The 70,210-nt window shown below is 51.2% G+C and overlaps 2 protein-coding genes and 1 non-coding gene across 3 annotated transcripts; 2 read left to right on the top strand and 1 right to left on the bottom strand.

Annotated features, from left to right (window-relative positions):
* The first annotated feature begins 3,358 nt into the window (after positions 1 to 3,358).
* CDKN1A (cyclin dependent kinase inhibitor 1A) lies at positions 3,359 to 16,260 on the top strand. Its single transcript, XM_029069724.2, has 3 exons — positions 3,359 to 3,512; positions 10,967 to 11,425; positions 14,894 to 16,260. Exons 1-3 carry the CDS (start codon positions 3,488 to 3,490, stop codon positions 14,941 to 14,943), a joined length of 534 nt encoding a protein of 177 aa, XP_028925557.1. The 5' UTR covers positions 3,359 to 3,487; the 3' UTR covers positions 14,944 to 16,260.
* An 11,379-nt stretch (positions 16,261 to 27,639) lies between these two features.
* RAB44 (RAB44, member RAS oncogene family) lies at positions 27,640 to 54,986 on the top strand. The gene is made up of 14 exons (XM_039912744.1): positions 27,640 to 27,871; positions 33,999 to 34,110; positions 35,467 to 35,638; positions 36,867 to 37,013; positions 37,615 to 37,705; positions 39,519 to 39,614; positions 40,646 to 40,837; positions 41,579 to 41,658; positions 43,913 to 46,047; positions 48,664 to 48,745; positions 49,058 to 49,172; positions 51,462 to 51,563; positions 51,847 to 51,923; positions 54,692 to 54,986. The coding sequence occupies exons 1-14, from the start codon at positions 27,668 to 27,670 to the stop codon at positions 54,780 to 54,782; spliced, it is 3,696 nt and encodes a 1,231-aa protein (XP_039768678.1). The 5' UTR covers positions 27,640 to 27,667; the 3' UTR covers positions 54,783 to 54,986.
* Positions 54,987 to 69,759: 14,773 nt separating this feature from the next.
* Positions 69,760 to 69,897, bottom strand: LOC114813495. The gene has a single exon (XR_003761212.1). It is a non-coding gene; the product is annotated as a small nucleolar RNA SNORA7 (small nucleolar RNA).
* Between the last annotated feature and the right edge of the window lie 313 nt (positions 69,898 to 70,210).

Here is a 70,210-nt window from a genome sequence, read left to right as displayed (position 1 = left end):
TCTGCCTGAGGGGGGGCCCTCAGGGGGAGCAAGCAACCCAGCCTTTCTAGACCGTGAGCCCGTCGTTGGTTAGGGATCGTCTCTATCTGTTGCCCAACTGTACTTCCCAAGCACTTAGTACAGTGCTCTTCACAAAGTAAATGCTCAATAAATACGACTGAATGAAAGCAGAGGGTTCCAGCCTAGGCCCCTGAGGAGCTTCGCTTTCACTAGTGCCTAGGTAGGTCCCTAGCCAGGGGCATTTTAAACCAGGAAATCCCCAACCCAGCCTGTGGTGGAGGTGTGAACCCCTCAGATTAAAGCTTCCACTCACCTCCAGCAACCCAGAGGCGGAACGTAGTGGATAGAGCGTGGGCCTGGGAGTCAGAAGGAGGCCCAGGGAGGAGGTGAGCGGCACCAGAGGAGTGGAGTGTGCGGGCTGGGCTGTAGAAGGAGAGAAGGGAGGTGAGGTAGGAGGGGGCAAGGTGATGGAGAGCTCTGAAGCCAAGAGTGAGGAGTTTTTGCTCGTGTCTTTTCTGCTGAGTGACGATGGGCAAGTCACAATTCTAATTCAGGTTCAAATGCAGGCTCTGCCCCTTGTCTGCCGTGTGACCTCGGACCAGTCACTTCACTCCTCTGAGCCTCAGTCCCCTGATCTGGAAAATGGCGATTAAGGGCCGGACGGCCGCCTGACTCGGAGCTAGACCGGTATAAGGAGGAGAAGGCGGGGGCAAGGTCCAGGGAAGAGTAATAATCATCATCACGGTATTCGTTAAGCGTTTACTAGGTGCCAGGCGGCCTAATAAACGCCGGGGTAGACACAAGCTGATCAGGTTGGACACAGTCCACGTTCCACATGTCTCACATGGGGCTCACGGTATTAAGTCCCATTTTACAGGGTGAGATGACCGAGGCACAGAGAAGTTAAGTCATTTGCCCCAAATCACACAGCAGACCACTGGCAGGGCTGGGATTAAAATCCAGGTCCTTTTGACTCCCGGGCCCGTGCTCTAACCACTAGGCCATGCTGCTTCTTCCTTTTCTTCCTCTCTTCCCATCCGAGCAAGGGGATTTTGATCAGGTTATTTTCCAGCTGCTTTAGATAAGGGACACAAAGTCCTGGCCCTCGTGGAGTGTGGTTAGTTGCTGGGGGGGAGGATGTTGTGTCCAGTGTCCCGCCCGGGCAGAGAGGACAGAAGAGGACAAGCCCAGGCAAAGCCCTACAGCAGCCGAGCGGCTTTCGGCCTGGGTTTATCAGTACGGATTTCACAGCTCTAACGCTTGGTTCACGCATTCACTCTTTCATTCAATCATATTTACTGAGCGCTTACTGTGTGCAGAGTGCTGTACCAAGCACTTGGGAGGTACACTTCAGCAATAAATAGAGACAGGCGCTGCCCACAACGGGCTCACAGTTTGGGGGGGGGGGGGGAGACAGAAATCAAAACAAGTAAACAGGCAACAATAGCATCAATCTAAATCAATAGAATTATATATACACATCATTAATAAAATAAATAGAATTATACATAGGTTCATATATACACACATAAGTGCTGTGGGGCAGGGAGCAGGGCCGGAGCAGAGGGAGGGAGTCGGGGCGATGGGGAGGGGAGGGAAGGCTGAGGAAAAGGGGGGCTCAGTCCGGGGAGGCCTCCTGGAGGAGGTGAGCTTTCAGGAGGGCTTTGAAGGGGAGAAGTGTGCTAGTTTGGCGGATGTGAGGAGGGAGGGCGTTCGAGGCCAGAGGGAGGGCGTGGGCCAGGGGTCGACGTCGGGACAGGTGCGAACGAGGCCCAGTGAGGAGGGGAGCGCGGCAGAGGAGCGGAGTGTGCGGGCTGGGCCGGAGGAGGAGAGGAGGAAGGTGAGGTAGGAGGGGACCAGGGGGATGGACGGCTCTGAAGCCAAGCAAGAGTGAGGAGTTTTTGCTCGTGCCTTTCTGCCGGGCGACGATGGGCAAGTCACAGTCTCCCCGGGCCTCGGTTTCCCCCATCGAAGGGAGGGAGAAGCGCTTTTCTGGCACTGTCCGCCACCACTGGATCAAGGGCATGTCCGGGGCATGTCCGGGGCATGTCCGAACTGCTCCCCCCCAGCCTCCGGCCCTCTGCTTTCGGGCGCCTGTCAGGTGTCTCGGTGGAGCGGCTCTTCGGACACCTGCCGGACCGGCCGGGAGCTCTTCCCCTCCGTCCTCCTCGGGGAGGAGGCACGTCCTTTCATTCCCTCTCAGTCCCGGGGCATTTCGCCAGAAGGAAGCCATCTAGATGGGGACCTGTGGACCAGACTTCCTTCCCCGCAGCTGGCAGGGAGGGGAGTTGAGTTTTATAGCCCAATCCAGGGGCCGGAAGGACGCCCAGCCCAGGAGCTCCCAGCCGGGGCGAAAGGGCGAGGGCAGGAGGGGACGGGACGGGGCGAGGGCCTGGGAAAGTGTCGTGTTAAAGTCCGGGTCGGCACGGCCTCCGGGGCCCCCGGGGCCCCCCTCCCCCGTCAGTGCCCCGGCTCTGTCTTAGGGCCGCCCCTCGATCCCTGATCCTGACCTCGACCCCGACCCAGTCCTGCCCTGGGGGGGGGAGGGGGAGGGGACTGACGCGGCCCCGGTCTCCCCTGCCCCGGGCGGGCACTGCCCTTCTCCCCGGGGATCAGTCCGGGACACCGACCCCGACCCCCGACCCCCGACCCGACTCGCTCCCGGAGGCGAGATCTTGGTGGTGGTGGCGGCGGGGGGTGAGGAAGGGATGGATGGAGGGGCTGGATGGATGGATGGATGGATGGATGGATGGATGGATGGATGGATGGATGGGGGAATAGATAGGGGGATGGATGGGGAGGGGATGGATAGGGGGATGGATGGGGAGGGGATAGATGGGGGAATGGATGGGGAGGGGATGGATGGGGAGGGGATGGATGGGGGAGGGGATGGATGGGGGAGGGGATGGATGGGGGAATGGATAGGGGGATGGATGTGGAGGGGATGGATAGGGGGAATGGATGGGGCGGGGATGGATGGGGGGAATAGATAGGGGGGTGAATGGGAGAGGGGACGGATGGGGGGGGCGGGGATAAATCCCGTTTCTGCCTCATCCTTCCTAACTCCCCTCCCCTCGCCTCCCCTCCCCTCCTCCCCGCCCCCGCCCCCGCCCGTCGTCCGTCGTCCGTCGTCCGTCGGGCCCGTCCTGCGCTCTGTGTGTCGGTGGCCGGTGGCCGGGGGCCGGTCCCCGCCCCCCGCGGCCCGGCCCGGCCCCGCCCCCCGCCCCCCCGCCCCCCGGCCCCCGGCCCGCCCCGCGGCCCCTCCCCGCCCCCGGCGGGCCGGTCCCTTTTATTGCCGAGCCGGTGGGGCCCGGGCGGCGGCGGCAACAGCAGCGGGGCCGGAGGGAGACGGAGAGGAGAGATCCGGACCCGGGGAGAGGAGAAGAGAGGAGAGGAGAGGAGAGAAGAGAGGAGAGGAGAGAAGAGGAGAGGAGAGCCGAGCCCCGGAGCCCCGCAGCCTCTGCAACACCCCGCAGCCCCCGGGAACATGGACCGGGATCGGGATCGGGACGGTGAGCGGGGATCCGGGGGGGCCCGGGGGCCAGGGGGGGGGCCCGGGGGGTCGGGAGGAGCGAGGAGGGGGGGCTCCGGGACGGGGGACGCGAACCCAAGGCCCCCTCTGCGGGGCAGGACGCTCCCTCCTCTCCCCTCCCCCCCACGACCCTCCCCCAGATACGCACACACACACACACACACAGAGCCAGAGAGCCCCCCTTCCCCCGCCCCGCCCCGGCCGTGGGCAGACCCCTGTCCCCCTCCTCGCCCCCCCCGGGGCCGCCGGGATGCTCGGCCAGGTGGGGGGAGGGGCGGCCCCGGGCGGGGGGGTCCCGGGGGTCCCGGGGGCCGACGATGGGTGGGCCCTGCCAACCGGGGCAGCTCTTGACGACCCCCAGGGGAGGGGCGGGGGCGTCGTCCATCCAGTCCCTCCGCCCCCTCCCCCCTTGGGGCGCCCCCTCCCCCATGCCCCCCACCCGAGAGGCAGGGGCAAGGGCCGGGGGGCGGAGGGGCGGGGGCAGCCCCACCCACAAGGCTTCCCAGTCCCGGGAGACGACGACGACGACGGCGGCGGGGGTGGGGGGCTTTCCTGGCCGCCGCCGCGGGACACTTCCTATTTTTGCTCCCACACCCCCCCTCCCCTCCCCCTCCCAGCTGGGAGCCGCTCACCTGGGACCCCCAGACCCCACCCCCATCCCGGCGATGGGGGGAGGGGCGCGGAGGCAGGGGCATCCTGGCATTGGACGACGGTGGGATTTTTTTCCCCTCCTCGGGCCAGGCCTGCCCCCCAAGGGGACACACGCATCCCCCCCCCAAACCCCCCCAAACCCCCCAACCCCTCCCCTGGCCGTCCTGGGGCCTCTTGCCCTCTTAGCTTTGCCACTTCCCACCTGTGCGGGGAAGCGGCAGGTGGAGAAGACACTTGCAGGGGGCTTTGTGTGTCTGGGTGGGGGGGGGTCTCTGTGGGGGGGTCCTACAGCCGTGCAGATGGACGGGGAAGGGGCCATAATAATAATAATAATAATCATGTGGGTATTTGTTAAGCGCTTACTATATGTCAAGCACTGCCCTAAGCGCTGGGGCGAGATAGAAGGTCAGCAGATTGTCCCACGCAGGGATCACAGTCTTCGTCCTCATTTAACAGGAGGGAAGGGAGGCACAGAACAGTTAGGGTCCGCACGCTGATGTGCGGGGGCGGGGGAGGGTGTTTGTGTGTGTTTGGGGGGATGTGTGCGGGTGTGAGTGTGCCGGTGGGTTGGCTGTGTATGTGCAGGGGGCCGCGATGTGTACGCGCACTTCAGGGGTTGCGTTGGTAGGCGCAGCCTGATTTGTGTGGAAGTGGGGGTCATGCTTGGACGGGGGCAGGCCGGATTGTGTGTGTGTGACTGTGTGTGTGTGTGTAGGTCATGCTTGGACGTGGGCAGGCTGGATTGTTTATGTGTTTGTGTGTGTGTGTGAAGTACGTGTGTGTAGGTCATGCTTGGACGTGGGCAGGCCGGATTGTTTGTGTGTATTATGCTTGGACGTAGAGTGTGGGTGTGTGTAAGTACGTGTGTGTAGGTCATGCTTGGACATGGGCGGGCCGGATTGTTTGTGTGTGATAGGCTTGGACGTAGGCAGGCTGGAGAGTGTGTGTGTGTGTGAGTACATGTGTGTAAGTCAGGCTTGGACGTGGGCGGGCCGGATTGTTTGTGGGTGTTAGGCTCGGACATGGGCAGCCCGGAGTGTGCGTGTGTGTGTAAGTACATGTGTGTAGGTCATGCTTGGACTTGGGCGGGCCGGATTGTTTGTGTGTGTTAGGCTTGGACGTAGGCAGGCTGGAGAGTGTGTGTGTACTAGTATGCGTGTGTGACAGTACATGTGTGTAAGTCATGCTTGGACTTGGGCGGGCCGGATTGTTTGTGTGTATTAGGCTTGGACGTTGGCAGGCTGGAGAGTGTATGTGTGTGTATGAGTACATGTGTGTAAGTCAGGCTTGGACGTGGGCGGGCCGGAGTGTGTGTGTGTCTGTGTTTAAGTGTAAGTACGTGTGTGTAGGTCATGCTTGGACGTGGGCGGGCCGGATTGCTTGTGTGTGTTAGGTTTGGACGTAGGCAGGCTGGAGAGTGTGTGTGTATGAGTACATGGGTGTAAATCGTGCCTGGACGTGGGCGGGCCCGGATTGTTTGTGTGTGTTAGGCTTGGACGTGGGCAGGAAGGAGTGTGTGTGTGTGTGTGTGTGCATGCGAGCCTGGCCAGTGTGTGTGTGTGTGCGTGCGTGAGTAGAGTGCTGGATTTCCCAACGGCATCACATGCAGTTTCGGAAGGCTGCGTGACGTGCCGAGCTTCTCCCTTCCCCTTCCCCCTCCCCGAGCGGGGCTTGTGACGTGCGACCGCCCTGCCGGGGAGGGGGGGGGTTTGTCGCTTCCCCCGAACTTGAGTCACCGCGTTGGACGGTGCCCGCCTCCTTCCTGCTCAGGCCGGGCGGGAAGTGCCCGGGCGCACAGCGCCACCTCCTGGCCAGAGGCGGGAGGGCGCGCGCATGCGCGTCCCGCCGACCGAGGGCGAGCCCCGCCCCGGGGGGGCGGGGGAGGGGGGAGAGGGTGCGCGCGCAGCCTCGCGGTTAGGCCGCCGGCCCCGAGTCGCCAGGACCCGGGTTCGAATCCCGCCCCCCCCCCCCCCCCCCCCCGGTCCCTCCTCGGCTGCGTCACCCGGCCCAACTCGCCCGGGGCAGAAGTAATAATAATTACGGTATTTGTTAAATGCATTCGATAGTATTTATTGAGCGCTTACTATGTGCAGAGCACTGGACTAAGCGCTCGGAATGGACAAATGGGTAACGGATAGAGACAGTCCCTGCCCTTTGACGGGTTTACGGTCTAATCGGGGGAGACGGACAGACAAGGACGATAGCAATAAATAGAATCGAGGGGATGAACATCTCATTAAAACAATAGCAAATAATAATAATGTTGGTATTTGTTAAGCGCTTACTATGTGCAGAGCACTGTTCTAAGCGCTGGGGGAGATACAGGGTCATCAGGTTGTCCCACGTGAGGCTCACAGTCTTAATCCCCATTTTACAGATGAGGGAACTGAGGCACCGAGAAGTGAAGTGCCTTGCCCACAGTCACACAGCTGCCAAGTGGCAGAGTGGGATTCATTCATTCATTCATTCAATAGGATTTATTGAGCGCTTACTATGTGCAGAGCACTGGACTAAGCGCTTGGGATGAACAAGTCGGCAACAGATAGAGACAGTCCCTGCCGTTTGACGGGCTTACGGTCTAATCGGGGGGATTTGAACCCATGACCTCTGGCTCCCAAGCCCATGCTCTTTCCACTGAGCCACGCTGCTTCTCTGCTGACTGTGTGCCAAGCACTGGGCTCAGCACCGGGGTGGATACAAGCCAGTTGTGGGGGGAGGGGGGGCAGGTCCCTGTCCCACGTGGGGCTCAGGGTCTCCATCACCATTTGACAGGAGAGGGGGCCGAGGCCCAGTGACGTGACTTAAGAATAATGTTGGTATTTGTTAAGCGCTTACTATGTGCAGAGCACTGTTCTAAGAGCTGGGGGAGATACAGGGACATCAGGTTGTCCCATGTGAGGCTCACCGTCTTCATCCCCATTTGACAGGTGAGGGAACTGAGCCACAGAGAAGGGAAGTGACTAGCCCACAGTCACACAGCTGACAGGTGGCAGAGTGGGGATTCGAACCCATGACCTCTGACTCCCAAGCCTGGGCTCTTTCCACTGAGCCACGCTGCTTGCCCAAGGTCATCCAACAGGCAAGGGGGCGGAATCGGGCTTTAATCCTAATTGATAGCAAAAATGATCATTCATATATTATTCAATAGTATTTATTGATAATCTCGGTATACAAATGCCATCGTTATTATTATTCACTTAATAATCATGTGGGTATCCGTTAAGCGCTTACTATGTGCCGAGCACTGTCCTGAGCGCTGGGATGGATACAAGGTGATCAGGTTGTCCCACGTGAGGCTCATGGCTCTGAATCCCCATTTTACAGATGAGGGAACTGGGACACCGAGAAGTGAAGTGACTTGCCCAGAGTCACTTTGACCCATGACCCCTGACTCCTAAGCCCACACTCTTTCCACTGAGCCACGCTGCCTAAGCGCTTCTGCCGTGGCAAGGGGGGGTGGACGGCGGTGCAAGCAGGTGGGACGCAGTGCCTGACCCACTTGACCCTCCCACAGTCTGAAGTAGGGGAGAGAACAGCTGCTTTACCCCCTCCTTCCCCGAGGAGAGGGGAGAGGGTGACAATCAGAACCTGAGGGGTAGTGAAAGTAACAGTCCCTTTGGAGCCTCCACTAGGTACACCGAGAAGCAGCCTGGCTTAGTGGAAAGAGCCCCGGGCTTGGGAGTCAGAGGACGTGGGTTCTAATTCATTTATTCAATAGTATTTATTGAGCGCTTACAATACGCAGAGCACTGCACTAGGAGCTTGGAATATCCAGTTGGGCAACAGATGGAGACAGTCCCTGCCCAGTGACGGGCTCACAGTCTAATCGGGGAGACAGACGGCAAAGCGAAACAGAACAAAAACAAGACGACGTGATCATGATAAATAGAATCAAGGGGATGTACCTCTCATTAACAGAATAAGTAGGGTAATAATATATACAAATGAGGACAGTGCTGAGAGGAGGGGAAGGGGAGGGAGGGGAAGGAGCAGAGGGTGGGGTGCTGTGTGGCCTGGGGCAAGCCACTGAACTTCTCTGTACCTCGGTTATCTCACCTGTAAAATGGGGATGAAGACTGTGAGCCCCAGGAGGGCCAACCTGAATACCTTGTATCTACCCCGGCGCTTAGAACAGTGCTTGGCGTGTAGTAAGCGCTTAACAAATGCCATAATTATTATTATTGTTATTATTACAGTGGACTGTACTGTAGGCTTGGAAGGTGTAACAGGTCCCCAAGACACCTTCCCTGTCCACTGGGGACTTTAACAGTCTTGCGAATGGATTAAGAATGTTAAAGATGGAGAAGCTACAAGGCGTACTGGATGGAGCACGGGCCTGGGAGTCAGAAGCCCCTAGGTTCTAATCCCGGTTCCGCCATTTGTCTGCTGCCAGCGTTTAGTACAGTGCTTGGCACATAGTAAGTGCTTAACAAATACCATCATTATTATTATTATCTTGGGCAAGTCATTACACTGTGGGCCCTCAGACCCCCGGCCCCTCTTTCATCATGATGGCAGGACATAGGGTGGCCGCCTGAAAGGGCTGGGGAGGAGGGGAAGAGCTGGCCTTGTTGCTGAATTGTTCTTTCCGAGCGCTTAGTACAGTGCTCTGAACACAGCAAGCACTCAATAAATGCGAATGAATGAGTGAATCGGGGCAGAACAATAAATTATATTTGTTGAGCCCCTGCCAGGAGGGGAGAAGAGAAGGACCCGCTGCAGTGGAACGGACATAAGCCGTTCACAAATGGTCTATGGCCAAAGTAGAGGATAAATAGATGTCTGAATAAATATGAGTTAATCTAAATGGAGATTATGTGTTAATGTTGGAGGTGGGTAAATGCTGGGATGTGAAAATAGAAGCGTTGGGTTGTTGTGGGCAGCCTGGGGAGGTGAGCTTAGTTAAAGAAGGTCTCTTGGAGGTTGGTGGGTCTGTTGGAAGATGGAGAGAAGGGACTTGGAAGTTGGAAGGGCTAGAAGATTTGAAGGGGAGGGAATTGCAGGTAGGAGGAAGGGTCTGAGCAAGAGGTAGGGAAGTGTGAGCTGCAGCGAGGCTTAAGTGGCAAGAGCCCGGGCTTGGGAGCCAGAGGACGTGGGTCCTAATCCCGGCTCCGCCACCTGTCAGCTGTGTGACTGTGGGCAAGTCACTTCACTTCTCGGTGCCTCAGTTCCCTCATCTGTAAAATGGGGATTAAGACCGTGAACCTCACGTGGGACAACCTGTTAAGCTTGTGTCTACCCCAGCGCTTAGAACAGTGCTCGGCACATATTAAGCGCTTAACAGATACCAACGTTATTCTCCGTGCCTCAGTTACCTCATCTGTGAAATGGGGATTAAGACCGTGAGCCTCAGGTGGGACAACCTGATTACCTTGTATCTACCCCAGTACTTAGAACATCGTAAGCCCTTAACAAATACCGTCATCATTATTATTCCAAGACCTGAGAATTAGCCCCTGGACGAAGGGGTTAATCAACTCTGTTATATTATACCCTTCCAAGCGCTTAGTACAGGGCTCTGCACACAGTAAGAGCTCAACAAATAATGATTGATTGATGGATAAAGGGAATTGTAAAGTAGGTAGGAAGATCCCTGAGGCTAGGGGACTGTTGTCCAACCTGATGAGCTCGCATCTACCCCAGCGCTTGGCATGGTGCCTGGCACATAATAAGCGCTTAAATAACATTAAATAAATAATAAACACTTACCCTCCTATTGTATGCTCCCAAGAGCTTACCACAGGGCTCTGCACGCAGCAGGTGCTCAATCAATCCATCGACACCCCCACCCCCCTTGAGAATGTCTAGAGTGCTCCTTGTCCAAGCGCTCAGAGCTCAGAATTCCTCTGGGTCGTCTTCACGATGTCCCTATGCAGAGCGGAGGGGTGAAAGGCCTCATCACCCCACTTTCCGAGTGGGAAAACTGAGTCCTAGAGGCTGTGTTCAGGTCGGCAACAGCTGAGGGCCAGGCTGGGCCTGAGCCAGGATCGCCCTGTTCCTTGTAGACTCTGTTGATTCCTTTTCCTTTTGAAACCACAGACTTACCGCCAAGCCAGATATTCCCGCCAAGATTCGGGAGGGATCACATTTTGTAGTCCAAGGAAGCGGGGGCGGTTGACGCCAAGAGAGTGGGAGAGGGGCTTGGCGGGAGCAGGGGCAGGACCGCAGGGAGAGAGAGAGAGAGGGAAGGTCATGCTATTTTTAATTTCCCGCCTCCGTCCCTGGGTGACAGCGCAACAGTCCAGCCAGGCACACGGAGTCCAGGAAGCAACTGGCAGGCGGGGTGACGGGGTGGGAGAGCAGGGGGGAGGGATGGGGGACGAAGAGGGAGGGAGGGAGGGGAGGGTGAGGCCCGGAGGGAGGGCGGGGCCACCGCCGGCCTTGTTTTCTTTGGCCTAGAAACTTCTTTCTCAAGAATAAACCTTTGGTTTCAGCCCGAGGGGCGAGATGTCCAGGTCTCCTGTATCACATAATGTCTACTCTCCCTGCTCCGCTAATAATATCGGTTATGGTGTTTGTTGAGCGCTTATTTTGTGCCAAGCACTGTACTAAGCTCTGGGGTAGGCACAAGATAATGAGGTCAGAAGCAACCATCAGGGAGCCGACTGGGGGAAACCAGGGGTGCGGCGGGGGGATAACCGGGGGTGCTGCGGGGACGGGGAAAGCGGGGGCTCTTCTTGGGAGGAACCAGGGTTGCTTTATGGGTCAAACGGGGTAACTGGCCAGCCGTCCCGAGGCGCCCGCCGGGCCTCCCGGTGACCCCGACCCCTCTCGGTCTCGCAGGCCGAGCCTCCGCGTCCGGCGTGGCGGGCCGGAGCCAGCCGATCGCCTGCAGCGGGAAGCTGTGCCGGAACCTGTTCGGGCCGGTGGACGCGGAGCAGCTGCGACAGGAAGCCCAGGCCCTCCTGCAGAGCTGCGCCGATGAAGCCCAGCGCCGCTGGAACTTCGACTTTATCACCGAGACGCCCCTGGAGGGAGACTTCGCGTGGGAGAGGGTGCGGGACCTGGACCTGCCCGCCCTCTACCTGGCCTCGCCGGGCTGGCGCGGCCGGGAGGGCCCGGCGGGGAAGTGGCAGAGGGCCCGGCCGGCCTCCCCGGCTCTGGTGCAGATCTCCTCCCGGGGGGACCACGTGGACCTGTCGCTCTCCTGTGCGGTGGGGCCGCCCCCCCAGAGGCAGGATGTGGGGTCCCCGGCCAACAGCACCCCCCGGGGACACAAGCGGCGCCAGACCAGCATGACAGGTGGGTGCTTGGACCCTCCCGCCTTGTGGGGGTAAGGGGAGGGGAGTCTCCCCCAGTCCCCGTCTGCTCCCCCAGCCTAAGAAGCAGCGTGGCTGAGTGGAAAGAGCCCGGGCTTGGGAGTCAGAGATCGTGGGTTCTAATCCCGGCTCCGCCGCTTGTCAGCTGCGTGACCTTGGGCAAGTCACGTGACTTCTCTGACCCTCAGTGACCGCATCCGGAAAATGGGCATTAAGACTTTGAGCCCCACGTGGGACAACCTGATGACCTTGTATCGACCCCAGCGCTTAGAACAGTGCTCGACACATAGTGAGCGCTTAACGGATACCGTCATCATTATTAATGCTCTGGGTACCATCTCCGTCCCTCCCAACCCCACCGGTCCCTCTCAGTGCCCCCCAGGGCCCGATGCAGACCTGGGCAGTGCCATCTTGGTGCCGGGGCTTCCCCTAGGATCTGCTGTGCACCGCCTGACACTGCTCCAGACTCAGGCGTGGCCTCCTGGAAAGAACCCGAGCCTGGGATCAGAAGATCCGATTTCTAATCCCGGTTCTGCTACTTTCATTCATTCATTCAATCGTATTTATCGAGAGCTTTCTCTGTGCAGAGCACTGTAGTAAGTGCTTGGAACGTACGATTCGGCAACAGATAGAGACAATCCCTGCCCAACAGCGGGCCTGCTGGGTGACGGTGGTCAAGTCACTTCACTTTTCAGTTTCCTCAGCTCTGTAGTGGGGATTCAGTGACTGTCCTCCCTCCTTACTTGGATTGTGAACCCCATGTGGGACGGGGACTGTGCCCCACCTGATTATCTTGTGTCTACCCCTGTGCTTAGTACAGTGCCTGGCACGTAACTTATACCACAGTGGTTATTATTGCTGTCAGATCATTGCCCTGTTGTAGAGGGCAAACCGAGGCTGCCCAGCCAAGAGTAGCTGATGGGAATTTGAACTCCCGGCCCCTCAGCCCCACCCGAATTTTAAGAAAGCCATTGGCCTGGTCTACCCTGCTCTTGGTCTCCCCGAGGGCTGTGGGGTCTGGCTAAAGTCCAGAGGGGATACGGAGAAAGCCCAGATGGTGTTTCACGGGGCTCTGCCCTGCGTTGCCCGGGGCATAGGCAGTTGTCCCCGGCAGGACAACCACCCCACCACAACCATCATCGCCGCTCCACCCAAGCTCCACGCCCTGAGCGGCCCTGAGAGATCCCCGTGTGATGGGAAATCCAGTCTTTTTGGTTTTGCAGCCTGGCTGACCCAGCCACGGACCCAGCTCGAGAGGCCTGCGGGCTCATAATAATCGTAACTGGGATATTTGTTAAGTCCTTTCTATGTGCCAAGCGCAGTACTAAGCACTGGGATAGATCCAAGATAATCAGGTCCCACATGGGGCTCCCAGTCGAGGTAGGAGAGAGAACAGACATTGAGTCCTCTTGATTTTTAAAGGTATTTGTTAAGCTCTTATGTGCCAGGGATTGTACTAAGCACGGAGGTAGACACAAGATAATCAGGTAGGACACAGTCCACGTCCCCCAAGGGACTCACAGTCCAAGTAAGAGAGAGAACGGGTCTCACAGGCTCAATCCCCATTTTGCAGTTGAAGGCCCAGAGAAGTGAAGCGGAGCCGGGTTTCGAACCCATGACCTCTGACTCTCAAGCCCGGCCCCTATCCACTAGATCCTGCTGCCCCTACCAACCACCACCCCCTCGGGGATGCCCCGACTGATTATCTCTGCTCCCACTATCTCTACCCCAGGAACCGCAACCCAGAAACACTCCTGCGCCTTTTCCCACCCGTCGCCCCCGCAGAACCTTGTCCAATAGATATAACAATTACAATTGTCCTTTTTTGTTAAGCACTTACTGTCTGCCAAACACCGAAATAGATACAAAATAAACAGGACCCAGTCCCTGTCCCTGTCCCTCATGGTACTCGCAGTCTAAAGGGGAGGGAGAACAGATACCTTAAGCCCATTTTAGAAGCAGTGTGGCCCAGGGGAAAGAGCATGGACCTGGGAGTAGAGGACCTGGGTTCTAATCTCGCCTCTGCCCCTTGCCTGCTGTGTGACTTTGGGAAGTCACTTCAATTCTCTCTATCGGTCTCAGTTTCTTCACCTTTAAAAAAGAGTTTAAATACGCGTTCTTTCTCCCACTTAGACTGCGAGTCTCACGTGGGACAGGGACTGTGTCTGATCTGCTTATATAGTACATCTGTCCCGGCATTTAGTACATAGTAAGGGCTTGCCGAATACCATCGTTATTACTATTATTATTTCACAGCCGAGGGAGTTGAGGTCCAGAGAAGTGAAGTGATTTGCCCAAGTCCCACAGCAGGCGAGTGGCAGAGCCCGCATTAAGAATTTGGAGGGGAAGGAGAGAAGGTATCTTATTCTTAGCTTAGAAGCGGCAGGGCCTAGTGAATAGGGCACAGGCTTGAGAGTCAGAAGGACCTAGGTTCTAATCCTGGCTCCTCCGCTTGTCTGCTGTGTGATCTTGGGTGAGTCACTTCGCTTCTCTGTGCCTCAATGATCTCCTCTGTAAAATGAGGATTAAGACTGTGAGCCCCGAGTGGGACATGGACCATGTCCAACCTGATTAGCTTGTATCCACCCCAGTGCTTAGTTTGGTGTCTGGCACATAGTAAGCACTTAACAGATACCATTAAAACAAAAAAATCCAGGTCCAGACTCCCAGCCTTGGGCTATTTTTGATGGTAGTGTTGAGAGAGAACCTGGAGTCTCCCCACTTTTCCTTATTCTTCCTTCCCCATCCTGCTACCTTTGACCGTTACCAGCCTTGCAAATAAATTCAGTCAAGTCAATCGTACTTACTGAGCACTCACTGTGTACAGAGGACTACACTAAGTGCTTGGGAGATTACAATATTCATTCATTCAATAGTATTGAGCACTTACTATGTGCACAACACTGTACTAAACGGTTGGAATGTACAATTCAGCAACAGATAGAAACAATCTCTGCCCATCGACTGGCTCACAGTCTAATCAGGGGAGACAGACGGACAAAAAAAAGACAACTTAATCGCAATAAATAGAATCAAGGGGATGTACACCTCATTAACAAAATAAATAGGGTAATAAAAATATATACAAATGAGCACAGTGCTGAGGGGAGGGGAAAGGAGAGGGGAAGGAGCAGAGGGAAAGAGGGGACAAGGGGCTTAGCTGAGGGGAGGTGAAGGCGGGGCAGAGAGGGAGCAGAGGGAGCAGAGGGGAAAGGGGATGCTCAGTCTGGGAAGGCCTCTTGGAGGAGGTGAGCTCTCAGTAGGATATAACAACAGACAGACACGTTCCGTGCCCACAACGAGCTTAAGTTACTGTCCCAGATGAAGTCCTTTCCCACTCCCCCTCCGGGCAAATAAGGCAGTGCAAAGTACTGTACTGAGCGCATGGGAGAGTATCCTATAACAATAAACAGACACATTCCCTCACTGCCACTGTCTCTTCTCTCTCTAGATTTCTACCATTCCAAGCGTCGGTTGGTCCTCGCCAAGACGAAGCCCTGATTCCACAGCCATGGAAGTTTGCTCCGCCTCCCCACTCCCTTCTAACTCTTATTTGTTTGTTTTTAATTATTGTATCGTTTGTATTTTAATTTAATTTCTTTATTCTGTGTATATAGTGTCCCCTCCAGGCCAGAGGGTCCTTTAGTCTCCAGCTTTCACCTATTTAAAGAAAGTTTTATGAGCTGGATGCCTGGATCGGATGGTTTGGTATTTTTGTATTGCAAAACATTATTTAAAATGTTCTCGTCATTTGTACGCATTTTCCTTTATCCTGTAAAACAGAATGAAGTTGGCTTCGGCCCTAGGGTGGCCCGGATGATGAGAGATGATCTGGCTTTCATCTTTCCCTGAGGCAGATGCACTATGTTTGGGATGTCGGGAGGGATAGAGCTGAGGGCAGAGCGTCCGGATGTCGGCCTTGCCCTTCCGCTAAACTCTCCCCACCCGGTGGAGAGGTTTCTGGGTCCCCGGTTCCCTAGCTGCCCCCCCCCCCCTCCTTTTTTGTTTTGCACGAAGTCCGGGGAGACTGCCGCCCTAGGGAATCTGGGGTGTGGGCCTGCACCCCCCTCAGAGACACGGGTCTACTCCCCCTCCCCCCACCCCCAAAACGGGCCAGCCCCCCAACTTTGGGATCCTGTAGCATTCACGGTGCTGCCCCGCACTTTCCGAGGAGGCCTGCTTCCACCGCCTCTCTCGTCTTCTCCCAGGGACCCGACCCCCTTGCATTCCCTCCATGGGAGAGGAGGGAGGGCGTTTGGAGTCTGAGGGCGGGAGATTTGAACCAAGCTTCCTGCCCCAGTGGAATGAGGGCTCCCCCACCCCCCAAATCAGGCTCCTCCCTCGAGCTTCCTGGTTCTTCTTGGTTCCTACCTCATGTGGTTCCTGGGTGTCTCCCCCTCTTCCTGCCCCCGAAACAAGAGCACCCAGGTCTGACTGTCCTTCCTGAGCTCCGGCTCCTCCGGCCACTTGTCCGACTGTGGCTGTGGAGTCAAGTTGGGGGCGCGGAGAGGTGGGGTGAGGGAATCTTCCCCTGCCCTCTCCTCCTTCACCTCGCTCCCTTCTGCAGGCCCTTCATTCACACAATGGTATTTTCTGAGCGCCTACTGTGTGCAGAGCACTGAACTGCGCGTTCGGGAGAGAACAACTGAAGTAAAAAGACCTGGTCCCTATCCTTATTTTCCTTCCTCTTTTTGCACTTTGTGTAGTGGGTCCTATCCCGGGGCTCGTTCTTGGAGATGACGTGGCCGGGCGTTTCCCAATTGGGTGGCATGAAAACTTTACTTTGTGAGCAATAAAGCTGATTAGACAGGCTGGGTATCCTGGTGTGAGCGCGTGTATGTGCATGTGTGTGTCTACGTTTCCTCCCCTTCCCACGTCTCCGGGCCCACAGCCCCTATTCTGGCCCACGGGTAAGAAGAGATCCCACTCTTGCCCCTCTCCTCCTTCCCAGTGAAGTCTCTGTGCCACAGCCAGCTAGTCCTTTTACCACCCAGGCCTTGGACCCCAGTGTGTGCAGATCAGCAGGGCAGGTCAAGATCAGCAGGGCAGGTCAATCAGTCATTCAGTTAATGACAGTTATTGAGCGCTTTCTACATTTAGAGCACTGTCCTAAACATTCGGGAGAGTACAGTGTAACAGAGTCGGTAGGCATATCCCTTGTCCACAACGAGCATAGGGGATAGAACACGGGCCTGGGAATCAGGTCATGGGGTCTAAACCCGGCTCTTCCACTTGTCTGCTGTGGGACCTTGGACAAGTCATTTCACTTCTCTGTGCCTCAGTTACCACACCTGTGAAATGGGAATAGAGACTGTGAGCCCCATGTGGGACAGTGACTGTATCCAACCCTATTTGCTTGTATCCACCCCAGTGCTTAGTACAGTGTTTAGCACATAGTTATTACTAAACTGCCAGTTAAATGCCAGTTATTATTATTATTATTATTGTTGGGGGGAGGCAGACATTAATATTAATGTGTATTCAGATATGTACGAAAGTGCTGTGGGGCCGAGGGAGGGATGAATAAAGGGAGAAAATCCAAGCGTAAGGGGTCGGATAGCAGGGAAGGGCCCAGGGAAGAGAGTAGAGGTGGGAAGGGAAGACGGGAAGTTTTGGCTCCAAAGACAGACCCCGCCACCTCCCTCAGCTGGCTTCCCTGGTTCCCCTTCTCCCATCTTTGCCCCCCGGACTTCCCGCTTTCACCACCAGGCCCGAGATTGGCCGCTTGGATTTTTTTTGTTGAGAACTGGGACACCGTCCTACAATGAGAGGCCTTCCTCTTCCCTGCCGCTGGTTGAGGTCAGAAAAGGGTGGGGGTGGAGAATTAAGACCCTCAGCATTGCGGGTCGTCGCTATTACGGGACCCAGAATGCCGTAGGGCCCTAAATTGAGAAAGAAATGACATTTCCCAGCTCAAATCAAGCCCAACTCTTTAAAGTGAGTAAAGGTGGCCCCCAACTAGTCAGGACAATCCAAATTCTGGGTCACGCTTATATTTTTTTCTAAAATTGCCCCGGGGCGGCCTGCAAAAATCTGGAATTCTTTGGGTTAGTTTGAGGTACACGGTCAGGAGCTCTTCATGTTTGAAGAAGCTAGCATGAAATCTTCTATCCATTAGAGGGTGCTCTGTAACTGGCGACCCTTGCCTCTTGGGTCAAGCTTTGGGGTGGGAGGGATTTGGGGGTGGTGGGGGGGGGGGAGAACACTCCCTGTTGCCATGGGAACCGAGGTTTTTATTTATTTTCTCTTGAGTTCCAAGCCCCCTGCTGCTCCTCTGCGTCTCAAAGGACGGTCTCTTGTTTCAGATCAGAAGAAACTCGGTGGGAAAACCCACATAAGAGAAAAGCCGCACAACCTTTAGGAACCCAAACACAATCCACTTTGGTGAACCCCCTATACCTTTTTCCTTCGTTAGTTCGTTCAGTGGTGTCTCGGAGCGCTTACTGTGTGCGGGGCGCCGTCCTGGCACTTTGGAGAGTACAATGCAAGAACAATACACCCTTATTTCTAAGATGCCTTCTCCACCCTAAAGCCACTTCCTGGGGTTGGCTGATAGCGCAAGTGGGCACAGATCTCAGATGTCATCTCTGAGTTCCCTTTCCTCTTCCCCCTCCATATTCAAACCTTCACTTTCTCCTCAAGGTCCTCCCGCTCACAAGTACAGGACACCCCCCACCTGCCCTGCTCCTAGACACCCACCCCCGCCCCACCAGCTGCAAACACGGTACAGACCAGCTGTCACCTCCCGGCCCCCTCCAGGAGTCTGACCTTCCCAGCAGTTTTCCCTCTGCCTCCTGGCATATCCTCCAGAAGCATCGCCCACAGAGGCATGAGGACTGGCTAGAACCGGAGGGCAGGAAGTTGGGAAATGGCAGCAAGTGGGCAGCCCAGCCCCCGTGAGGGAGTCCGAGTTCTGGCGGCCTGGACGAAGAGAGGACTCTTTACATTCATTCATTCGATCGTATTTATTAAGCGCTTACAAAGTACAACAACACAATAAGAAGTGACATTAGCTGTCCACAATGAGCTCACGGTCTAGAGCCGGGGAGACAGACATCAATACAAATAAATAAAATGACAGATATATACATGAGGGTTGTGTGGGTGGGGAGCAGGGGAAAGAGCAAAGAGAACAAGTCTGGGCTACGCAGAAGGGAGTGGGAGATGAGGAAAAGTGGGGCTTAGCCTTGGAAGGCCTCTTGGAGGACATGGGCTTCGAAGGTGGGGGAGAGTCATTGTCCATTGAATTTGAGGAGGAGGGCGTTCTGGGCCAGAGGGGGGACGTGGGCCCGGGGTCAGGGCAAGAAATGTGAGATCAGGACACGGTGAGAAGATTAACACCAGAGGAGCAAAGTATGCGGGCTGGATTGTAGGGCAGAAGCGAGGTGAGGTATTGGGGTCAAGGTGAAGGATCGCTTTAAAACCAGTGGTGAGGAGTTTTTGTTTGATACGGAGGTAGATCACTCCTTGAACACAGGCACTGGGTACTCTAACCAGAGAAGAGGCACAGCTACATACGTTGACAGCAACAGATTTTCCTCACAAACGCAATCACCTGAAACAAAGCACAACTTGCACAACTGTTTGGCATGGAAAATCTGACTGATCGCAGGTCTCTCTTCAGCCCCACTCCTGAACACACTCCACCCCTACCTGTACTAATTGGGGCAGTTGCCCCAGGCCCCTTGCTCTAAGGGACCCTGAATCTCCGAGGCAACCTGACTCCGGACCTCAGTTAAGTAACGGGCTTAGGGCAGAAGTGATCAGGCGCCCAGGTAATAGGTGCCATCTTCTCTAAACTGGCCTCAAAGGCACCAGTTTCTCTCCTTAGCCATCCTACGCAGCAAGAGGTCTCTAGAGTTCTGCCAGGATGGGTAGGCCTGAGCTGGGGCAGTGGGGAGGAGATTTAAGAGGGGAACTTGCTCTCTTTAAATGCTGTTTTCTTTCCCTCACCTCACAGTGGTAAATTGTCTTGGGGTCCACTCTGTACGTTGCACTCACAAGGCAAGGGAGGGAGGCGGAAGACTCTTTCCATTCCCAGATACGCCAGGGGGCCCGGGGATTATAATAAAGATAATAATGATAGTGATGGAATCTGTTAAGCACTTACTATGTGTTAAGCTTTGTCCTAAGCACTGGACCCAATCCCTGTGTCACATGGGGCTCACAGTCTAAATAGGGTGGAAGACAGGTATTGAGTCCCCATTTCACAGATGAGGAAACCGAGGCCCAGAGAGGTAAAGTGAGTTGTCCAAAGTCACACCGCAGGCAATTAGAAAGTCGGGATTAGAACTCAGCTCCTCTGACTCTCAGGCCCATGCTCTTTCCGCTAGGTCGAGCTGCTTCTCAACCCCTCTAGTTCTTACTTTCCCCAGAGGCAACCCTCTCTGCTTTGGGGAGCTTCTGATCGTATTAGGTGGAGGAATGAGAGGATGAATATAAGGCACATGGAGGACTAACTTTATCCCTCAGCATCTCCATCTCAAGATCAAAGATTGGAATTGAGCAAGCCAGAGTTTCCGCAGAACTCAGGTCCAGCACTGCCTCCACAAAAGCTAAAACACCGCTGAGGGGATTAGGTGACACATGAAGATCAACCTCTCAGGGATTATGAAAAATCAGCTCCTGTAAAACAAACCGGGCAAGCTTCAAAGTCAGAGCTCCCGCAGAAAAAACATTTCAACGTGTTCCAGGAGGATTTAGATACATTTATAGACAAGAGGTCCATGATGGATGGCTCCAAGGAAAAGTTGGGGATTTCAGTACATCTCTAACCACGGTATAACAGGAATAACCTGGCGGATGAATGTCAAAAGAGGGCAGCCAGCCCACTAGAGGGTAGCCAGCCTAGGGAAATGAGAACGGGCCTGGGAGTCAGAGCACCTGGATTCTAATCCGTTCTTCTACTTGTGTGAACTTGGGCAAGTCACTTCCCATCTCTGGGCCTCAGTCTCCTCATCTGTAAAAAGGGGAACAATACCTCTTCTCCCACTCCCTTCTGTGTCACCCTGACTTGCTCCCTTTATTTATCCTCCGCTCCCCGGCCCACAGCATTTATGTACATATCTGTCATTTATTTATATTCATGTCTGACTCCCCCTCGAGACTGTAAGCTCGCTATGGGCAGGGAATGTGTCTGTTTGTTGTTATACTGTACTCTCCCGAGCGCTCAGTTCAGTGTTCTGCATACGGTAAAGGCTCAATAAATGCAATTGACTGACTGACTGATTCATACATAGTCTGTGGGCCTTGTATGGATGGGACAGGAACTGTGTCTGGCCCCATTATCATATATCTACCCCAACGCTTAGTACAATGCTTGGCACAATTATTCCCTTCAAGGACCCTGTCTGAGAGAGACTTCTGGACTAGATGGATGGTCTAGACTGTAAGCTCGTTGTGCTCAGGAATGTGACTGTTTGTTGTTCTATTGTACTCTCCCAAGTGCTTGGTACAGTGCTTTGCACACATTATGTGCTCAGTAAATATGATCGAATGATTGAATGAGGGTCTCTGGCCTATTTTTAAGGTCTACCATCTGTAACACCATCCAGGGAATGGTACTTGAAAAGGTATTCAGTTTGCAGAAAATGAGACAAGTAATTGGGGAAGGACAGGCAGTGACAGCTTTAACAGGAAACCCTCGAGATTGACACAGATGATTTTCAACCCAGCAGCGGAAAGCTCAGTTAAGCAAGATAAACGACCCCCTCCTGGCCCGGCTCGGGGAACAGGGCCACGTCTGCCGTTTCTGAGTCGGCCGGCTGGTGGGCCCGTGGCAGGCTCAGAGGGTGACCGGTCGCTCCGGGACTGAGCACCGTCGGGGAGGTAAGAGTGAATCCAGCCTCTGCGTTTGATGTCCTTCTGGGGCCGGGGGCCTGGGTGGTTCTGGTGAGGGTCAGTCAGTCATTCGTATTTATTGGGCGCTTACTGTGTGCAGAGCACTCTACTATGCGCTTGGGAGAGTACGCTAGAGCGATATAACACACATTCCCTGCCCACAGTGAGTTTACAGTTTAGAGGGGGAGACAGACGTTAATAGAAATAAATAAATTACAGATGTGGACATAAGTGCTGAGGGTCTGCGAGGGGGAGTGAATAATGGGAGCAAGTCTTGGGGCCCTCAGGAGCCCAGAGACAACGTCAGCCTTCTGGCCGCTAACTCGGGTGGGGCAGTTTGTCCCGGGTTATTCCTGCTAGGGATTGATGTTTCTTCTCCTCAGATTCTTCAATAGTAATAATAACCGTGGTATTTGTTAAGCGCTTTCTATGTACCAGGTATACAAGCAAATCGGGCTGGACACCATCCCTGCCCAACATAGGGCTCACGACCTTAATCCCCATTTTAAAGAGAGGTAACCGAGGCACAGAGGAATGAAGTGGCTTGCCCAAGGTCACACAGCAGACAAGTGGTGGAGCTGGGATTAGGACCCATGACCTTCTGACTCCCAGGCCCATGCTCTATCCTCTAGGCCATGCTGCTTCTCTAGCCAACAGTGAAACGACACTGAACCCTTCCTCGGTGACGGCGGCCTCTGGCTACTCAGTCGATTCATGGTATTTATTGAGTGCCTCCTGCAGGCAGGGCACTGTACTAGGTGCTTGGGCAAAGACTATATTCTCTCTCTCCCCCCTTCCTCCAGGCTCTCTCCCTCACACAGTCCCTCGCTCTGATTCTGCAGCCCTCACTGCCCCCCTTGGGCTCCGCGTCCTAATTATTAGGACTATTAGCAGGCGGTGAGTCAGAGAGTCATCATTCCAGAACGGGTCTGTGGAGGCCTCTCACTCCTTCTCAGGGCTGTCTGTGCTTCTCCCAGAGTTCTCTGGAGAAGAGTTGCTTCTGGGCTTTCAAACACTCAATCGGCTCTCCGGCTCCTTCCTCCCTTCGCTGGTCTCCTGCTACAAGCCAGCCCTGAGGCTTCCAATGCCAGCTTGACTCACTGTAACTTGATCTCGTCTGTCTCACCACCGACCCCTTGCCCACGTTCTCCCCTTGCCCTGGAACTCCGTCCCTCTTCATATCCAACTGCTCACCACTCTCCCCGCCTTCAAAGCCTTACTAAAATCACATCTCCTCTAAGAAGCCTTCTCTAAGCCTTCATTTCCCCTTCTCCCTCTCTCTTCTGCATCGCCCATGCGCTTGGATCTGTTCTAATCCCGGCTCCGCCACTTGTCTGCTGGGTGACCTCGGGCAAGTCACTTAACTTCTCTGGGCTTCAGTTACCTCATTTGTACAATGGGGATTAAGATTGTGAGCCCCACGTGGGACAATCTGATTACCTTATTATAATAATGTTGGTATTTGTTAAGCGCTTACTATGTGCAGAGCACTGTTCTAATTGCTGGGGTAGATACAGGGTCATCAGGTTGTCCCACCTGAGGCTCACAGTCTTCATCCCCATTTTACAGATGAGGGAACTGAGGTACAGAGAAGGAAAGTGACTTGCCCACAGTCACACAGCTGACAGGTGGCAGAGCTGGGATTCGAACCCATGACCTCTGGCTCCCAAGCCTGTGCTCTTTCCACTGAGCCACGCTGCTTCTCTACCCCAGTTCTTAGAACAGTGCTCGGCACATAGTAAGCGCCTAAGAAATACCATATTATCATTATTATTACCCTCTAAGTCCTTGATATCCACCCCACCCTCAGCCCTACAGCACTTATATCCATGTCCTCAGTCTTCCCCTCAAGACCGTAAGCTCCTTGTGGGCAGCGAAAGGATCTACCATCTCCATTGCATCATTCTCTCCTAAGCGCTTAGGACAGTGTTCTGCAACATAATAAACGCTCAATAATTACCATTGGTTGGTTGATTGCTTCCTTCAGAAATCTTTCCTAGTGCTCAGCAGTGCAGAAGAGGATAATAATAATGCTGGTATTTGTAAAGTCCTTACTAGGTGCCAGACACTGTACTAAGCGCTGGATAAGATGGTAAACCAGGTCACCCGGGGTGAGATCTAATGGTTCCTCGAGGCCCAACATCGTCTGTAGACGTTTGACCTCTTGGACAGCGGCCCTGGAGCTGGGCCTGTGCCTGCAGAAGCTCAAGTCTGAAAACTTCTTTTACGGGAAGTGTAAGGCAGTTCTTAAGGCTACTGCTGGAGGGGGCGGGGATGGTTTGTTCCTTTATTTTTTCGACTTTTCTTTGATGTTATTTTTTTCCTTTTATATCTGTTGCAAGACTTCCGGTCTCCAGTACAATGTGAGCCCCCCCGCCTCCCCCGGCTTCCCCGGCTGACGAGAGCCAGGGACCGTGCCTGAATTATTGTCCTTGGAGCTTGGCACAAAATGAGCGCTGGACAACTGTGGTCATAATCCTAATAGCAATCAATCAATCCCTGTCTGGGCAGTTGTGTGGTCTAGACTGTAAACTCATTGTGGGCAGGGAATGTGACTGTTTATCGTTATAATGTCCTCTCTCAAATGCTTAGTTCAGTGTTCTGCAAACAGTAAGTGCTCAATTAATACAATTGAACGAATTAAGCTTGTCCTCTAGGCTGTAAACTCATTGTGGGTAGGGAATGTGTCTATTATATTGTTACAGTGCACTCTCCCAAGTGCTTAATACAGTGCTCTGCACACAGTAAGTGCTCAATAAATATGATTGACTGAATCAGTGGTATTTATGGAGTGCATATTGTGTGCAGAGTGCTGTACTAAACACTTGGGAGAATGCAATAAAACAGAGTTGGTAGATGTGACTCCCTCAACGACTTAAAGTTGACAAGGGGAGAGAGATGTTGAAATAGATTAGGGGTAGGGAAAGCAGTAGACTAATAATAATTCCTGCTGATAATAAATACTATTGTTAATCATCAACCATATTTATTGAGCACTTACTGTGTGCAGAGCACTGCACTAAGCAATTGGGAGAGCGCAATAAAAGTGTTGGTTGACATGATCCCTGTCCACAAATGTCTTTACAGTTGACCAGGAGACACTGACAGTGAAATAGATTAGGGATAGGGCGAATAGTAGAATAATAATTATTACTGCTGATAATAATTACTATTGTTAATCAATTGATCAGCCATGTTTAATGAGCACTTAGAGTGTGCAGAGCACTGAGGGAGGGGTGAATAAAAGGAGCAAATCCTAGTGCAAAGGGTGATGCAGAAGGTAGTGGGAGAAGAGGAAGGGAGGTTACATTTCAAATTGCAAGTTTCTTGAGAACCCCTCAGTGATTGCATTTCAAATTGCAATGACTAATTGCAAATTGCAGTGTCTAGTAGACTAGACCGTAAGCTCGTCGTAGGCAGGGAATGTCTATGTTTATTGTTGTATTGTTACTTCCCTAGTGCTTAGTACAGTGCTCTGCACACCTGAAAATGGGGATTAAGCCTATGAGTCCCAGGTGGGACATGGACTGTGTTCAACCTGATTAATGAATATCTATCCCAGCGCTTAGTTTAGGGTCTGGCACATAGTAAATACTTAACAAATACCATTAAAAAAATTCCCATTTTCCAGATGAGGTAACAGAGGCACAGAGAAGTTAAGTGACTTGCCCACGGTCACACAGCAGACAAGTGGCTGAGCTGGAATTAGAACCCAGGTCCTTCTGACTCCTAGGCCTGTGTTTTTAAGGCCATGCTCCTTAAGGACACTCCCCAGCTGTTCTTTAGTATTTAAGTGCATATAATAAATGTTTAATAAAAACTAATACTTAGTAAATAATAGTAATTATTGATTGGTGGAGTCAACCCCTAACATAAGAATGCCAGGCCTAAGAGAGATGTTGGCCTTTTATCCCTCACTCTGAGGGGAGAGAAGGGTTGGCTGCTCATTAATGAATCTCCTTGAAAATAATTGCTGTGGCTTTCCTGGTCTCTTTCTCCGACTTCCTCCATGATTTCCTCCACGACTCTCCTAGACCTGTGGAGCTCAGAAGGAGACTCAGAACCCTAGGGAGGGCATCCATGCATTCATTAGAGAAGCGGCATGGCTCAGTGGAAAGAGCCCGGGCTTGGGAGTCAGAGGTCATGGGTTCGAATCCCAGCTCTGCCACTTGTCAGCTGTGTGAGTGTGGGCATGTCACTTCACTTCTCTGTGCCTCAGTTACCTCATCTGTAAAATGGCGATTAAGACTGTGAGCCCCACATGGGACAACCTGATGACTCTGTATCATCAGAAGAGTGCTCTGCAAATAGTAAGCACTTAACAAATACCAACATTATTATTATTATTACATTTATTGAGTGCTTACTGTATGCAAAGCACTGCCCTAAGCAGTGAAGCACTGTACTAAGGTCATGACAGTAACTGGGGATCTCAAGACTCTAAGACTTCTCGTTGCTTATGCCCTAGTCACTCCCGGTCCTGTATTTCTACTTTGAGCCACTAACCCTTGCTTTTTAAGAAAGAATAATAATGATGATAACAATTGTGGTATTTATTAAGTGCTTACTATGTACCAAGCACTGTTCTAAGCCCTGAGGTAGATACAAAGCAATGAGGTTGGACACAGTCCCTGTCCCACATGGGATTCACAGTCTTCATCTCCATTTTACAGATGAGGTCACTGAGGCCCAGAGAAGTGAAGCGGCTTACTCAAGGTCACACAGCAGACGCGTGACAGAGCCGGGATTAGAAGCCAGGTTCTCTGACTCCCAGGCCCGAGCTCTTTTCCACTACGCCAAACTGCTTCTCAAAATTGTAGTCTTATAAAACTATGGACTCCCTCCTGCTCCTGGAATTTTGGGTACATTTCTGGGCTTCCCATCTCAGGAAGGGTCCGCCAGAGCTGGAACGGGAACCGAGAAGGGCAGCCAAGATAACGGGGATTGGAGCAGCTTCCATGAGACGGGGGACCAAAAAGATAGTAATAGTAACTGTTACATGTTAAATGCCTACTAGACGTAAGCACTGTACTAAGCACTGGGGTAGATGCAATATTATCAGGTCAGACGCAGTCCCTGCCAGGTGTCTCACAATCTAAGGGAGAGGATGAGGGACGAGAAAACCGAGGCACCGAGAATTTAGGTGACTCGCCCAAGATCATATAATAGGCAAGCGGTGGAGACAGCATCAGAACCCAGGGTTAGGCTCTGCTACTGCAGGAATAATAATAGTGGCATCTGTTAAGAGTTTACTATGGGCCAGGCACTGTACTATGTACGGGGATGGATACAAGCAAATTGGGTTGGACACAGTCCCTGTCCCGCATAGGGCTCACGGTCTTAATTCCCATTTTACAGATGAGGTAACTGAGGCACGGAGACAGGAAGTGACTTGCCCAAGGCCACAGAGCAGACAAATGGCAGAGCCGGAATTAGAGCCCGTGACCTTCTCTTCCAGGACCCAGCTCTATTCACTACGGCATGCTATGAGGGGACACGATCAAAGTTTTTTGTATCGGGAGGGCTGTGTTCAGAATTAATCGCTGAACAGCAAATTCTCCCAATAGCAACACAAGGGCCACCCTTTAAAGCTTAAGGGAGGCAGATTTAAAACCACCAAAGGAAATCCTTCTTCCTTCAGCCAAGGGAAAACATACAAAATTTGTTTAGAGAAGCAACCTGGCCTTGCGGATAGGGCACGGGCCTGAGAGTCAGAAGGACCTAGGTACTAGTCTTAACACCTCTACTTGTCTGCTGTGAGACGTTGGGCCGGTCACTTCACCACTCTGTGCCTCAGTTACCTCATCTATAAAATGAGGATTAAAATTGTGACACATAGCAAGCACTTAACAAATACCATCATCATCAGAAGCAGTGTGACTTAGTGGAAAGAGCTCAGGCCCGGGAGTTAGGAGACCTGGGTTCTAATCCCATCTCTATCACTGTGGGATGTTGGGCAAATCACTGACCTTCTCTAGGCCTCAGTTTCCTTCTTGGGGATTCAATCCTTGTGCTTCCCCTCAGAATGTGAGCCTCATGTGGGAATATGACCGAATCCAATCTACTTATGTCACCTCTACCCCAGAATTTAGCACAGAACTTGACACTGAGTAAGCACTTAACAGATACCACAATGATTATCATTTATGGACACAAAGGAAGGCTGAAAATAGCAGAAAGTTCAAAGTTCATTCAATCGTATTTACTGAGTGCTTACTGTGTACAAAGCCCTGTACAAAGCACTTGGAAGGGATTGTAGCGGCAGAGGGGGGAGGCATGGGGAACTCCATGCCCCCCTCATGGTTCCTATGACGGCAGGTTAGAGATGCTCACACTGCTCTCCTGCTTCTCAGCTCCAAGGACCTAGACACAAGGAGGGGACACCATGGAGAGTCAGAAGGTTCCTCGGAGGGCCAAGAAGCTGGGCTCCAGCCGCAGGCGGCAGACCAGAGGAACCGGAAGCTCCGAGGACCAGCCTGGAGAACGGGGTGAAGAGTCCCTGCCCTCAGAGGTGATGGAGAAGCTCCGAGATTTCTTCCAGGCCTGTGATGCCGACCGAAAAGGCTTTGTCACCCGGGAGGACCTGCAGGTGAGACCGTGGCCCTGGGTCGTTGGGTCTGGATGTGGCTTCTTGGTTTTAGTCTGGGCTAGGAAAGAACCTGCCCGTTCCTTCTGGGTTCTAATATGGCGGGGCCAACAGGGCCATTTCCCTCAGGTGTGTGTTGAGGGGCCTGGTTGTTGTATGGATCAGTTTGTTGGGCCTGAGACACTGCGGGAACCTGGAGACAACTTTACTAAATTCCACCTCCTGACTACTCAGAATTTCTGCACCATTGTTATTATTATTATTATTGTTATTATTATCATCATCAGTGCTTAGAACAGTGCTTGGCACATCTCCCTCCTACCCTTCCTTTCCAAACTCCTAGAACGAGTCATCTACACTCGCTGCCTCGAATTCCTCAACTCCAACTCTCTCCTGGACCCCCTCCAATCTGGCTTCCATCCCCTCCACTCTACCAAGACTGCATTCTCAAAGGTCACCCATGACCACCTTCTTGCCAAATCCAATGGCTCCTACTCTATCCTAATCCTCCTCGACCTCTCAGCTGCCTTTGACACTGTTGACCATCCCCTTCTCCACACCTTATCTCACCTTGGCTTCACGGACTCCGAACTCTCCTGGTTCTCCTCTCATCTCTCTGGCCGTTCATTCTCGGTCTCCTTCGCGGGCTCCTCCTCCCCCTCTCATCCTCTAACTGTAGGGGTTCCTCAAGGGTCAGTTCTCGGCCCTCTTCTGTTCTCCCTTGGTGAACTCATTCACTCCCACGGCTTCAACTATCATCTCTGTGCAGATGACACACAAATCTACATCTCCTCCCCTGTCCTCTCCCCCTCCCTTCAGGCTCGTATCTCCTCCTGCCTCCAGGACGTCTCCACCTGGATGTCTTCCCACCACCTAAAACTCAACATGTCCAAAACTGAGCTCCTCATCTTCCCTCCCAAACTCTGTCCTCTTCCTGACTTCCTTATCACTGTGGACGGTACGACCATCCTTCCCGTCTCTCAAGCCCACAACCTCGGTGTCATCCTTGACTCGGCTCTCTCGTTCACCCCACACATCCAATCCGTCACCGAGGCCTGCAAGTCTCACCTTTACAATATCGCCAAGATCCGCCCTTTCCTCTCCATCCAAACAGCTATCTTACTGGTACAGGCTCTCATAATATCCCGACTGGATTACTGAGTCTGCCTTCTCTCCGATCTCCCTTCCTCCCGTCTCTCCCCGCTCCGGTCTATTCTTCATTCCGCTGCCTGGATCATCTTCCTGCTGAACTCCTCTGGGCATGTCACTCCCCCTCTTAAAAACCTCCAGTGGTTGCCCATCGACCTCCGCGCGAAACAAAAACTTCTCACTCTAGGCTTCGAGGCTTTCCATCACCTCGCCCCCTCCTACCTCTCCTCCCTTCTCTCTTTCCATTGCCCACCCCGTACGCTCCGCTCCTCTGCCACTCACCTCCTCACCGTCCCCCGTTCACGCCTATCCCGCCGTCAACCTCTGGCCCACGTTCTACCTCTGTTCTGGAATGGCCTTCCTCCTCACCTCCACCAAACTAACTCCCTTCCCCTCTTCAAAGCCCTACTGAGAGCTCACCTCCTCTAAGACGCCTTCCCAGACTGAGCTTCCCCTTTTCCCTCTACTCCCTCCGCTCCTTCTCTGCTACCCTCTGCCCTCTGCTCCCTCTCCCTTCCCCCCTTCACCTCCCCTAAACTAAGCCCCCTTTCCTTCTGCTCCTCCCCCTCCCCTCAGCACTGTGCTCATTCGTATATATTTTATTACCCTATTTATTTTATTAATGAGGTGTACATCCCCTTGATTCTATTTACTGTGATTAAATAAGGTGTACATCCCCTTGATTCTTGTTTTTGTCCGTCTGTCTCCCTCGATTAGACTGTAAGCCCGTCAATAGGCAGGGATTGTCTCTATCTGTTGCCAAATTGTACAATCCAAGCACTTAGTACAGTGCTCTGCACATAGTAAGCGCTCAATAAATACTACTGAATTGAATAATAAGCACTTAACAAATACCAAACACTGTCCTAAGCACTGGGGTAGATATAAGTCAATCAGGTTGGCCACAGTCCCTCTCGTGAAACTCACACTCATCCCCATTTTACAGATGAGGTACCTGAGCCACTGAGAAGTTAGGTGACTTGCCCAAAGTCACACTGCAGACAGATGGCGGAGTTAGGATTAGAACTCAGGTCCTTCTGACTCCCTGGCTCGTGGTCTATCCACTAGGCCTCGCTGCTTCTCTACATACCTAGGGCCTTGGAGATACCCCCCAGTAGTGATTACTGAGCAACACCATGTGGAGATTATTGGATTTAGCCCTTGCAAATATACAGCAAGAGATTTGGCCCCAGATCTCTAGGTTCTGACAATCTAATGGGGAGATATGCAGATCAAAACTGATAAATGCAATAGGTAAATCGGTATCAGAGAATAACCACAGCTGATGTGAACTAAAGATGGGAAAGAAATAAATAACAAATTAACAGTGCTGTGGTGGGTCACATCGAAGGCATTGCCTGGAAAGAAGATTTGTCGGGGGGGCTCCTGGAGGAGGTGAGTTTTTAGGAGAGCACTGAAGGTGGGGAGAGATGCGGTGAGGCAGATTTGAGTAGGGAGAGAGATTTGAATAAGGAGGAAGGTTTAGGCAGCGGGAAAAGCATAAGCTGGCATGATCAATGGGTTAAAGGTGGGAGATTTGTGAGCTCAATCAATTGCATTTATGGAGCATTAAGTGGGTGCAGAGCACTGGGCGGTGCAATACAACAGAGTTGGTAGGCCCGTTGCCTGCCCGTAGTCTAGAATGAGATCCAATTAGAAGGTGAGTTTGGGAGGATTGAAGAGTGTAAGCTGGGGTACAGTGGGAGAAAAAAACTGAGGAAAGAGGGAGACTGCTGATGGGGAGATTTGAAGTCAGTGCTCAGGAATTTTTATTTTACGTGAAAAGAAACAGAGATGATGATGATGATGATGCAGAATGATATAGCTATTGGAGGGGGTGTTTTTTGGGTGGGCAGTGATATTTTCTGAAGAGTGATTTTAAAAGATGATGCCTGCAGTTATGTGTAGGATAGATTGAACCAATCAATGGCATTTATTGAGCCTTTAAGGAAGAGAGAGACTCAAAGCAGAAAGAACAGTAAGGAGAGCATTGAGGTGACCCTTCAATCCATAGTATTTATTGAGCGCTTACAGGGTGCGGAGCACTGTACTAAGCGTTTAGCATTTATAGTGTACTAAGCGTACACTATAGCAGAGTTGGTAAACACTTCCCTGAGGATATAAGGGCTTGACTGAGGATGGTCGCCTTAAAAGGAAGAGCGAAGGATGGATCCAGAAAAGATTACAGTGGGAGAACCAACAGGGCTTAAAGATTGACTGGGTGTGGGAGGTAAATGATAGAGAGGAGTCAGAGATAATACCAAGGTTGTGAGTTCCTGGTATAAGGAGGATGGTGATGCTGCTGACAGCAGTGGGAAAGTTAGGAGGGGGAGGAGAAGGTTTAGGAGGGAAGGTGAAGAGTTCAATTTTCAATCTATTGAATTCAAGGGATCGGCAGGCCATCTGGAGACCTCCTGGAGGTCGGAGGAAATGGAAGATTAGAAAGTGGGTTGGGGAGGATGGGGGAGAGGGGTAGATTTGGGAGACATCTGCAGAGAAGCAGCATGGCTCAGTGGAAAGAGCACGGGCTCGGGAGTCAGAGGTCATGGGTTCGAATCCTGGCTCTGCCGCTTGCCAGCTGTGTGACTGTGGGCAAGTCACTTTACTTCTCTGTGCCTCAGTTACCTCATCTGTAACATGGGGATGAAGAGTGTGAGCCCCACGTGGGACAACCTGACTACCCTGTATCTACCCCGGCGCTTAGAACAGTGCTCTGCACATAGTAAGCGCTTAAAAAATAAACAAATAAATAAATTTAAAAAAAGAGAAGAGGGTTGAAAACCTGAGCGGCGATGAGTTCTCTGAGAGAATTAAGATAGATTAAGAGTAGAAGGCCCAGAAATGACCTTTGTGGGACCCCCACAGTTGGAAAGCAGACTGAGAAGAAGATGTCAGAAAGCACACCAGGTCAACAAAACCAAAATTGGAGACAATTTCTCAGACGAGGGAGTGTTCTATACTTTCAAAGTCACCTGAAAGGTCAAGAAGGACTGGGACAGAACCCATTAGATTTATTCAGAACAAATTCACTGGGAGACAGAAAAAGTGCACTACTCTAGTATCTCGAACACAGTATGCATTTATGCAAGACAACCCAGCCGTCAATCGACCAATGGTGTTTATTGATCACATACTATGTGTAGGGCAGCGTGGCTTAGTGGCAAGAGCATGGGTTTGGGAGGCAGAGGAGAGGGGTTCTAATCCCGGTTCTACTATTTGTCTGCTGTGTGACCTTGGGTGATCACTCCACTTCTCTGTGCCTCAGTTACCTCATCTGTAAAATGGGGATTAAGACTGTGAGCCCCACATGGGACAACCTGATTACCTTATATCTATACCAGTGTTTAGAACAGTGCTTGGTACATAGTAAGGGCTTAACAAATACTGTAATTATTATTATTATTATAATACTAAGCGCTTGGAAGAGTACAACACAACAGAATTGGTAGATACTTTCTCTGCCTACAAGAAGCTTGCAGTCTAGAGGGCTTAATACATGGATACAGGCACATCTTTGAACCACAGGAAAACTTCACTTGGTTGGAGATTTTGGAGAATAATAATAATAATGTTGGTATTTGTAAAGCGCTTACTATGTGCAGAGCACCGTTCTAAGCGCCGGGGTAGACACAGGGGAATCAGGTTGTCCCACGTAGGGCTCACAGTCTTAATCCCCATTTTACACATGAGGCAACTGAGGCACCGAGAAGTTAAGTGACTTGCCCAAAGTCACACAGCTGACAAGTGGCTGAGCCGGGATTCGAACCCATGACCTCTGACTCCAAAGCCCGTGCTCTTTCCACTGAGCCACGCTGTAATCTTGGTAGAGTCGAGGGGTTCAAATCCCAATCGCTGGGGGCTGAGAAGAGGGTGTGTCAGTCAGTCAGTCCGTCTATTGCATTTATTAAGCAATTACTGTGTGCAGAGCACTGTACTGCATGCTTTAGAGAGTTCAATATAACAATATAACAGGCACATTCCCTGCCCACAGTGGGTTTACAGTCTAGAGGGGGAGACAGACACTAATAGAAATAAATAAATTACAAGGTAATTCAACAGGACTTGGCACTGGCACGGAGTGCATCAAACTTTAAGGGGCCTGGGACAGTGGAAGCCCGAGGTAGGGAGAGAGAATAAGATCGAAGTTCAGAAGTTCAGCCCCTCCTGCCTCCCCTGGATCACATGCTCCCTCCTCCTCCCAGCCCCACCTCATCACTCCGTGCAGGACTCTCGCTCCAATATGGCTAAAGATTACTTGGGTTAGAGCGGCAGCCATGAAAGAAGTAAAGGCTGGACGGTAAGGAAAGCCGGGCAGGCCTAACAGCCAAGAGGCGCCTTCTAAAAATTGGAGGTCTTCATGGGAGTGATCGGAGGGCTATCCCCTGACCCCCAAGCTGCCCCTTGGCCCAACTGGTAACGTCCCTCAGGTCTCTCTTCTCAAAATGGCAGGGGGGCCGGTGGTCAACATCCTCAGAAACATTCCATTTTAAGAACAAGAAATAATGAAAGCTCAAATGAGAGATGAAGCAGTACTGGAGGCTAATCTACATGCCTTGCCCAACTAACTTGAGAAGCAGGGTGGCCTAGGGATAGAGCCCAGGTCTGGAAGTCAGAGGAGCTGGGTTCAAATCCCAGCTCCACCACTTGTCAGCTGTGTAACCTTACGCAAGTCACTTCACTTCTCTGTGCCTCAGCCACCTCATCTTTAAAATGGAGATTAAAACTGTGAGCCCCACGTGGGACGGGGCTGTGTCCGACCTGATTACCTTATATCTTCCCCAGCACTTAGAACAGTGTCTTGGTTCAGGCTGGGTTTCCCCTGATGTTTCCCAGAGTTCTCAGCATTACGAAGCCTGCACCGGGGACCCAGTGAGCTGCGGAACCGTGTGAGGAGATGCCTGGTTCCCACGCTCCCTCTGTGGTCCTCCCAGGGAGCTAAATCAGCTGGAAACTAGCCCCCAGACTCACTTTTTCCTTCCAGAAAGCTGAGTTGAACCTGCCAGGAAACACCGAGGAGCTGGCGCTGGTTTTTGATGGGCTGGACAAGGAGAAGAAAGGCTACCTGACCACTGAGGAATTCACCTCAGGACTCGGTACGTCCTGGGTTGGGGCACCTGGGAGATGATGGTGGGAAGAAGTGGCGACCAATCAATCAATCAATCAATCGTATTTATTGAATGCTTACTGTTTGCAGAGCACTGTACTAAGTGCTTGGGATAATACAGTAGCTTTGGTAGTCATGTTCCCTGCCCACAAGGAGCTTACAGTCTAATAATTGTGGCACTTGTTAAGTATTTACTATGTGCCAAGACTGTACTAAGCACCAGAGTAGATACAAGATAACCAGGTCAGACACTGTCCATGTCCCACAACAAGATAAAGGATTAAATGTAGAATTGAACAAACATATTTACAGAAGTTTGAGAATGACTAAAGGCGCTATATGATTTAGAATTCTGGAAATGAGTGGGGGAAGGTTTGCTGGAGGAGGTGGGTGTTAGCCAGGATCCCAAGCATCTCCTCCCCACTTCCCATCCCCAAGAGAGACTAGTGGTGTTGGGGTACTGGCCTGGAGCGTAACTGAAGACGTGCATTCATGAATAGCTGTGGGTCAAGCCCTGTGTTAGCCCTGGGATAGATACAGGATAATCAGATTGGACACAATAAATAATAATAATAATACTAATTGTGATATTTGTTCAGAACTTACTGTGTGCCAAGCACTGTACTAACTGCTGGGGTGAATACAAGCAAATCTGGTCGGACACAGTCCCTGTCCTATGTGGGGCTCACAGTCTCAATCCCCATTTTACAGATGAGGTAACGGAGGCACATTGAAGTTAAGTGACTTGCCCAAGGTCACACAGAAGACAAGTGGCAGAGCTAGGATTAGAACCCACAACCTTCTGCCTCCCAGGCCAATGCTCTATCCTCTACACCCGGCACGGGGGTCAGGGGTTGTAACCCCAATTTACCGATAACAATAGTAATAACGATGGTATTTGTTAAGCACATACTATGTGCCCAGCACTGTTCTAAGTGCTGGGGTAGACACAAGGTAATCAGCTTGCCCACGTGGAGGTTCCAGTCTTAATCCCCATTTTACAGATGAGGTAACTGAGGCACAGAGGTCTTCAGTGACTTGCCCAAAGTCACCCAGCTGATAGGAGGAAACTGAGGCCCACGTGAGCAGATAAGCTTCCCGAAAGAGTGAGAGTAGAGGGCGAAGTTCCCCCGACACATTTCCCCGCACCCTGGCTCCTGGGGCGTTTAGATCCCATCACTGGACTTTTCATTAATTCATTCATTCAATCAATTGTACTTATTGAGAGCTTACTGTGTGCAGAGCACTGTACTAAGCGCTTGAGAGAGTACAATACAACATTAAACAGACACATTCCCTGCCCACAACAAGCTTACAGTCTAGATTTTTGCCCATCTGCCCCTAGGGAACCTCTTCGGCTCCCAAACCAGGACCCACGAGCACCGCAGGAGGAAGACGGGCTCCAAGAGGGCTTCGCTGCCCCACAGGTTACTTCCCCTGGAAGAAGCCGACAACGAGGAGAGGGCCTGGTTTCTGTCTTTCATGGAGCAGATGGGCGCCAGCCACGTATTTCCCGAGTAAGACCTGGGCGTCAAGCCGGAGCCGCGGCCAGATTTTGAAAAGTGATGAGGCTGGGGACTCCCGACGGGGTGGGCTCCATTCTCCCCTTTGAGGGTTGGAGGACTGGATCTGTGCCCTCCAGGGTTTAGCGGCTGGGTGGAGAGTGTGGGCTGAGGCCTGTAGTCAGTCTCTCCTCCCAGCAACGGCACAGAGACGTCCCCTAACCCAGCCCCTTAGAGGGAGCTCAGCCCACCTACCCAGGCCATGCCTGCTTAGGGGCCAGTAGAGGCTGGGGATGAGAAGCATGTTCAGGACCACCCTCCCTGGGCACTGGGCAACCTTCAACCCTCTTGCGTAAAGTCCTGCCGAGTGCTGAGGGCACTTTTCTGCAGTTACAAGAAGCACCACTCTCTCTTCCGCCGGGGCAGAGGAGCCCATGGTGAGAGGTGCATCTCCTTTGCGTGGCCCATTCTCTTTTTTAATGGTTTTTGGTAAGCACTCACTATGTGCCAGACACTGTACTAAGCAGTAGGGTAGATCCAAGCTAATCAGGTTGGACCCAGTCCCTGTCCCACATGGGGCTCACAGTTTTAATCCTCATTTTACAGATGAGGTAACTAAGGCACAAAGAAGTTAAATAATAATAAAGATAATAATAATTATGGCTTTTGTTAAGCACTTACTATGTCAGGCACTGTACTAAGTGATGATGATGATGGTTTTTGTTAAGCTCTTACTATGTGCCAAGCACTGTTCTAAGTGCTGGATAATACCCAGCTTGGGTTTGTTATAGCGCTTTTATTACCAAAGCGCTCGCTGAAGCGGATATAAGCAAATTGGGTTGGACACGATTCCTGTCCCATGTTAGGCTCATAGTCTCGATCCCCATTTTACAGATGAGGTAACAGAGGCCCAGAGAAGGGAAGTGATTTGCCGAAGGTCACACAGCAGACAAGAGGGAGAGCCAGGATTAGAGCCCATGACCTCCTGGCTCCCAGACCAGTGCTCTATCCACTAGGCCACTATGCTGCTTCTCTCATTTTTTGTTGAACCTCCCAGAACTTCCCAAGTGTTTCTTTTAGGTTAACGTGACCTGGCTAGGAAATGCCACAATTTGACGGGCAGGCCCGCTAATGGCAAGAACAGGATGGGACCCCTTGTGTGTGGGGAGCTGGGGGGATATTCTTGACCCCCTCACTCCTCCTGAAGCCCGCCCCCGCCCTCCCCACCCTCTGCCTCTCCCAGTCAGGATGAGATCTGGCAGCTGTGGAGGAAGCTGCGGCAGGAAGAGCCCCAGTTAGCGGGGAATTTGGAGGGGTTCCTGGCCAAGATGACAAGCCGCATTCGCGCGGCACGAGAAGAGAAGGAGGCTCTGGAGGTCACCCTGAAAAAGTGAGTCTGGCCTGCACAGAGGAGGCGAAGCGTTTCGGGATCTCTGAGCTGGAGAGGATAGCCTCAGGCCTAGCCCCTGGCCACGGCCTTACCCCTAGGCCCGACCCTGGTCCGGCCTGGGCCCACTCCAGGCACAACCCCAGCCCCGGCCCCAACCCCAGCCCCGGCCCAGCCCAGCCCCATTCCAGTCATAACCCCAGCCCCAGCCCCGGCCCCAGAACTGGCCATGGTGTTTCTCCCAGCCCTAGCCCCTGACCGTGGCCTTAGCCAGGCCCGGCCCCAATCCCTGCCATGGCCTTGCCCCGCCCTGGCCCCAGCCCAACCATACCCCTCGCCACAACCCCAGCTCCAGCCCCAATTCCTGCTCCAGTCCCACCTCCGGCCTCAGCCCCAGCCCAACTGTAACACTCTCCACAACTCCAGCCCCACCCCCTGCCCCAGCCCGACTCTCAGGCCCAAACCCATCCTCAGCCCAGCCATGACCCCGGCCGCACCCTCGGCCCCAGCCCAGCTCAGCCCTAGCAGCAGCCCCAGTCCCAAACCCAGCCCTAGATTCAGCCCCATCCCCACCCAAGGGTTCTGGAGTTTCTATCTCTTGCAGGCGCGACGCTGACCACCACCGAGAAGTCCAGCAGCTCTATGAGGAGATGGAACAGCAGATCCAGAGTGAGAAAGAGCGACTGCAGACTGTGGTGGGTTTTCACTCTGGGCTACCTCCCTCCGAGGGCAGAATGGGGCACAATCTAAAGGGGGTGAGAGAGAGAAAGGGAGAGAGATAAAGAAAGGAGTTGCAGGGGACGCTAGAGAAGCAGCATGGCCTAGTGGATAGAGCACAGGCCTGGAAGTCAGAAGGACCTGGGTTCCCAGCTCTGCCACTTGTCTGCTATATGATCCTGGGCAAGTCACTTCACTTCTCTGTTCCTCGATTACTTCATCTGTAAATTGAGGATTAAGACTGTGAGCTCCATGTGGGACAGGGACTGTGTCCAACCCTATTAACTTGTATCTACTCCAGCGCTTAGTACAGAGCCTGGCACATAGTAAGTGCTTAACAAATACCATTTTTAAAAAGGGAGAGAAAAATTCACTTTTTAGTTTGAAAAACTTCCAAGTAAGCCTCCACAACCACTTAGCCTGTCTGCATGTCTCCCACGACCAGATGGGATGGTTTCAAAATATGGAAGTTGAGAAGGCAATTTTACAGGATAGAATTGCTGCTTCCCGGACAGCTGTAAACCAGCTCCAGGGAGTGTCTTTCTCTTCCTTGTGCCCTGGCCCCAGGAGCGGCATCAGCCTTCCAGCGGTCCCTGTTGCTGTCAGGTGGTCCCTAGTGACTTCAAACTGACATCTTTTCAGCCCAAGACCTTGGAGAAGTTCCAGCTTGGATTTGACTCCTTCTGGTTTCCCTGCTGTGGCTTTGCAGTGTGAGAGAGTGTGTGTGGGGGGTGTGAGTGAGTGCGTGGGAAGGAGAGGTTCCCGTTCAAAGGGTACCGAGTGGGTTACTAGAGGGAAAGGTGGGGATGCTGGATAGTCCATGCTATTTACCATGGCCTTCCCTCCCACCACCGAGGGTCCCTGCTCCTAGGAGGCTCGGTCGGTCCTGGGATAAAAGCTACTTTCTTAGCAGGCTTGGTCAGTCCTGGGATAAAAGCTACTTCCTCACTCCCGATGTATCTGTCTCCAATCCCTTCTCCCCACTAAAACGCTGAGACCGGGAGTCCCCCAAGGGACAGGGACTGCGTCTAATTCCCACCTTTGGATTCTCTCCCAGAGCTTAGTACAGTGCTTTGCACTCAGTAAGCTCCTAATAAATACTGTTACTACTACGTCTTATGCCGTCGAGTCGTCTTTGACCCATAGCGATACCATAGACACCTCTCTCCCAGAACACCCCACCTCCATCTGCAATCATTCTGATAGTGTTTCCATAGAGAAATCCAGAAGTGGCTTACCATGGCCTCCTTCCACACAGTAAATTTGAATCTTCACCCTTGACTCTCTCCCCCATGCCACTGCTGCCCAGCACGGGTGAGTTTTGCCTTGTAGCAGATGGCCTTCCACTCGCTAGCTACTGCACAAGCTAGGAATGGAATGGGTAGGCCTCTCCCTGACTCTCCCTTCTGTAATCGAGACTGGTAGAGGACTGGGAATTCTTCAGGTGTGACCCTGAGAGGGGACTACTACTAAAAACGATTAATAAATATGACTAAATGAGTGCTACTATACTATTATTATTACTGTTACTCCTTCTAACCATCCTCCAAGCCAATACTGGGGACCGAATACTGGGCTACATGGATCACTGGTCTAACAGGATGAGGGTATCCTCTTAGTCTGAGTCCTAAACAATCGATCAATCAATCAGTGGTATTTATCGAGCAGTTACTGGACGGGGGCACTGTGCTAAGCTCTCAGGATAGTGAGATTCAACAGAGTTGGTAGACACGTTCCCTGCCCCCAAAGACCTTACAGTCGAAAGGACTTATGTTTCCTCCTTTCTCCCAGAGTGACGCCCGGAGCCTGGTCTACGACTCGGAGATGCAGAAGGCCCTGGAGGCCAAGGAGCAGGAGGTGGAACACTTAGCCGAGGGCCACCGAGCGGTGAGACTTCTCCCCTGGGAGGAAGGGGAGCCCCAGGAGCCCCAAGAGACCACGAGGGGCAGAGTTCGGCCCTTCAGAAGAGATGGAGATTCACCTGTGATTTTTCAAGCACCTTGCTTTTATTCAGCTCACTTCCAGGTGGGCCAGAAGCCCCCCTGGCTTCTGACCTATCACCCCCCCATTTCCCCACCTTCAGCCTAGGAAACGTACAGTCTGGGCTCCCCTAAGCTTTCCCAGTTGACGGACCCAAGCTTCAGCCCTTTCAAGGGCGCTAGCAGTGAAGGGTTGGGGTTCCATGAGCAGTTGGGACTAGGGAAGAAGCCGGGAGGGCGTTTTCCTCACAGGAACCCCCAGAAACCTGCTCCTTGAAGCCTGGTCCTGAGATACGCCAGGCTCAATTAATCAATGGTATTTAATGAGTGCTTACTGTGTGCAGAACATTGTACCAAGCTCTTGGAGGAGTTCAATATAACAGGGTTGGTGGAAATGTTCCCTGCCCCTAGTGAGCTTAGAGTTTAGTTCATTTAATCAATCATATTTACTGAGCATTTACTGTGTGCAGAGAACTGTACTAAGAGCTTGGGAGAGGACAATATAACTATATAACAGTAGACACATTCCCTGCCTCCAACAATCTTTCTTTGCTCATCTCTGCCCCTTCTCCATGGGCCTTCCCAGAAGTTTGGATGGATTGAAGGGGCATTGCCCAAAGAGAATTAGAGGCTTAGGTGAGGGACAAGGGAACCCTAAGATCCTCTGGATTCCAAGTGTGTACCCCAGACCCCACATCCCCGGGGATCTCTGGGCCAGGTAGCCGCTTTGAGCTTCAAAAAAAGAAGGCAGAAAGAAGCATCTGTTTTGAAACCATTCTACCCAGGATAGGCCACCCAATGTTGATTGCTTTACTGGCGCCCTGTCCCAGACCATCCTGGATCACCTCCATCCCGGACCAACCCGGATCACCCCCACCTCCCCAGCCCCGGCCTTCCTTGCCCTCCTGATCGTCCCTTCTTCCCCTGGCCCCCCGGCAGCTGGAGGCCCAGCTCCACCAGCTGAGCAGCACGAAGCACGCAGCCACCGCCGAGAACCTGCAGCTCCGGGAGGCGCACAGGGACCTGGCAGGGAAGCTGGATCTCATCCGAGGGCAGCTTCAAGAGACCACCGGGCACCTGGGAGCGGCGAGGGCCCAGGTGTCATGGCAGGGGCCGGAGGAAACCAGGCAAGTTATCTGGGTGGCTGCGAGGCGCCGGGGCAGTGGAGGCAGATGCTGTCTCTGCATGGTGCCCTCGCTCCCTGTTACCCACCAGGGCCCAGATGCTGGGGAATGGAATATTTCCAGAAGGTTTACCCCAATTTGTTCCATCCTGGCCCTGACCCTCCCCTGAGTCCTGGGCTGCACGCCTATATACAGAGGCTGAGGGATTGGTGGAGGGAAAATCCTAACCTAATGCCAGGGATGGGGGCTTACTTTATCTTCAGTTTACAGCACCAGTCTGAGGGCTCTGAAGATGGTTTCCTCAAGATTCAGGTAGTAAACTCCTGGCATGACGCTTGGGGAACCCAGCAGAAGAGGCCCAGAGTTGGCTGGCTCTGTGCCCTCCCTCGCCCTCCCCTGCCCTCCCCTCCTCAGCTTCTTTGCTTTGCTCCCTGAGACTGGTTCTATTCCCCCCCGCCACCCCAGCCCTGGTTCTGCCCCATCTAGCTTCTCCTCTCTCTTGTCTGACACAAAGACAGATGGGCAGGTAGGAGGGAGGATGGGCAGACAGGTTGACACAATCCCAGCCCCTCTGAAGCTAGGGGAGTCCCACCTCTGCCTTTCAGTCCCCTAGATCCTGGCATCTCATGATCTTTCCTCCCAGAGGGTGGGACACGGGGAGGATCCAGGTGCTTGCAAACCAGGGGAATGGGAGGGAGGGGGAGGCGCTAATTCCCCCCACAGCCTTCTTCCTGGCTCCATCTCCCAGGACCAGCTTCCTGCAGAGTTGATGTTCCAAATAGAGGGGGAACAGAAAGGGGACGTGGTGCTGACTGCTGACCAGCCAGGGTGAGTGGCGTCCCAGCTGGAAGGGGCTGGCGGAAGAGGAGTGCCCAGAGGGGTCTGCCCTAGCCCGAGGGTGGCTCCGGGACTGCTGGCCAGTCCTGGGATGGCCTTGGTTCCAAGGCTGGAGAATCCTGAAGGGGAAGGGGGAAGAGTTGGGCCCAGAGACCACCCAGAAGGGAATTTCTGACTAACAAATCTGCTCCACCGGAAGAGAATTTCACCCTCTGCTCAGTTCACTGAAGGGCCGTGGAACTGGCCAGCTCCCATAGTAACTTAAGTCCTAGACAGTTAGCCCGACTTGTCCTGATTCATGAATGAAGGGAGAATCGAAGACAATGTTGGTGACAGATGGGAATCTCATTCTGGAGCATGTTGACTATTGGCCAGAAGGGGCAGCTGGCCCAGGCCCATCATCACAGGGGTCCCCCATCTCTGGAGACCCAGCAACATGACAGCCTCGTCCCCACCCCTGTTTTTAGCTCTGTCAAGCCGTGGCTGTGTGTGTGGGAGCGGGGCCGACTTGGAGATGGAGGGTTCCAAATTCTCTGGGGAGGGCAAGTGGGTGGGTGGGAGAGAGCAAACTCTGCTCAGGAGGGGCCTGGGCTCAGTGCCTCAGACCCAGTGAGTTTTATCTGGCTGGACATGGCTGGACTGAGCTGTGGGCTCAACATGGTGGCCTGAGAGGAGGAAGAGGCTTCCTAGGGCCCCTGCTCTAACCCCCAGACCTCTGCCAATATGTTTCTCTCTCTGGGAGCTTGACTGGATTCCTGAATCTCCCTCTTCCAGCTTTGAGCCCCTTCCTTCCTCCCCTCCAGGTCCCCCAACTCCACTTCTGGTCAGATGCAACTTCCACACAGGCCCAGCCTCTCCTACTCTAATTTTTTTTTAATGGTATTTGTTAAACACTGTGATAGACACTATACTAAGCCCTGGGCTAGATACAAGCTAATCAGGTTGGACACAGCCCGTGTCCTACATGGAGCTCATAGTCTTAATCCTCATTTTACAAATGAGGTAACTGAAGCACAGAGAAATGTAGTGACTTGCCCAAGGTCACACAGCAGACAAACTGGGGAGCTGGGATTAGAACCTAGCTGGAGAGAAGGAAGAGGGCAGGCCCAACATCCCCTACGCTCGGAGAAGCTGACAGGGAGGCTTTGCCACCTAACCGGAGTCACTCGGTGGCAGATGTGGGCAACTTGTCCCCCAGCCTGAGGCTCTGACCTCGAAGGTCCCAAAGGATTGGTCTCCAGCAGGAATCCCTAAAGCATTTGTGGGAATGTTGGAGGAAAACAGAGGGGACTGTCCAGCCGTGTGGTTGGAGTGGGGTGAGGTCGGCGGTCGCCGAAGCTGGCTTCGGCTCTGACGGACTTTGAGATCTTTGCTTGGAAAAGGGGGTAGGGAAGGTCTTAGGGTGTGTGCAGAGTGACTCAGAACCCATTTCCCCTTTCTAGGCTGCCTCTCCCTGCAGCCACTTGGCCAGCTTCCAATTTGAGGCCCCAGTCAAGTTGGCTATCCCATCGTGCCCTCCGAGCGGCTTCCGTCACCGCTCCTTCTCCTGTCTGTCTGGAGCCTGGGTTGCCCCTCCCCACTGTCCCAGGGGAATGAGAATGTTGCAGTGCTGTTTTTTGGTTTTGTTTTTGTATTTTTATGGTATTTGTTAAACATTTACTCTGTACCAGACACTGTTCTAAGCTCTGGGGTAGATACAAGATAATCAGGTTGGATACAGTCTCTGTCCCACATGGGGGTCACAGTTGTAATCCCCATTTTACAGATGAGGTCACTGAGACATAGATAAATTAAGTGACTTGCCCAAGGTCACATAGCAAACCCTGACCCAGAAGCAGGTCTTCTACCAACGAGTCCCTCTGCACGGCTCCTGGCCGGGCTCGGTGGGAATCTGGCTCCGGAAGGAGCCGTCTCTCTTCCCTCCCCATCAAATCCCAGACTTTGACCCAATCAAAAGTGGCATCATTCCTTTCCTATCCCAAGACCTGATTAGGCACTGGGAACGACTTCTGGATGGTCAGCGTCAGGGGACTCGAGTGGGAGATCTAGGAGGCCTGGACGGCTCCTTCCCTTGGGGGTGGGGGGCGGTCTTCAAGACCTAGGGCCACCCTCCCGTCTATTTGTCTTTCTGTCCACATGGACTAAGGAAAGGCTTTCCTGGAGGCAGGGGAAGGGACAGGATGACCGGTGGAAGGCCACTCATCGGCTACCCCCCCGAACCTCTCCCCGGATCCTGTTTTTGCAGAGCCGCCCACGACCCCGCTGCTGTCTCAGAGAGGAGCCCTGGCTCCCGATCCCGCGTCATCTCCATAGAGGAAGATCCACTACCCGAACTATTGGGGGAAGACTGGAATCAGCTGCTGACTCAGTTTTCCACCCCGCCCCAGAGGAAAGTTCTGGACCTGCAGGTGTCCTGGAGCCCTCCTCCCAGCCCGAGGGGTACCCTTCCTCCTTCTCCTCTCCCTCGTGTCGTCCGCCAGATCTCCATTTCCGAACAGAGCCCCCGGCAGCAGAGTCAGGAAACTACTTCAGCACAGGAAAGGTTTTCGGGAAACACCTTGGAGCAGGTGGAAAGAGTGGGGATTCTGAAGGAGCCCAGTCCCGAGGGGGAGCTCAGCTCTGAGTCACAGCCCAGTCTCAAGCCGGAGCCCAACCTTAAATGGAAGTCCAAGCCCGAGTCAGAGTCTAACCTCGAATTGGAAGCCAACCTCGAACTGAAACCCAGCTCTGAGTCAGAGCCCAACCTCAAACTGGAGCCCAACCCCGAGACGGATTCCAAGCTTGAACCGGAGCCCGACCCTGAGCCCAACCTCAAGCCGCAACCCAACATCGGGCCAGAGCCCAGCTCCAAGTCAGAGCCTAATCTCCAACTGGAGTTTAACCTCAAACTGGAGCCCAGCTCCAAGAGAGAGCTTCGCTTCAAACTGGAGCCCAACCTCGAAATGGAGCCCAGCTCCAAGTCAGAGTCTATCCTCGAACTGGAGTCTCACCTTCAACTGGAGCCCAAACTCGAACTGGAGCCCAGTTCCAAGTCAGAGCCTAATCTCGAACTGGAGTGTAACCTCAAACTGGAGCCCTGCTCCAAGTCAGAGCTTAACCTCAAACTGGAGCCTAACCTCCAACTGGATTCCAGCTTCGAACCAGAGCCCAGCTCCAAATCGGAGCCTAACCTCCAACTGGAACCCAATCTCGAACTGGAGCCCAGTTCCAAATCAGAGCCTAACCTCCAACTGAAGCCAAGCTCCCAGTTGGGGCCCAGCCCTGAGAAGACACTTCAGCAGGAAGTCCAGCAAGACCCCATTGGGGAGAGTGTGCAGGCAGCTGTTGATAGGCCGGCGAGGCCGGTAGCAGCCCCCAGCAGAGGGAAGGAACTCTTTTCGGATTTGTTACCCAGCTCCCAGCCAGCAATGCCAGAGCTGGGGCACCCACCTGTCCTGGCCCCGGGGCAGAGGCAGCATCCGGTGGGCCAGTCGCCAGAGGCGCCAGACTTGGCGATGCCCGGGCATCCCCCTGCGGAGAGCGGAGGACCAGGGGCCAGGCAGCCCTGGGAGAGGGAGACTCTCCCCGATCCCGAAATACAGGCCGCTCAGACCTGGGGAGCCCGGCAAGGAGAGGGGGCTGGTTCAGATGGTTCCCTGCCTGGATTTCTCCAGGCTCCAGAAGTCTGGGGACGGGGAGCCTCAAAGGAAGGAGCTCCCGGGCCTGAGAGCACAGCGGCCCCCCTCAAGCAAGAGATGTGGGGCGGAGTCCTGGATCCCGAGGGCGGTGATATCTCCCATCTGGATGAGCAGCCGGTGAGCTCTGTGTCGGTCAAGGTGGCTCGGACGCAGGAAGCTGCGCTGGGGGCGCCACCCCCAGCTCCCAAGCAGGACACCCCGGGCGAGGGAACTCTGGAAGAAGAAACTGCAGATCTGCAGAGGGCTGAGCCTGGGGGGCCTGGCTTCCCCAGAGAAGACTCTCTCCGGAGAGGCTTTCCTCCCCGGGAAGTCCTGCCCGAGGGTGGACCTGAACAGCCAGGTCCAGGAGAAGCCGTTGGCATTACCCCAGAGCGGCTGTCCGGGCTGGGCCCCGAGCCCCAGGCCAAGATCTCACAGGCAGATGGAGAGCGTGGGGTTGCCACTGTGGATCTCCCTGGCCAGGGCCAGAGACAAGGAGCCTCCGCTGGACCCTCACAGGAAATGAACCCCGGATCCACAAAATCCAGGAAGACTCTGCCTGGACAGGATCCCCAGGGGCCAGGACTCCTCTCCAAGGAGCTAGGGGTGGACCCTGACTATGTGTACCACATTCTGTTCGTAGGAGATTCAAATGTGGGCAAGTCATCGTTCCTGCACCTCTTACACCACCACACCTTTGCCTCCGGTCTGATGGCCACTGTCGGTAAGAATTGGCGCGGACCCTGGGGAGTTGGCCTGGACAGAACCTGGAAACCCACCTTCTCCGCCTCCAGGATTCATATATCCAGACACCCTCCATTAAGCGGGACAGTCTCATGTTTTCTCCTGGGTTGGCAGCAGTGAGGAAGAAGTAACAGACCCATAATAACAAGAACAACAAGAACAACAGCAACCACAACAATAATAATAATAATAATAATGATATTTGTTAAGTGCTTACTATGAGCCAAGCACTGCAGTAAGCATTGGGTAGGTACAAGATAATCAGGTTGGACACAGTCCCTGTTCCACACAGAGCTCACACTGATAATACCTCCACTCAATACTCCTTCTTTCCTTTCTCCCTCTCTCTCTCTTTCTCTCTCTCTATGTATTGTATTTATTGAGCGCTTACTGTGTGCAGAACACTGTACTAAGCGATTGGGAGAGTACAAACTGCTGGGAAGCAGCATAGCATAGTGGATAGAGCATGGGCCTGGGAAGGTCCGGGAAGGTCCTGGTTTCTAAACACGGGTTCACCACTTGTCCGCTCTGGGGTCTTGGGCAAGTGACTTCACTTCGTTGTGCCTCAGTTCCCTCATCTGTAAAATGGGGATTAAGACTGTGAGCCCCATTCAGGACAGGGACTGTGTCCAACCTGATAAGCTTGTAATCTACCCCAGCTCTTAGTACAGTGCCTGGCACATAGTAAGCACTTGACAAATACTGCAATTATTATTATTATTACAACAGAATTGGTAGACATGATCTCTGCCCCCATTCAGTTTACCGATCTGAATATTTTGCTCCGAAATCAGTAAGACTCAGGATCCAGTCAGCGCAAACACCAAAACCTCCCCACCATATTTCAAAGAGCAATGTTTTGCTATAGTTTGAATGAAATAAGTGCAATAAAGCCAAGAAGACTGTAAATTTAGCTTGAGCGAGCTGAATTTCATCTCAATTAATCACCTATATAGGTTGCGCTTCAACATTTCCAGTTAGTGAACAAGAACATTCAGTTCTCCTTAAAGGTGGAGGCTGCCTTCTCACAGAATGCACATTAACTAAAACTTATGCTTTGGTACTCACCTGTTCCAACATTGAACGTACGCGAAAGACTGCTTCCCCCAACATTCCAGTGAGCCAAATTCAAACACGCTCTTGTGTTTGTGAGGACATCCCCTCCAATTTAGACCACGAACCCCATACGAGACATGGACTATGTCCTACCTGATTAACTTGTATCCACCCCAGCGATTAGTATGGTGCCTGGCAGATAGTAAGCACTAACAAGTGCCATTAAAAAAAAATTCTAAGTGTAGTGTTCTAGCCAAAACTTGTAGTGAAAACGAGTGTTTTGGCAGAATTGAGCTTCTGTGTGCTACAACTTGGCAACTTACATGTTCTTATTTTTGGTTTTCCTGGTGAAAAAACTTGGACAGAATGTTGATCTGCTTAACACCCAGCGAGTGTGTAGTCTGGGATTCTAAAATAGAGCCAGGAGCCCTCTCTCTCTCTATCTTCCTGATCTACAAAATTGTGATTAGATCGTGAGCCCCTGGAAGGCTAGGGAAAATATTTAACTCTTATTTGTGCCTTTTTATCCAACATTTAGTACAGTGTTCTGCACACAGTAAGCATTTATTAAAAGCTACTGGGAGGCTGGCCCTGGAGGATCTATTCGAAGCCTTAGGGACCCTTTCTCTGCCCCCTCATCACTCCAGAGAACACTGACATTTTGCCCAGAATAGATTGTCTTGAGGCTTTCCGTTGAAGCCATTTCCCATTCTCTCCCCCAGCACAGGGGGTACAATGGCTTCTGACCGCCACCAGGAAGCAGCTGCTGCAGTCACTCCAAGGTCCCTCACTTCCTCTTTCTTTTATGATATTTGTTAAGTGCTTACTATGTACCAGGCACTATACTAAGTGTTGGGATCAGTTACGTGCTTATCAGGTTGGACGTAGTCCCTCCCGGATGGGGCTCACAGTCTTAATCCCCATTTTATAGATGAGGTAATTGAGGCACAGAGAAGTAAAGTGACTTGCCCGAGATCACACAGCTGACAAGTGGTGGAACTGGGATAATAGTGATGGTATTTTTTAAGCTCTTATTATGTGCCAAGCACTGTTCTAAGCGCTGGATTAGAACTCAGGGCTTTCTGACTCTCAGGCTCATGCTCTATCCACTGGGCAACATTTCTACTTCCTTCACTTCTCAGCTGGGGTTCTCCCCCATCCAGGCCCCCAGTGTGGGGGTGGTAACAGATGAACCCTCTAGACTCTAAGCTCATTGTGGGCAGGGAATGTGTCCACTTATTGTTGTAGTGTACTCTCCCAAGCATTTAGTGCAGTGTTCTGCACACAGTAAGCGCTCGATAAACACGATTGACTGACTGACTGACTAACCCACCCAAGGAAAGGCCAGGGCCCAGCCCAGTCATCCCACAGCTCAGACGAGTTGGAGAGGGAAGGGACAAGGGAAGGTCAGGGCCTCAGGGCAGATTCCTCTTCTCACTCTGGCTCATCACTCCACGGTGGGCGGACTGGCAGCCCCTGGCATTTCCTTCCCGTGGGCTGCCCTCTGACCTCTGACCCTCCAGTTCTCCTTGTGCCCTAGGGTTGGATTATCGCATCAAGAATCTGCAGGTGGATAACAAGCATTTTGCTCTGCAGCTCTGGGACACGGCAGGCCAGGAAAGGTAATCTGGGGCCAGGGAGCCATCCTTTTCCTGGGGACATGGGGTTCCGTCAGCGGTGACCCCAAGAGTAGAGAGAGGAAGGAAAAGGTCACGGGGGTCAGGAGGGTGGTTAGAACTCGTCAAGGTCACAGTCACATCTGCCACACTCTCCCCACTTCCAACACCTTTGGCAGGCGGGCGGGAGCCGGACCATTTTGCGGATTGGGAAACCGAGGTCCAGAGGGAGCAGGAGAGCACCCAAGGGCGGCCCAGCAAGGCAATGATTGGTTGGGCCCTGGGTCGGCCACAACCTCTCCCGGGTTGTCCCTGCAGGTACCACAGCATGACCAAGCAGCTGTTCCGCAGAGCCGATGGCATCGTGCTCATGTATGACGTCACCTCCCAGGAGAGTTTCATCCACGTGCGCTACTGGCTGGATTGCATCCGGGTGAGGGGGCCTGTCTCCGAGAGCTGACCCCCGTGAGAGCCGCGAGCGGGCCTGACTTCCCGGCTTGGCGGTGGTCCGGCTGAGGAAGGAGCCCGGGTGACCCAACAGTGGCGTGGGTGGGAACGGGCTGGATTTATTAGGATGCAACAACCACTCAGTATGATCCCAAAGCTAAAGTCAATCACTCAATCGATCAATAGTATTTATTGAGGATTTACTTTGTGCCGCACACAGAGCTAAGGGCTGGGGAGAGCACACTACAGTTGGTAGATAAGATTCCCCTTCAATCAATCTATCAGTGGTATTTACTGAGCTCTTACTATGTGCAGAACACTGTACTAAGCACTTGGGAGAGTACAATACAGCTTAGTTAGCAGACACGTTCCCTGCCCTATCCTAAAGGAGATTTCCGTCACCTGCCATTCCTTCCAGAAGGTGACTTTTTAGCAAGCAATTTGACTCAGTTACAATGGAAGGAAGCTGAGAGAAGCACTAGGGAAACAGTATAGCTCAATGGATAGAGCACAGGCTTGGGAGTCAGAAGGACCTGGGTTCTAATTCCCACTCTGCCACATGTCTGCTTCGTGACCTTGGGCAAGTCACTCCTCTTCTCTGGGCTTCAGTTACCCCATCTATAAAATGGGGATTAGGAGTATGAGCCCCATGTGGGACGGGGACTACGTTCAACCTGATTAACTTGTATCTGCTTAGAACAGTGCTTGGCATATACTAAGTGCTTAACAAGTACCATAATTATTATTATTTTTATGAAGAACATGGCTGTCTTCAAACAGTACAGCAGTGTGGTACTTGGGGAAAAACCCTATGTCAGTTCATTAACATTGCCTAGAGAATTAATAGTAACTGTTTAGTATCATAGTTATCCTGTGATAAGGGAAACTATGAACTTTAGGCAGTTCTAAACTCAATCCCTGAAAAATGGTATTAAACAGAAACATGGTGCAGATGGTCTAAAGAAACTTAAAATGTAGCTATGGCTGTTTCCACTGCTTCTGAACCCTCTACCCCCACTTTCCCTTGTTCACCGCTAAAACAACGGCTAACACAGTGGGATTTTTTGTTACAGAGGGTTTTTAAGACTGTAACTGTTGGGTTTATAGTGGGAATGACCAGACTCCCTCTGGTCACCATTTCCATCACCCAGGACACATTTGTGGCCACCTGATGTGTCCATCCTGGAGATCTTCACTCTGACAGCTGGGTCCCTGGTGGCCCAACTACCCAACTCTTTCTTCCTTCTTGTCCTGGATCCAGCCCCCAGGCCTGTCCACACATTCCCAGAGGAGAAGGCTAAAGATGATCACTTGGGCTTAGGGGTGAGGGGATAGGAAGACCCACCGTGCCTGTCGTCCCTGCTATATCGTCAGTGCCTTTTGGGCAGGGATCAGTCTGCTTATTCTATTGTATTCCCCCAATCAATCCAACATATTTATTGAGCGTTTACTGTGTGTAGAACACTGTACTAAGTGCTTGGGAGAGTAAAATATAGCAATATAGCAGACACATTCCCTGTCCACATGAACTTAGAGTCCAGAGGGGGAGACAGATGTCTAGTGGATAGAGTACTGGCCTGGGAGTCAGAAGGACCTGGGTTCTAGTCTTAGCTCCACCAGTTGTCTGCTCTGTGGCCTCGGGCAATTCACTTAGCTACTCTGTGCCTCAGTTACCTCATCTTTAAAATGGGGATTAATGCTGTAAGCCTCATGTGGGACCATGGTCTGTTTCCAATCTGATTAGCTTGTATCGCCCGCCACCCCGCATCCTTAGAAGAGGCTAGACACAGAGTAAGCACTTAACAAATGCCATCATTATTAATAAAAATAAATTACAGATATGTACATAAGTGCTGTGGGGCTGAGGGAGGGGTGAATAAATAGAGCAAATTAGGGTGGCGCAGAAGGGAGCGGGAGAAGAGGAAATGAGGGCTTAGCCGGGGAAGGCCTCTTGGAGGAGAGGTGCCCTCAGTAAGGCTTTGAAGTGGAGGAAAGTAATTGTCTGTGAGATTTGAGGAAGGAGGGCATTCCGGGCCAGAGATAGGATGTGAGTAAGAGGTCGGTGGTGAGATAGATGAGATTGAGGTGCAGTGAGAAGGTTAACATTAGAGGAGTGAAGTGTGCGGGCTGGGTTGTAGTAAGAGAATGATGCGTTGAGGTAGAAGGGAGAAAGGCGATTGAGGTGATTGAAGCCCCAAGGGCTTAGTAGAGGGCTCTACACCTAGTGGACTCTCAATAAATACCTGTGATTGATTGATGAATGTCTTGCTTCCAGGAAGGATCGGGTGAGGGGGCCATCATTTTCCTCCTGGGGAACAAGATGGACTGCACAGAGGAGCGCCAGGTGTCCACGGAGGCCGGGCAGCTTCTGGCAATGGTAAGACTCTGGGGCCCGTTCCCAGATAACCGTCACTCAGAAAACGAGAGAAGCGGGGCAGAGAATGTTACCAGAGCAGGTGAGCGCAGCTCAGCGTGGGATGAATTGGTTCCTCACAGCACGTTGTCTTCCGGCCCCCTTCTGCGGGGGCACCCGGGAGCAAGCAGCTTGGGGATGGAGCCTCCGAGGACACGTCTCCTCCACCTCGCTCCTGCTCCTCGCTGCTCCCGTCTGCTGCCCCACCCGCCGGAGGCCTGGCCCATGTGTCTATCTGGTGTTTCAGGAACTCGGGCTCTACTTCGAAGAATGCAGTGCTGCCCTGGGGCACAACATCCTGGAGCCCGTGATTAACTTAGCCAGGTGAGCAGGACCCAGAATTCCCAGTCAATCCATCAACAATCAATGGGATCTATTGAGCACTTACTGTATGTAGAGAACTGGACTGAGCACTCCCAGCCCCCAGAAATTCCCAGTCACATCCCACTCCATAGGAATCCCAGAATCCCTTCCCAACCAGATATTACCAGCTCAGCTCCCATCCGAGGGGTTGATCCTGTCCCAGCCCTTGGCCATGACGAAGCTCATATGAATCCAAGAAAAAAAGGCACTTCTAGTTTCATTCAGTCAATCTAAGCCATCATATTTACTGAGCACCTACTGAGTGAGTAGACCACCATACTAAGCACTTGGGAGAATATAATAGAATAAGTAGACATCATACCCACTCTCAGGGAGCTTACAGTCTAGCTAATAATAATGATGATGGTATTTGTTAAGCACTTACTATGTGCCAAGCACTGTTCTAAGCTCCAGGGTAGATATGAGCTAATCAGCTTGTCCCACGTGAAGCTCAAAGTCTTAATCCCCATTTTACAGATAAGGTAACTGAGGCATAGAGAAGTGAATAGACTTGCCCAAAGTCACACAGCTGACAAGTGGCAGATCCGGGATTAGAACTCACAACCTCTGACTCCCAAGCCCGTGCTCTTTCCACTAATGATAACCATGGTGCTCTGTACCAAGCACTGTACTGAGCACTGGGGCAAGCGCAGGATAATGAGGAAGGTCCCAGTCCCTGTCCCACACAGGGCTCACAGTCTCAGAGAGAATAATAATAATAAATGATGGTATTTGTTAAGTGCTTACTACGTGCCAAACACTGTTCTAAGCACTGGAGAGGGAAAGAGGTATTGAATCTCCATTTTACAGATGAGGAAACCGAGGGGCAGAGAATTTAAGTGACTTGTTCAGTTAAATAACAAGCAAGTTTTCCCCGATTCATTCCCAACAGTCCCAGTTTTGTCATTACGATAGCTGTCCTCAGTACTTACACTCATACATACTTATATATGCATGTTTGTGTATACTATATAAGGAAGCAGTATGGCATAGTGGAGAGAGCACGGGCCTGGGAGTCAGAAGGTCATGGGTTCTAATCCCAGCTCTACCCCTAGTCTGCTGTGTGAACTTGGGCGAGTTACTTCACTTCTCCGGTCGTTCATTCCCTCATATGTAAAATGGGGATTAAGACTGTGAGCTCCACGTGGGACAGGGACTGTGTCCTACCCAATTAGCTTGTATCCAACCCAGTGCTTAGAACAGTGCTTGACACATACTAAGCACTTAACAGATACCACAGTTATTATTATTATTCATTCATTCATTCATTCAATCGTACTTATTGAGTACTCACTGTGTGCAGAGCACAGTACTAAGCGCTTGGAAAGTACAATCTGGCAACAGATAGAGACAATCCCTACCCAACAATGGGCTCATAGTCTAGAAGGGGGAGACAGACAACAAAACAAAACAAGTAAACAGGCATCAATAGCATCAAAATGGATAAATAGAATTATAGATATTAATAATATAAACAGAATAAGAAATATGTACAAATATACACAAATGTTGTGGAGTGGGGAAGGGGGTAGAGCAGAGGGAGGGAGTAGGGGCGATGGGGAGGGGAGGAGGAGCAGAGGAAAAGGGAGGCTCAGTCTGGGAAGAGCTCCTGGAGGAGGTGAGTTCTCAGTAGGGCTTTGAAGGGGAAAAGAGAGTTAGTTTGGCGGATGTGAGGAGGGAGGGCATTCCAAGCCAGAGGTAGGACGTGAGCCGGGGTTGACAGCGGGACAGGTGAGAACGAGGCCCAGTGAAGAGGGGAGTGGCGGCAGAGGAGCGGAGTGTGCGGGCTGGGCTGGAGAGGGAGAGAAGGGAGGTGAGGTAGGAGGGGACAAGGTGATGGGCAGCTTTGAAGCCAAGAGTGAGGAGTTTTTGCTTCATGTGATGGTTGATAGGCAACCACTGGAGATTTTTGAGGAGGGGAGTGACATGCCCAGAGTGTTTCTGTAAGAAAGATAATCCGGGCAGCAGAGTGAAGTATAGTCTGAAGCGGGGAGAGGCAGGAGGAGGGGAGATCAGAAAGGATGCCGATGCAGTCATCCAGTCGGGAAATGATGAGAGACTGTGCCAACAAGGTAGTGGTTTGGATGGAGAGAAAAGGACTGATCTTGGTGATGTTGTGAAGGCTGATGTTATTATCATCCTGAAAACTGTAAGCAGGGAAAGTGTCTACCAAATCTATTATATTGTACTTTCCTAAGCCCCGGTTGCATCAGCCCAGCAGCTGCTCTTAGAACTTACATATTTGACTTTGCCCTCAGCATTTACCTAAATATTATATATATACCCTGTGGACTGTAAGCTCCTCATGGGCCAGGATGGCATCCTAAAACTCTATTGTGTTGTACTTTTCCAAATCCTTAGTCAAGTGCTCTGCACAGAGTAAGCCCTCCCAAAATACCACTGATTCATTTATTTGTACATTCAACTGTTTGTCATCCATTTCAACCTGACATGTTTGTAGCACTTTCCCGGCACATCGTTATTCTTCTCCCTCCTGCTTCACTTTCTGTAACTCATGTGTCAGTCTGTCTCCCCCGAGTAGGTGGTAAAACCCTAGGGGGAGGGGACTCATGCTCTTGGAGGTCCCTCTCAGTGTTCAGGGCAGTGCTCTCCACCCAAGAGGTGCTCCATAAGTACCTGTGAGAGAAGGCAGGCTTCCAGCTTTTAGTGGGCCGGGCCGGGCCGGGCCGGTGTCCCCGATCCTGAACAAGCTTCGTATCGCCCCGTAGGGCTCTGAAGGCTCAGGAAGACCGACTGAAGGGGGAGCTGGTGACGCTGGCCTCAAGGGAGCCCAAGAAGAAGCGAGGCTGCTGTCCATGAGCTGCAAGCGGTCGGCGGGACGACTCAGATCCCCCCATTCCTAGCCCTTCCAGGCCCCGGCTCCCCATCCTTGAAATACTCTGCCTCCCAGGATCCAGATGGGAATCTCTGAGACCCCTCCAGCCTGAAAAGCCAACAACGTCCCCACTCTCTCTCCTCCCACCTCTCCCCCATGGGAGTCCAGTAATAATAATAGTAATTGTGATATTTCTTAAGCACTTAGTATGTGCCAGGCACTGTACTAAACTTTGGGGTATATACAAGCAAATCGGATTGGACACAGTCCCTGTCCCATGTGGGGCTCACAGTCTCAATCACCATTTTACAGATGAGGGAACTGAGGCCCAGAGAAATGAAGTGGTCACAGAACAGACAAGCGGTGGAGCTTGGATTAGAACCCATGGCCTTCTGACTTCCAGGCTCATACTCTATCCATGCTGTTTCCTGGTGACTTGACTCTTCAGTCATCCCTCCCCCCAACCCACCCCATAACCAGCATTGGGTTCCCCTTGTCTAGCCCGGCACCTTGTATCTACTCCAGTGCTTAGTACAGCCCATGGTACAAAGTACTTGGTACATAGTACCGTGGTTATTATTATTGACATTATTGTTATGATCATTATTATTATTAATAATAAGCTCCCTCTAGACTATAAACTGGTTGTAGGCTGGAAATGTGTCTGTTTATGGTTATATTTTATTCTCCCAAGCATTTAGTGTAGTTCTCAGTGCACAGGAAGCGCTCAATAAATACGACAAAGAATAAATGAATGAATGAGTGTTATTAGCTAGTTTGTAAACTCTGTGAGGGGGACTGACGGTTTCTACTTTATTATATTCTCCCAAGTACTCACTATGGTGCTGGGCTGAAATCAGTGGCTTCCTGGAGTGCCCCCACCCCTTCCCCAGGCAAAGGGGATTCCAAAGAGGACTTGCATCATCATTCGTTCATTCAATCGTATTTATTGAGCACGTGCTGTGTGCAAAGCACTGTACTATGCACTTGGGAGAGTACAATACAACAATTAACAAACACATTCCCTGAACATAATGAGCTCACAGTTTAGAGGGGGAGACAATCGTCATCATCAATGGTATGTATTGAGCACTCACTGAGCATTTCACATTTGGAAGAGTACGATAAAACAGAGTTGGTAGACACATTCTCTGCCCACACAAGCAGATCTGCAGATATTGATTTTAAAGGATAAAAAAGACTTTACTCAATTACAGGCACATTGGAACATTTGGTCCAAGGATCTTGTCTTGTCTTTTGCTGTCGAGTCGTGTCCGACCCAGAGCGACGCCATGGACACATCTCTCTCAGAACGCCCCTACTCCATCTGCAATCATTCTGTAGTGTATCCATAGAGTTTTCCTGGTAAAAAATCTGGAAGTTGTTTACCACTGCCTCCATCCGTGCGGTAAACTGGAGTATCCACCCTTGACTCTCTCCCATGCTGCTGCTGCCCAGCTCGGGTGAGTTTTGACTTGTAGCAGATGGCTTTCTACTCTCTAGCCATTGCCCAAGCTAGGAATGGAACAGGTAGGCCTCTGCTTGACTCTGCCTCCCATAGTCGAGACTGGTAAAGGACTGGAAACAAACTCGCCATAAAGACTGAGCAAAGTAGACCACTTCCAATTCTTAAAGCAACGACACCAATCTAAAGAAAAACCTTTAAAAATATCCAGGAAGAAACACCATCTTTCCTTTCCTTTGACTTTTCCCTGACCTAGAGTTTCTCCCTCTTTGGTCTCCATGAAGGTTACACCCCCTACCCAAACGCAGTGTGGGTCTGCACCATGGCGCTCCAACCACCCTCTTGCCCTTCATGGAAGAGGAGGGAGAGAGCAGGAAGGGGTAGAACCTAATTCATATTCTCCACTGGAATGTAAGCCCCAGAGGGCGGGGATCGTGTGTTCTAATCTTTGAACCCTTCTCAATCAATCAACTGTATTTTTTGAGCACTTACCATGTGCAGAGCACTGTACTAAGCACTCGGGAGAGTACAATATGACAGAATTGAGCACTTGGCGTGGTGTTCTGCCCACAGTAGGCACTCACAAAATACTGTTGACTGAAAATATTGTAGATTTTTCTGGAACTGGACAGGACTGGTAAAGGGATGAGACAAGGGGCCGGGGAGATCACAGAACCAGCGGGCACAAGGAATCTTCCCTGGCAGACCTTGTTTAAATTTTTAACTATAAAATTGTCCATTATTTCTGTGTTGGTCTCTAGACTGTGAACTCCTTGAGGGCAAAAACTGTCTTTAATTCAGCGCTTCTGTGTTCATTCCCAAGCAACCAGTCTTGCCCTACATATATTGTGGGGGCTCAGTAAATGCTAATAATAGTGACAATAACGTGCTTCGGGCTCCACACGATTCTTGCAAATGTCTCATCTCCTGTGCTCCTTCCCCAAGCAAGGAAGAACTAGGGGACGGCAAACTTTCTAATACTGATGGTATTTATTAAACGTCACCAGAGATTTCACCCAGGAGAAGAAGCCCATTCCCGCCTCTGCAAGATTTCCTGCTGGCTCTTTATTTGACACACAGTTCAGCAAAATTGGAAATTGCTCTCTTCCTAGGGCCCTTGAAATTAGCATATCTTTCATTTGCACCTTAGCTTCAATGCCGCAGACAGCCTTTAAGATCCTCTGAGAAATAAAAACCCCCATCTTGCAGGACCTGCATTCCAGAGAAACAATTACATAAAATAACCATCTCAGAGGAAAAAAGCTCATTCCAAAAGGAGTTTTAGAGAAGCAGCGTGGCCTAGTGGAGAGAGCACGGGCCTGGGAGTCAGCGGGACCTGGGTTCTAATTTGAGCTCTGCCAATTGCTTGTTGTGTGACCTTGGGCAAGTCATTTAACTTTTCTGTGCCTCAGTTTCCTCAACTGTAAAATGGTGATACCTGTTCTCCTTCCTACTTAGATTGTGAGCCCCATTTGGGACAGGCACTGTGTCCAACCTAATTAACTTTTTACCTTCCCAGCTCTTAGAACAGTGTTTGACACATAGTAAAGGCTTCACAAATACTATAAAAAAGAGTGTGGTTAGTGTGACTTACAAATCATCTCCTGGAGGAGAGGAGAGTTGGGGCTTGTGAAGAAGCCTTCAGGCAGGAAACTGTCTCCTTCCTACTATTATTGCCCGGGTGAGATGCGGAATAGACGTCCACCATCTCCAGGATGTAAAATTGCAATCTTGCCTCACCAGCTCACAGAGAAGAAACCCTCGAGGAGGAAGCGAAGGCCCTTGGCTTTAGAATGGAAGGGAATCTTAAATCTAGTATCCTGTCTAGAAGGCGGTTGGGTGGGAGCGGAGCCTGGAAGAAGAGATGAGAGAGGAAATCACCAGCTAATCAGAACAAGGGGGCTTTGCTGCTGCAGATGCAGAATGAGAAAGAATCCTGAGGGCCAGCCAATACACATTTCTAGAAGTGATCAGAGACCATTACTATTTTGGGGCCACCGGCAAGCACTGCGGGTGCAGTTGATTGGGCATGTGTGTGTTTGGGGCCAGGGGTGGGCGGGTGCACACATCTGTGGGTGTCAAGGTAAGTGAAGTCATCAGACTATGATCACTGTGGGCAGGGAATGTGCCTGTTTATTATGACATCACACTCTCCCAAGCCCTTAGTACCCTGCTGTACGGCGGAGTAAGTGCTCAATAAATGCAGTTGACTGGCTGACTCTTCTCTCACCTCCCTAACACTGGGCAAGGTCAAGTCATTCTTCAAGGACTGACTGTTGACAGCCTGTTTCCCAAAAGGGATAGTGGCAGAGGAAACTTGATTGTGAATGCCCACTTCTGTAACCCAGTTACTCCCCAGAGAATTAAAGGATAATTGTGGTGATCTCCATTTTAGAAAATGAGCCATTGGATAGTAATAATAATAATAATAGTTGTGGTATTCGTTTAGCACTTACTTTGTGCCAGTCACTGTACTAAGCGCTGGGGTCGATACTAGCAAATCAGGTTAGGCACAGTCCCTGTCCCACAAGGCACTCACAGTCTCAATCCCCATTTTACCGATGAACTGAGGCCAAGAGAAGTGAAGTGACTTGCCCAGCAGGCAAGAGAAGCAGCATAGTGTAGTGGATAGAGCACGGTCTTGGGAGTCAGAAGGTCATGGGTTCTAATCCTGGCTCTGCCACTTGTCTGATGGGTGGCCTTGGGCAAGTCACTTCACTTCTCTGTGACTCATCTGTAAAATGTGGATTAAGACGGCGAGCCCTATGTGGGAGAAGGACTATGTCCAGTCCAATTTGCTTGCATCCACTCCAGCACTCAGTACAGTGCCTGGCACGTAGTAAGTGCTTAACAAATACCATAATTATTATTATAATTTTTAAATGGTGGAGCTGGGATTAGTAGAGGGAATTCAGACTATAGTGCAGATGGCTCAGCGCAAATCATCAGCTCCACTGCAAAAATAATCCAAAGGCATATATTTCTCCTTTTAATCACTGATTTCTGAGCGGTGCTCACCAGAGTAGCAAGGGGAGCGAAAAGGTGCTAGATTATATTTTCGGCATGTAAGAGTCCAAGAGTTACTCTCTCAGTTCATTACACTCATGAATACGGTTCTTGCCGTCAGCTCTGTCGCCCTTCAAACCAAAGGACAATTTTTTTAAATGGTATTTGTTAAGCGCTTACTATGAGCCAGGCACTGTACTATGTGCTGATGTAGACACATCGAAATGAGGTTGGACATATCCCTGTCTCACCTTGGGCTCACAGTCTTAATTCCCGTTTTACAGATGAGATAAGTGAGGCACAGAAAAGATAAGTGACTTGCCCAAGTCACACAGCAGACATGTGGTGTAGATAAATCAGAACCCAGGTCCTCTGACTCTCAGGCCCGTGCTCTTTCCGCTAGGCCACGCCGCTTCTCCATATTGAGGATAATCACTCTCCAAGGAAGACTGAGAGGAAAAAGGGAGCGGAGAGCAGTCAGTCATCGCTTCCTTCCTGCAGGCGGGTGGCTCCAGCCACTCTCTGCAGAGAGTGGTGGTGTCGTTCTGTGATCCCGCCCCATAGATTCATGTTCTTCTCGGCACGTGATCGGAAAAAAAAGTTCCCCATCTGCTGCCGCTGTGGCTTCCTAGCAGTCAACAACTCTATTACATTGCTTAGAAGTCATCCCAATTAATCAGTAAAGGGTATATATTGAGCGCTTACTGTGTGCAGGTAGATCCGAGCGAAGATATGGCTCCTGTCCCACATGGATCTCACAGTCTTAATCCCCATATTACAGATGAGGAACTGAAGCCCAGGGAAGTGAAGTGACTTGTCCAAGGTTACACAACAAACACACAACTCCACAGTCAGGATTAGAACCCAGGTCTTTCTGATTCCCAGGCCCCAGCTCTATCTACTAGTAATAGTAGGGGAAGTGGTATTTACTCAGTGCTCACTCGGTGCAGTGTACTGTACTAGGCCTTGCTGGGTTTCAGTCTCCCCTTCCCTCCCTGCCTCCACCTGGCCCCACTTGGGGGGGAAACTGAGCAAGTTCCGTTGCTCCAAACATAACCCGAGCAGTCAGAACTAAGACAAAAAAGGGGAAAGCCTACTACGAACAATAATAATAATAATAAAAGCAAATCCCAAAAGCCCCCACATCCTGAGAAGCAGCACGGCGTCCAGTGCCTGGCACACAGTCAGCACTTAAAAAATATCACCATTATTGTTATTCTTCATAGTAGGTGCCCCCATGCGCATAAACTATTATAAATACACTTGCAAGTTTCCTTAAATACACCAAGTTCCGAGTTGTTAGGCAGAGCATTCAGGTATTTGTAGTGAGCGTGCCCCAAACCCCCTACCCCTTCCCAGAGGTTACTGCTTCACTGACCTGGCATAGTGGGCACCAGGCCTCACGTACCAGGATTCCATGCAGCAACATGGCTAGAGAACGGGCCCGGGAGTCAGAAGGCTATGGGGTCTAATCCCAACTCTGCCACTTATCTGCTGAGGGGCCTTGGGCAACTCACTTCACTTGTCTTTGCCTCAGTTACCTCGTTTGTAAATTAGGGATTGAGGCTGTGAGCCCCATGTGGGACAGGGACTGTGCCCAATCCGATTTGTTTGTATCCACTCCAGCTCTTAGTAGTTCCTGGCACATAGTAAGAACTTAATAAATACCATTATTATTATTATTATTATTATTATTATTCTGCCTCAAAGTGAAGGGTTGAGGGTGAACAGAGCCAGAGGACAGAGCTGGGATGAGGTCCTACCCCTCTGCCACTTGCCCCTTTGTGACTTGAACAAATGACCTCTAAAAGCAGCATGGTCTAGTGGAAAAAGTATGGGCTGGGGAGAAAGAAGACATGGGAGGTAATCCCGGCTTTGCCACATGTCTGCTGTGTGACCTTGGGCAAGTCACTTTACTTCTCTGTGCCTCAGTTACCTCATGTGTCAAATGGGGATTAAGACTGTGAGCCCCATGTGGGACAGGGACTGTGGTCAATCTGATTACTTAGTATCTACCTGAGTGCTTAGAACAGTGCTTGACACGTAGAAAACGATTAACAAATACTGTATTAATAATAATAATAATTATTATTATTATTATTATTATTATTATTATGTCACAAATGCTCTGAGCTTGGGTTTCCTCATCTGTAAAATGAGGATTCTCTACTTCTCCCTCCTCTCTAGACTGTGAGCCCCATGTGGAACAGGGACTGGTGTCTGACCTGATTATCTTATAGCCTACCCCAGTGCTTAGTACGGTGCTTGGTTCATAGTAAGTGCTTAACAAATATAGTTATTAGTATTATCGTTATCATTATTATCATCCCTTCAGGGTTGTGTAGTTCCCAGAGAGCAGGTAATGCAAGAATCCACTTCCTACTTCCCCTTCAGTCCTCATCCTCTGTCCTGCCTCCAAAAAGAGTTTGACAAAGTCACAACTGGGCTCTGCCAATACACTGGCCAGCATTTCTGCAATTTCTCTTCTGAGGTATTTCCAAGCTCTTGGTGGGAGGCTATCTGTACCCTGTGATTTGTTTATAAATACACACACACATATATATGTTTATATATATATATATGTAATGTATGCATATATCTGTAATTGATTTATTTATATTAATGTCTGTCTTCCCCTCTAATACTAATGTTGGTATTTGTTAAACGCTTACTATGTGCAGAGCACTGTTCTAAGCGCTGCGGTAGATACAGGGTAATCAGGTTGTCCCACGGGAGGCTCACAGTTAATCCCCATTTTACAGATGAGGTAACTGAGGCACAGAGAAGTGAAGTGACTTGCCCACAGTCACACAGCTGACAAGTGGCAGAGCCAGGAGTCGAACTCATGACCTCTGACTTCCAAGCCCAGGCTCTTTCCACTGAGCCACGCTGCTTCCCTCAAGACTGTAAACTGTTCATTGTTATATACTACTCTCTCAAGTGCTTAGTTAAGTGCTCTGCACACTGAAGCGCTCAATAAATACCATTGATTGATTGATTTCAAGCATTTTTCTTTATCCTGTCCCTTTGACTTGTCTACTAAAAATCTTTTTTAAAAAATTGGGTGTGAGGACTTTCTGATATCTTTCTCAGTAAAGAAAGTTTTAAAGAATTCATTGAGCCTTTTGGTTCTCTTCTTTCCACCTCCGAATGTTTCTTTAATTCCACATCATCAAGGGGCCCCACTGATCATCTAGCTGGCCTCCCGCTTGTGATATATTTCAAGAATCTTTTATTATTAGTTTTGGCATCCCTGAAAGGGGCTCTTCACTGGGCCTCCTTCATTTTCTGTCTACCTCTGGTCTGGCCCTCTTTAAGGGCTCTCTTTCTCTCTCTCTCTCTTATCACTGTCCTTGTCCTTTATAAACTGTCTGTGCACCTCTTGTCTCAACCTTCCTTATGCGTCTGTATTAGCCCCCTCTCCCTTCCCTAGTCTGATATTGTGAGCCGTTTGAGGGCCAGGAACTGTTTCTAATTCCCACCCGTGTATTTCTTTTCTAGAGCTCAGTACAGCGTTCTGCACAAAGCAGGCTCCCAATAATAATGATAATTATGATATTTAAATACGATTACTACTTCTCCAACAAAACGGCATGACCTATAGATAGAGCCCGGGCCTGAGAGTCAGAGGTCATGGGTTCTAATTCCGGCTCTTCTGTGTGACCTTGGGCAAGTCACTTCACTTCTCCAGGCCTGCAGTTACCTCCTCTGTAAAATGGGGATTGAGAATGTGAGCCCCATGTGGGACAGGGACTGTGTCCAACCTGATTTGCTAGTATCCACCCCAGTGTTTAGTACAGTGCCTGGCACATAGTAGGCACTTAACAAGCACAATAATAATAATAATAATTACCACTACTCCTCTCCAGTTCTCCCTCAGGGTGATCTCTCCATTGTTGAAAAATTACCTTCCCCTCTTTGACCAGCTCTTTATATAGGCTGGATATTTATGAAGACGATACCAAAATTACCTCTGTTACCTCATCTACAAAATGGGGATTAAGACTATTATCCCCAGGGTCTAGTAACGACGGCATGGCCTAGTAGCAAGAGCACAGCTTGGGAGTCAGAGGATGTGGGTTCTAATTCTGACTCCGCCACTAATCTGCTGTGTGACTTTGCCAACTCTCTGCAACTTTGCCAAGCGTACACAGTATTTTGCCAACTGGCCTTGCAGGGTTTCTTTTTGGCTCCATTTTATTTTTCTGGGGCCCACATTTTCCTTGGGCTTTAGATGCAGAATTTTTAAAGAACTTCCAAGTTTCATTTTTTTTTAATGGCATTTGTTAAGTGCTTACTATGTGCCAGGCACTGTACCATGTGCTGGATAGATACAAGCTACTCGGTTTGGACACGGTCCGTGTAACGGTAAGAATAAGAATAAGAATGGTATCTGTTAAGCCCTTACTACATGCCAAGCACTGTTCTAAAAACTGGGGTAGATACGAGGTAATCAAGTTGGACACACTCCCGGTCCCACATGGGGTTCACATTTTAATCTCTATTTTATGAGGTAACTGAGGTCCAGAGGAGTTAAGTGACTTGCCCAAAATCACACTGCAGACAAGTGGTGGAGTCAGGATTAGAACCCACATCCTCTGACTCCCAAGCCCGTGCTCTTGCCACTAGGCCATGCTGCTGCTACTAGACCATGGGGCTCACAGTCTTAATCCCCATTTTATAGATGAGGTAACAGAGGCAATTTTGGTATCGTCTTCACGCACATACAGCGTCTCAGTTTGTTTTCTCACCACTTGGGGGCAAAGAGAATCTGGAAAGGAGAGTTTCCAGATCAGAGACAGGAAAGAAGTTCTCCTCTTTCGAACTTTTGGGATCCGAGAGGGGAGATGTAAGGAGGGGTGGAAAGCGGAAGAGGAGGAAGAAAATAGAGAAAAGGAGAAAGCCCCCCGAGAATGTCCTCTCAAAGTATAGGGTGCTCAGTAATCCCGCTGCCAGTGTTGTGTTTGTCAGAGACAGGGACTGAGCCTCAGAGAGATAATAATAACAGTAATAACTGTGGTTTTTGCTAAGTGCCTACTGAGTGCCAAGCACTGTACTTAGCGCTAGAGTAGATACAAGATAATCAGGTCCGACATGGGGCTCACAGTCGAAGTAGGAGTGAGAACGGCGTGGAGAAGCAACGTAGCTTAGTGGAAAGAGCCTGGGCTTGGGAGTCGGATGTTGTGGGTTCTAACCCCGGCTCTGCCCCTTGTCTGCTGGGTGACCTTGGGCAAATCACTTAACTTCTCTGTGCCTCAGTTACCTCATCTGTAAAAATGGGGATTAAATATTGTGAGCTCCACGTGGGACAATCTGATTACCCTATATCTCCCCCAGCACTTAGAACGGTGCTCAGCACGTAGTAAGTGCTTAACAAATACCATAATTATTATTAATTAACGGAGATTGAATCCCCATTTTACCATGAGGAAGCACCACTTAAATACTTCGATCCTCACCACAACCCCTTAACACTTAGGTCCATATCCTTATAGTCCACTATTTCCCCTCTCTGTAATTTATTTTTAATGTCTGGATCCCTCTGTAGACTGTAAGCTCATTGTGGGTAGGGATCACTTCTACCAAGATTGTGTCTATCAGCTCATTTGTATTGTATTCTCCCAATTGCTTAGTTCAGTGGTCCGCATACAGAAAGCACTCAATAAATACTATTGACTGGGTTTTTTAAAAATAGTATTTGTTAAGCATTTACTATGTGCCAGGCACTGAATTAAGCACTGGGGTAGGTACAAGCTAATCAGATCCCTATCCCACGTCGGGCTCGTACTCTTAATCCTCATTTTACAGGTGAGGTAACTGAGGCTCAGAGAAGTGAAGTGACTTGTCACGCAGCAGACAAGCAGCGGAGCTGGCATTAGAACTCAGATCCTCTGACTCCCAGGCCCAAGTTCTTTCCACTAGGCCATGCTGCTTCTCTGATTGACTGAGAGGATGCAGGAGAGAGCTTAGGGAAGAGAGTCGGGTGTAGGGGAGGAGGGGAGCCATGGAGGCAAGGTTGGAGGTCTTGGGTGGACGGTTGGGGAGGGTTCATCTGGCTCTTGATGTTTTTGGAAAAAACCCCTAGCCTCAGGAGTTCGCTGAAGGCCTGAGTCTCCACGTCTGGACTTCCCACAGTGGACTTCTTGGATTTAGCCTTGTGGCCTCTTTTCCACTATTGTGATTGTGTGATTGTTTCCTCCAGCTCTGTGGGTGGATCTGGCCTCTTGTTCTCCCAAGTTCCTTGGGGTCTGTGGCACAGATGTGTCTCTGACCGTCAATGCCAGGGGGCCGAGGCCAGTTTGTCTTGGCAAGCTCCAGGGTCTCTGGACACTTTTCTTGGGAATAGCAAGGGCCTGAGAAGGAGAGACAAAATTTAACTTATTTGGATCTCACTTTTTCCATCTGCAAAATGGAGATGTCACCCCTGCAGCCCTTTCTCCCCTCCTCTTAGAGGCTGGGTTTGGAGATCTCTGGAGGAATGCGAGCAGAGATGGGGCCAGACTTAAAGATCTCTGGAGAAATGTGGGTAGAGATGGGGCTGGGCTTGGAGATCTTTGGAGAAATGCAAGCAGAAATGGGACAGGGCTTGGAGATGTCTGGAGAAATGTAAGCCGAAATAGGACTGGGCTTGGAGTTCTCTGGAGAAATGCAAGCAGAGATGGAGCCAGGCTTGGAGATCTCTGGAGGAATGTGAGCAGAGATGGGGCCGGGCGTGGCGATCTCTAGAGGAATGCAGACAGCGATTGGACCGGGCTTGGGGATCTCTGGAGATATGAGAGCAGAGAAAGGGGAGGCTAAGCGGGGGCCTTGGGAAACTTGTGCCCACAATTTCAGCGCTGAGAGGAGAAGCAACATGGCTTAGTGGAAAGAATGCAGACTTGAGAGTCATAACTGAAACTGTGAGCCCCACGTGGAACAGAGACTGTGCCCAACGTGACTTGCTTATATTCCCCCCTACCCCCACAGCTCTTAGTACAGTGTCTGGCCCACAGTAAGCCCTTAACAAATACCTCAATTATTATCATTATCAGGGTTGGGGTTTCATTTATTTCAATGGTATTTGTTAAGCGCTTAATGTATATACTAAGCTCTGGGGTAGATACAGGTAAGCGCTTAACAAAAACTATTATTATCATTATTACTATCATCATCATCGCCATTATTATTATTAATTTGATAATGTTCCCAGGAGAATGGGGTGGAGAGGAGAGGGGCAGAGGAGATGGAGACCCAAGGAGGCAAAGGAAACCTTGAGGAGTGAGGGAGGGGCTTTGTCGAAATGGATTTTTGTGGAAATTATCGGAGTTCAATTTGTAATGAAAAGAGGCGCCGGAGTGGAAGCGCTTTTGCCGCTTGACATTTTGAATGGGGACAGTGACAACACAGATGCCTATTTGAAGCTCTAGCCTGTGGCATCAACACTGCCAGGGCTTTGTAAAGCCCATTCCAGAGGTGCCAGGGCAGAATCCGGGCAAGGCCTGGTCCCACGTTAGCCCTGGAAATCAGGGACTCGGCCATGTCTGGCTGGAGGGTGGGTGGCCGGGTGCAGTGAGGGGTCCTGAGGAGAGGACAGCCCTTTAAAAGATTGTCATGGACCACTGTTCTACTGGGCTTTAAACCATCTGTAGCTCAGAGTCCATTGGAGGGCTGCCATGGATCAATCAATCAATCTACCAATCAATGCTCTTTATTGTTTATTTGTTTTATGTATTTGTTAAAAGCTTACTATGTGCCAAGCACTGTATTAAGCAGAGGGGTAGATACAAGCTTCTCAGGTTGGGCACTGTCCTTGTCCTACCTGGGACTCACAGTTTTAACCCCATTTTACAGATGACATAACTGAGGCCCAGAGAAGCTGAATGACATGTCCAAGGAGACAGAGCAGAAAAGTGGCAGAGCTGGGATTAGAACCCAGGTCCTTCTGACTCCCAAGAGCATGATTTATCCACGAGGCTATACTGCTTCCCGTTTGCTCTCCGATCTTTCTTCGCCACAGCTTTCAAACAGGTTCATCTATTCCCATCCTAAAAACAACTCTCCCTTGACCCCAGTAACTCCCTTGGGGAGTTATTACCCCATCCCCCTCCTACTATTCTTCTCCAAACTCCTTGAGCGAGTTGTCTATACCCACTGCCTCTCCTCCAATTCTCCCTTTGATCCCCTCCAATCTGGCTTCCTCCTTGTTAACTCCACCAAAACTGCGCTCTCAAAGGTCACCGATGATCTTCTTGCCAAATCCAACTTCCTCTGCTACCTTGGACAATGTGGACCACCCCATTCTCCTAGAAGCAATATCAAACTTTGTCTTCACTGTCCTCTCCTGGTTTTCCTCCTATCTCTCTGGGTGCTCATTCTCAGTCCCTCTCAGGCTCCTCTTCTGCCTCCCATCCCTTAACTGTGGAAGTGCTTCAAGGCTCAGTTCTGGGTCCCCTTCAGTTCTCCATCTATACTCATTCTCTCAATCGTATTTATTGATCGCTCACTACGTGCAGAGCACTGTACTAAGCACTCGGGAGAGTACACTATAACAGAGTCGGCAGTCACGTTCCCTGCCCACAGTGACCTTACAGTCACTCCCATGACTTCGACTACCATCTCTGTGCGGATGATTCCCAAATCTACATCTCCAGCCCTGGTTTTTTTCCTTCGCAATCTCGCCTTTCCTTTTGCCTTCAGGACATCTCTACTTGGATGCCCCACTGACTCCTCAAACTTGACATGTTCAAAACAGAATTCCTCATCTTCTTACTCAAAGCCTGTCCTTCCCCTGACTTTCTCATTACTGTAGAAAGCACAACCATCCTCCCTGTTTCACAAGCCTTTAACCTTGGCATTATCTTTGACTCATCTCTCTCATTCAGCCCACATACTCAATCTGTCACCAAATCCTCTCGGTTCAACCTTCACAACATCGCTAAAATCTACCCTTTCCTTTCCATCAAAACTGTTACCACGTTAATCCGAGCGCTTAAACCTCCCTGATTACTGAATCGCTCCTCTTCGCTGACCTCCCTGCCTCCTGTCTCTCCCTACTCCAGTCGATACTTCACTCTGCTGCCTGGAACTTCTTCCTAAAAAACCATTCAGTCCATGTTTCCCCACTCCTGAAGAACCTCCAGTGGTTGCCATCTAACTCTGCATCAAATAGAAATTCCTTATCATTGGCTTTAAAGAACTCAATCCCTTTGTCCCCTCCTACTTTACCTCTCTGATTTCCTACTACAACCTACCCAGCACACTTCACTCCTTAAATGTCAACCTATTCACAGTACCTCGATCTAATCCGTCTTGCCACCAACTCCTTGCCCACATCCTGTCTCTGGCCTGGATCTTCCTCCCCCTTCAGATATAACAAACCATCATCTCCCCACAGATTACCCTCTCCCCACCTGCAAAGCCTTATTAAAATCACATCTCCTCTAAGAGGTCTTCCCCAACTAAGCCCTCATTTCACTGACTGGCTGACTCTTCTCCCACTCCCTTCTGTGTTTGCACCCTTAATTCCTGTTCCCCCTCAGCCCAACCTCACTTACGTGCATAGCCATAATTTATTTATATTCATGTTCATCTTCCCCTCTAGACTATAAACTCCTTGTGAGCAGGGAACATGTCTACCAGCTCTGTTATAGTGTTGTACACACAATAAGTGCTCAATAAATCACTGATTGATTGATTGATTTGAAGGCAAGTGCTTAGTATGGGCCAAGCACTGTACTAACCTCTGAGGTAAGTACAAGATAATCAGGTTAGACCTAGTCCATATCCCATGTGGGGCTCATAGTATAAGTGAGTCCCTTATCAGATGGCCAGCGCCCGAAGAGCAGAAACTGTCTCCCCTCTTTCCTCTGTCCCTGCTTCCTCCACCCAACGCCTGAGTGCCCCTGCCACTGTGCTCCTCACAGCGGTATTCCAGTCCAGCAATTGTTCAACCTCCTTTCTCCTTCCTTTTACTCTCCAACCAGGGGGAGATTGTGCAGGGAGGAGGCCCAAGGGGCCTGGAGCTGAACTAAACGCTGTGGCCGGGGTCAGGGAGGGAGAGGGGCTGGCGGTCTGATGGGAAAAACCTGGGCAGCTCTGGGCCGAAGGAAATGCAGCACTCATCTCCCACCCTCCTTGACCCACTCCTCAGGGCCCAGCACTGTTGTAGATGCCCAGCCCTGGAGTAGATGGAGGACACAGAGGCTTGGTGGACAGGTGGCTGTGGTCTCTTTCTGCTCCTTCTCTCTGGAGGCATGAGGGGAGGGTTGTATGCTGGGGAGGGTTGTCTTGTCTTATGCCGTCGAGTTGTTTCTGCCCCACAGCGATACCGGGGACACAACTCTCTCAGAACGCCCAACTCTCCATCCGCAATCGTTCTGGTAGTTTATCCATAGAGTTTTCCTGGTGAAAATCTGGAAGTGGTTTACCACTGCCGCCTTCCACGCGGTAAACTCTAGTCTCCTCCCTCGACTCTCTCCCACTCCACTGCTGCGCAGCATGGGTCAGTTCTGACTTATAGCAGATTGCCTTCCACTCGCTAGCCACTACCCAAGCTAGGATTGGAATGAATAGGCTTCTGCTTCACTCTCCCTCCTGTAGCCAAGACTGGTAGAGTACTGGAAACTTTCCAGGTGCAACCCTGAGAGGGGTGGGAAGGGTTGGGGTAGTTGGAAATCCACTCCTTCTGCCTGGTAAGTCAGGGTAGGTTCCTTGGAGAGAGTGGGCTTTGAGGAAGGGTGGGGTAGGAGGAAGAGTGGGGAGGTCCAACTAGGCTCGGCCTCTTTGGGGTTAAAAGTATCTTTACCTCACGTAGATCATGTCCAAGGAGGGGGAATTGTATGATCTGAGCAGGGATGTTCTTGAAGTTTTCCAAGTGTCTCCTGACTCTGTTGTATTTTGTCAAGTTTCTAGTACACTGCACTGCATCCAGTGGGTGGTCAATAAATGACATTATTATTATTA

This window comes from Ornithorhynchus anatinus, chromosome 7, assembly GCF_004115215.2.
Source record: "Ornithorhynchus anatinus isolate Pmale09 chromosome 7, mOrnAna1.pri.v4, whole genome shotgun sequence".
In the NCBI taxonomy this organism is placed as follows: Eukaryota; Metazoa; Chordata; class Mammalia; order Monotremata; family Ornithorhynchidae; genus Ornithorhynchus; species Ornithorhynchus anatinus.
Note: the sequence above shows the minus strand (reverse complement) of the source record. Positions and strands in the feature narration are given on the sequence as shown.

Excerpts from the sequence above, each read along its gene's own strand:
- CDKN1A (XM_029069724.2), top strand. The coding sequence starts at position 3,488 with ATGGACCGGGATCGGGATCGGGACG. Across the intron at positions 3,513-10,966 it reads CCGGGATCGGGATCGGGACG|GCCGAGCCTCCGCGTCCGGC; the intron begins GTGAGCGGGGAT and ends TCGGTCTCGCAG. Across the intron at positions 11,426-14,893 it reads GCGCCAGACCAGCATGACAG|ATTTCTACCATTCCAAGCGT; the intron begins GTGGGTGCTTGG and ends TTCTCTCTCTAG.
- RAB44 (XM_039912744.1), top strand. The coding sequence starts at position 27,668 with ATGGAGAGTCAGAAGGTTCCTCGGAGGGCCAAGAAGCTGGGCTCCAGC. Across the intron at positions 34,111-35,466 it reads GGAATTCACCTCAGGACTCG|GGAACCTCTTCGGCTCCCAA; the intron begins GTACGTCCTGGG and ends ATCTGCCCCTAG. Across the intron at positions 49,173-51,461 it reads ACTGGCTGGATTGCATCCGG|GAAGGATCGGGTGAGGGGGC; the intron begins GTGAGGGGGCCT and ends TCTTGCTTCCAG.